This window comes from Hemicordylus capensis, chromosome 3 (assembly GCF_027244095.1).
Source record: "Hemicordylus capensis ecotype Gifberg chromosome 3, rHemCap1.1.pri, whole genome shotgun sequence".
NCBI lineage: Eukaryota > Metazoa > Chordata > Lepidosauria > Squamata > Cordylidae > Hemicordylus > Hemicordylus capensis.
In genome coordinates this window covers 1857925-1918872 of record NC_069659.1, presented here as the reverse complement: position 1 = coordinate 1918872, position 60948 = coordinate 1857925, and the positions used below count along the sequence as shown (strand labels likewise).

The 60948-nt window shown below is 47.6% G+C and overlaps 5 protein-coding genes across 6 annotated transcripts; 4 read left to right on the top strand and 1 right to left on the bottom strand.

The window, feature by feature from the left end:
* The first annotated feature begins 23322 nt into the window (after positions 1-23322).
* On the top strand, positions 23323-24306 carry LOC128349540 (olfactory receptor 52M1-like). Its single transcript, XM_053305980.1, has one exon. The coding sequence runs from the start codon at positions 23323-23325 to the stop codon at positions 24304-24306; it is 984 nt and encodes a 327-aa protein (XP_053161955.1).
* A 7430-nt stretch (positions 24307-31736) lies between these two features.
* Positions 31737-32699, top strand: LOC128350763 (olfactory receptor 52M1-like). The gene has a single exon (XM_053309428.1). It carries the CDS (start codon positions 31737-31739, stop codon positions 32697-32699), a length of 963 nt encoding a protein of 320 aa, XP_053165403.1.
* A 4818-nt stretch (positions 32700-37517) lies between these two features.
* On the bottom strand, positions 37518-38468 carry LOC128349537 (olfactory receptor 52I1-like). Its single transcript, XM_053305972.1, has one exon. The coding sequence runs from the start codon at positions 38466-38468 to the stop codon at positions 37518-37520; it is 951 nt and encodes a 316-aa protein (XP_053161947.1).
* Positions 38469-49369: 10901 nt separating this feature from the next.
* Positions 49370-50335, top strand: LOC128349536 (olfactory receptor 52N4-like). The gene has a single exon (XM_053305971.1). It carries the CDS (start codon positions 49370-49372, stop codon positions 50333-50335), a length of 966 nt encoding a protein of 321 aa, XP_053161946.1.
* A 5666-nt stretch (positions 50336-56001) lies between these two features.
* LOC128351924 (olfactory receptor 52P1-like) lies at positions 56002-60675 on the top strand. 2 transcript variants are annotated; one of them, XM_053311983.1, is made up of 3 exons: positions 56002-56129; positions 58075-58211; positions 59573-60675. In XM_053311983.1, the coding sequence occupies exons 2-3, from the start codon at positions 58166-58168 to the stop codon at positions 60520-60522; spliced, it is 996 nt and encodes a 331-aa protein (XP_053167958.1). In that variant the 5' UTR covers positions 56002-56129; positions 58075-58165; the 3' UTR covers positions 60523-60675. The 2 variants fall into 2 exon arrangements, with proteins under 2 accessions (XP_053167958.1, XP_053167957.1); XM_053311982.1 differs by lacking the exon at positions 56002-56129 and adding an exon at positions 57731-57824.
* Positions 60676-60948: the final 273 nt, after the last annotated feature.

Here is a 60948-nt window from a genome sequence, read left to right as displayed (position 1 = left end):
CAGAACTTGGATTACCCAATGAAACTGATAGGCAGATTTAGGAAAGACAAAATTAAAAAAGTACTTCTTTTCGCACACATCATTGATTTATGGAATTTGCAACAGTGGGAGGGGCTTAGACAAACTCACAGAGGACAGGTCTATCAACAGCTACTAGACTGATGGCTATAGGCCACCTCCAGCCTCAGAGACACCTCTTGCCTGTGGGCTTCCCAGAGGCATCTGGGGGGCCTCTGTGGGAAGCAGGCTGCAGGACTAGATGGGCTTGGGCCTGATCCAGCAGGGCTCCTTCTTATGATAGCCACTAACTTAGTTGGCTTCAAGAGGGAATTATTCAGTTGTATGGAGAAGAGGTCTGTTACTGACTCTTAGTCACGATGCAGAGCCTCTGTCTTAAGAGGCAGGAGAGGGCTGTGGCCATAATGTTCTGCTTGGGAGTCTCCTGGAGGCATCAGTTTTGCCATTGTGAGGAACAGAAGGCTGGACTTGGTCCGATTTTGGTGCTCCTCTTTGCTGGCTTAGTCTCACTCTGCTGCGATATTGTGGTGCCTAGTGGCCAACAAACTGAGCTGTGAATCAGGGCCTCCCTGCTTCAGGGCTTGCATCGGCCAAGAACTCACCCAATGGCCTTAGGCAAGATGCTTCTCCTAGAAGTAGTTCATCCTAACAGGCTGGGAGAGCATCCAAGGAGGTCCTGCTGCCTCTCCTTCCCAGAGTGCTGTTTGCTCCTCTCCCCCCCGCATCCGACCCTGTCTCGCCCCATTTTTAATGAGAGCCACACTGCCTGCAGGCTGGCCCTTCATCAAGTGGTTAACCCAGGACCGGGAGGTGCAGAATGGCCTCTTCAGATGAATGCCATTCCAACCAAGAGCAAGGCACTGACAGGGATGACTGACGGGGCCAGTGGTGGGACTTCCGGCTGAATTTTAGACTTTCTACTCATGTAGAGCACTAAAGAGGAGCTACTCAAAGCTTTTCAACAGGACTCTAGACAAAGAACTCTAGACACAGCCGCCACCTTAATGCTGCAGGTGTACAGCAGGGAGCTCTGCTGAGGGGAGTACGATTCCTCAGGTGTGGCCGCACCATAGTTTTGTATGAGGGCATTATAATATTAGCTGTTTTATTTTCAATCCCCTTCCTAATGATCCCTAGCAAGGAATTGGCCTTTTTTGCAGCTGCTGCACATTGAGTCGACACTTTCAACGAGCTGTTCCACCACGACCCCAAGATCCCTCTCCTGGTCCGTCACCGACAGCTCGGATCCCATCAGCATATACTTGAAGTTGGGGTTTTTCGTCCCGATGTGCATCACTTGACACTTGCTAACATTGAACCGCATTTGCCATTTTGTCGCCCACTCCCCCAGTTTGGAGAGATCCTTTTGGAGCTGCTCACAATCCATTTTGGATTTCACTACCTGGAAGAGTTTGGTGTCATCTGCAAATTTGGCCACCTCGCTGCTTACCCCTGCTTCTAGATCATTTGTGAATAAATTAAAAAGCACCAGTCCCAGTACAGATCCCTGGGGGACCCCACTTCTTACTTCCCACCATTGTGAAAACTCTCCATTTATCCCTACCCTCTGTTTCCTGTCTTTCAACCAGTTAGCAATCCACACATGTACTTCTCCCCTTATCCCAGGACTGCTAAGTTTCCTCAGGAGTCTTTGATGAGGAACTTTGTCAAAAGGTTTTTGGAAGTCCAGGTGGACTATGTCAACTGGATCACCTTTATCCACACACTCGTTGACACTCTCAAAGAAGTCCAAAAGGTTTGTGAGGCAAGATTGGCAGAAACCAAGCTTATTCTCCCCCAGCAGGGCCTGTTCTTCCATGTGCTTTACAATTTTATCCTTGAGGGTGCTTTCCATCAATTTGCCTGGAACAGACGTTAAGCTAACCTGTAATTTCCCTGATCGCCCCCAGATCCCTTTTTGAAAATCGGTGTTACATTGGCTACTTTCCAATCCTCCAGTACAGAGCCTGATTGCAGGGATAAGTTATATATTTTAGCAAGGCGGTCGGCAATTTCCCGTTTGAGTTCTTTGAGGACTCTTGGATGGATGCCACCCGGCCCTGGCGATTTGCTAGACTTCAATTTTTCTAGACAGTTTAGAACATCATCTCTTGTCACTTCTATCTGACTCAATTCTTTAGCTTCCATCCCTAAAAAGCCTGGTTCAGGAACAGGTATATGCTCAGTATCCTCAGCTGTGAAGACAGAGGCAAATAACTCATTTAGCTTCTCTGCAACCTCCATATCCTCCTTAAGAATCCCTTTTACTCCCTCATTGTCTAATGGTCCCACCGCCTCCCTGGCAGGTTTCCTGCTTCTGATTTATTTAAATAAGTTTTTGTTATCCCCCTTGATACTTTTGGCTAAATGTTCCTCAAACTCTCTGTTGCTTCCCTTATTGTGACCTTGCATTTCTTTTGCTAGACTTTGTGCTCCTTTCTATTCTCTTCATCTGGACAATCCTTCCAATTTTGGAAAGAAGTCTTCTTCCCTTTTATGGCTTCCTTGATGGTACCCATTAGCCATGCTGGCATCCTCCTGGACTTAGTGGTACCTTTCCTCCTTTGGGGTATACAATCTAACTGGGCTTTTAGTATTGTGGCTTTGAGTAAACTCCATGCACTCTGGAGTAAAGTGACGCTCCTGATTCTCCCTTTCAGCTTTCTTTTCACCATACTCCTCACTTTTGAGAAGTTTCCTCTTCTGAAATTCAAAATGTCCGTGTTAGACTTCCTTGGCGATTCTCTCCCCACACGTATGCTGAATTGGATCACACTATGGTCACTGTTCCCTAAAGGGTCGATGACACTGACATCACGCACCAGGTCCTGGGTGCCACTCAGAATTAAGTCCAAGGTCGCCTTCTCTCTGATTGGTTCCAAGACAAACTGTTCTAGGGCATAGTCATTTAGTCTATCTAGAAATCTGACCTCTTTGTCATTACCCGATTGTGAATTTACCCATTCTGTGTGTGGGTAATTGAAGTCACCCATGATTACAGCCCTGCCTCTCCTTGACACCTCCCTAATTTCTTTCTGCAACTCCTAGTCACTGTCAGTGTTTTGATCCGGAGGGTGATAGAACGTCCCCAGTAGCACGATTCTTTTCCGGCCTTGCATAGTCACCCACAGGGTTTCTGTGGAGGACTCCAGTCCACCTAGGTTTTCTAGCTTGTTAGATTCTAACATACAGTGCTACCCCTCCTCCAAGGCGCCCCTCCCTGTCCTTTCTGTAGAGTTTATATCCAGGGATAACAGTGTCCCACCGGTTCTCACAGTTCCACCATGTTTCTGTTATAGCAGAACTAGCCCCTGAAAATTGCCCCTCCTCCTGTTAGTTAGTTTGAAGGGGGAAAGGCTGGATGTTTAGAAAAGCTTGCTCCCTTCTCAGCTGTGTCTGCTCTTCCCAGAGGAGTCTTCCAATGCTGTCAGATTCAAGGCATGTTCTCCCATCATCTGCTTCATTATGGCACCTTCAATGGACATGGAAGTGTACAGGGTAAAATAAGACAAAGGTAGATCCCTGCCCTGAGGAGGTTACAACCTACATTTCAACAATGGGAAGTCAGCCAAGCGAGGTGAAGGGAATGAGAGGCAGAGCTGAAAGAGAACAGGCAGCAAAGAAGGAGAATGGAGGAGCAGAGCTCCTGGGCCCTGAATCAGTGAAGTCACGCGAACTTCAGACTCAGTCCAGATGGGGCTGAGGAGTGCTGGCTTAACCTGAAGGCATCATGGGAAAGGAGGGATTAGAAGTGACCGGGAGGGAAAACGTCCCTCTCCTTTTAGACAATCAAGCATTGCATCGGAACATCGGAAGAGGCCTTATACCGAGTCAGACCCTTGCCTTGGTTCGTCTAGCCATAGTTGACACTGACTGGGAGCAGTTCTCCAAGGTGTCAGGCAGCATCTTTCCCAGCCCTACGGAGAGGAGGGTCCAGGGATTGAACCAGGGACCTTCTGCATGCAAAGCATATGCTCCTCCCCTGAGAGGCAGGCCCTTCCCAGGCACTTCAGAATATAGGAAGCTGCCATATACTGAGTCAGACCCTTGGTCCATCTAGCTCAGTATTGTCTACACAGGCTGGCAGCAGCTTCTCCAAGGTAGCAGGCAGGAGTTGCTCTCAGCCCAATCTTGGAGATGCTGCCAGGGAGGGAACTTGGAACCTCAGATGCTCTTCCCAGAGCGGCTCCATCCCCTGAGGGGAATATCTTGCAGTGCTCACACTTGTAGTCTCCCTTTCATAAGCAACCAGGGCAGACCCTGGTTAGCTAAGGGGACAAGTCATGCTTGCTACCACCAGACCAGCTCTCCTCTGCACTGGTCAGTGGTGATGGCTACTAGCATGGATGGCTTTAAAAGGGGCTCAGACAAATTCATGGAGCACAGATCTATCAATGGCTACTAGTCTGGTGGCTATAGACCACCTCCAGCCTCAGAAGTAAGATGCTTCTGAATACCAGTTGCAGGGGAGCAACAGCAAGAGAGAGGGCATGTGGGGTTTTCAGTGGCTTCTGGTGGGCCACTGAGTGAAACAGGATGCTGGACTAGATAGGCATTCTTGGGCTTGATCCAGCAGGGCTGTTCTTATGTCCTTAAGTTTGCCTATTTCCACCTCAAACATTCACGTATCTGCCATCTTATTTAACTAACATATTTTTATACTGCCCAAAACCTACATCTCTGGGCGGTTTACAACAAAAAATGACCACAGAAAAGTTAAAACATTAGTTAAAACAAATAAATGACAACAGAGAAATTAAAACATTGGTTAAAATAAATGACAGCAAAAAGTTAAAACATTACAACAATTTAAAACCTTAAAGCAATACTTTAAAACAATGTTAAAACTATTAAAATGGTCAGTGGCGTAACTAGGGAAAACGGCGCCCAGGGCAAGCACTGAAATTGCGCCCCCCCACCGCCGCCCCCCACCCCCCAACATACATCTGACTGACACACATGTTTCAGAAAACTTTTATTTTAAAAATTAAAAAAATTACAAAAATTACCAATATCATACATGTGGTCAAGCTCCTATCTACCACTTCAGATTTATTTTTTAAAACTATCCAAATTGTGGGGCTATCATTCATTTGTTTGGATAGCTCAGGTTAAAATGCTGGAAAACGACAAATTTCAGTATGCTGGGGCTCATGAAATCCCCAAATATTATGCAGAGTTGTACCTGGAAAAACTAAAAGAAGTGCCTGTCTAATTCTCTGCTATGCATTGTAGCATCACGATTACATAAGTTTTAAAAATAAATGGAGAATTTGACTTTTCCCAGATACTCTAAAAATAATTAAATGATATGCAGAGTAAACTGTGTCACTGCTTGGAATATATTCTAGTATTTCAGAAAGACAGTAAAAATGAGAGAAAGAGCAAGAAACTCCCAGTGGGCCTTAATACTAAGGATTTCACATTGATTCAAAGACAAACTGACCATTAATAGCCACATTATTAAGACATCACATTTAACTCACTTATCACAAGAAGCAAAGTAAGAGCAAATGGATACAATCTTAGCTCATAAACTTCAGCTCAGTATTCACAAGCCCTGATTCTCTGTACATAGTGCCAATCTGAATATGTGTACAGTGACATATTATATTAATTTAAAAAAAAATTACCTGTAGCCCCTTCGGGGGACATCTTAAAGGCTATGGGGGGTCTGCAAAGTTTCCCCCTCCTCCCACTGGCCTCTAGGGCCTCACAGGCACCATTTGAACATGTGTGGTGGTCATTTTTTAAAATATTTTTTTTAAAAAAATGGCCACTGAAAACAAAATGGCCACTGTGCATGCTCAAATGGCCTCTGCGAGGCGTGGCATGCCCTAGGGCCTCACAGAGGCCATTTGAGCATGCCCAGTGGCCATTTTGTTTTTGGTGGCCACTTTTAAAAAATTATTTAATTTTAAGAAATTGCACCCCCCTTCAAGTGGCGCCCCGGGGCACGTGGCCCCCCTGCCCCCCTATAGATATGCCCCTGTAAATGGTATTTAATCTTGAATTGGGGTGGATGACATCATCACAAAATATGCTATTGAGGTGTCCTAATGTGGCACTACAACTATACCAAATTGGGTCCGAATCATTCCAAGCCTTGCAAAGTTGATAGGGGGACACAAACATTGATGGACGGATGGACAGCCAAGTGATCTCATAAGCTTACTTTCTATGAGGAAAAGAGGCTAAATGAGGCTGGTAGGCAATTTGCTGTGTTTCGTGCGCTTCTCATGAATCAACTCTTTCACCAGTTAAATTCTTTGAAATAGTTAACAGTAAAATTAAAAAGTGAAATTAGGTAACATTAATTAGGTTAATTTCTGTAGGTGGATCTTTGCTGCTGTTGGTTGTTACATACAAGATCCTGATATGCACAGCTTGAATAATTTCAGGTTGAATAATCACAGGTTGAATAATCAAATGACACATAATAAATACGAGCATAACATTCTTTAAGGAAGCCCGTAACCTTTGCTGGACTTGTTTGTGTAGCTGGAAAACGCTGTGTCTAAATGTTCCTCTGTCAAAATGACATCCGTATTTCTGGGTGCCACATACAGCGTGAGGCCAGCCCCAGCCCTCAGGAGCACATCCTAAAATGTGGTGGAAACCTCCCTCCCTCGGGGAGGCAGAGGCTGACGTTTCCTGGCCAAGGAAAGAGCAGAGAGCTTACTTGGGGTCTGCTGACGTCTTTCCTCTTGGCCTGACCTCAGCACTTGGCAAAGTTAGTCGCCTCCAAAGTTGCGGTTGTTTTCCTTTTCTGTGCTTTCCCACTTGGCTCCTTCCCGGGGGTGTCACTATGACCGCGGAGTGCAATTAGCATTAATGAGCTGGACAGTAACGGGGGCAGCAGGCTCTGCTTGCGGCCACGGTGGGACTGATTAGTCCTGGCTTGGGCAGCCCCACAACAAGCTGGCCGCTTCCCGCAGCCCGGACGCAGCTGGCCCCATTAGCAGGCTGTTGCAACAGTTGCCCGCGACCCCACGGGGCTGAGTGTCCTCGTGGCCAAGCCAGCAAGGAGCCTGCCTCCCCTTGGTGCCTGAAGTTGGTGCTCAGACTTCTAGAGGGGGGGGGGAACTTGTCTTTCCGGAGGGCAAGTTTGTGCTGTCCCAGACTCGTGAAGGAGGCTTCAGCAGGCAGCAGCCATAGCAGCACTTTTTTGCGCTTGGCATTTCCGGCGGCATGAGGAAGCATCGGCTGCCCTTCTTCTCCTGCTCTGTCTCAGCAGCGACATCATTTGGGCCCCGGAGGTTTGCTTGGAAAATGGTCTTCCATCCCGCTTCAGGCCCCCATGGCGAGTCACAGGCCAGGGGTCACATGGCCCTCCAGCTTCTGCTCGCCTTCTGGGCGTCATGTTCCCACTTCAGCACCCAAAGCGAACTCTGTTTTGAAGTACACAGCAGAGCGAGCAAGTACCAAATGTGGACTGGTGCAGGGGTTCTGAAACGACGGCTCGATATGTTGTGGGACTACAACTCCCATCATCCCCGGCAAAGGCCATTACAGCTGGTGATGATGGGAGTTGTAGTCAGCAACATCTGGGAATCCCTGTTACAGGGAACCCTGGTCAGAATGTCAGTCAATAAAGTTGTACACACAACCATGAGAGGGGCCGGAAGGGTGGGGGAGGGGAAGGCAGGGATGGATCTACCTCCCCCCTCCAGATGATCAGCAGTCTCCTCTTTGGCACACCGTTGCACACCCACAGGATCCATGCTGCTCCGAGCAGGGCAGATCCCTGGATCTCGGCCTCCTGGATGGAACCCCAAAATGCGCCATGCAAGTGGTGTTCGGGGGTGGTGGTGGTGGATTGCCCCGTGCTCCAGGTACCTGACTCTGTGCATGCGCGGGCTGCGTGCAGCTCAAGCACACCCCCCACCCCGTGCCTGGAGTAAAGGGCAGGCTCCTCCCACCCTTTAAGCCAGGTGAGAGCCCAGGTGGAAGACTCCAGCTTGTGGGCCAGGCAGCGTCAGGACGGGCTGCACGTGCGTGGGGAGAGCCTCAGCGGGCTCCGTTTTCTATTGTGATTAGTCCACTTTGTAAGCCACCTTGGAGAATCTGAATGGAAAGATAGCTCATAAAGATGTTAATATTTATATTTCAAACATCAATGAAGTTGTATTGCTTTTTAATTTGCCTGCTTAAATCATGGGCACATTGCCAGATATTTTGTTTTGACATCGCGTACAAATTTTTGTATTTTATTTGTATGACATGTTCCCAGAGGGCGGGAGCTTTTCCACACTCCCTTCCTCCGGTTTTTAAGACACAATTGAAAACCCTTATTTTTAGACAGGCTTTTAATTTTTTAAACTGTAATTTGTTAATCTGTAAAATTGATTTTAATTTGGTCTAGTATTTGACTTAATTTTATTAGTTTTGTATTGCTTTATCTTTTTTACTGACTTTGTGAGCCACCCTGAGCAGTGTCATCCTAGAAAGGCGGGTTGTAAATATTTTAAATAAATAATCATAAATTAAAAAATTAAAACCCAAAAGCCCTGATTGTACTCATATCTGGGACAGGTTTGTTCATTTTGTGTATCTGTTTTGGACTCCATCATGTCATATCCTCTATTTGTTTTTCTCTTTCTTCCTCCCTCACCCCTTTGGTCAATCAAAATGAAGCTTTCAAATTTATTCACTGTTGGGCTGTATTCCATTTATTACCAGGTTTCTGCACATTTTAAAAATAATTGTATTTCCCCCCAACTCCACTAGATGGCACTGTGGCTTTAATTTTCTCAGTTCCTTTCTGCTTCCAACACAAAAGGGTAGTTTTGTAAAAAGAACGAAAAGAAGCCGAGTATTAACTTCTGCAGGCAACCTTCTGCCACAGAGCTCTTTCCCCCCAGCATGTACTTCTTGCTGTCCATAGGAGGCTCAACCAAATTTAAAATGAAAATTTGCTATTGATTGCAGAATATCTTTTTAGAAAGGTGCTGGGTGCTATTTATTTGCCCAACTAGAGCTGAACCCACCGCACCCCCGCCTCTGTCTTTACCACGCGCTCTTTTAAAAGAGTTTGGTTTCAAAGCATTCTATTAGCTGCCGTGTACATGCACAGCTTGAAAGGCGGGGGGGAGTAGCATTATAATAAATCAAAAACAGAGGCCAAGTTCCCGACCTGTGGAACTTTGGCCTTGTGGAAGTCTGTGATCCTCTCAAGGGTCATTGTTATGCTCTTACGCTGCCTAAAGGCACCTTCTATCCCCCTCCCCCCCGCTTCCTCTATGGCCAGTTTCTTAAACGTGTGGGGCACCCCGATGCAACACCCCCCAGGTTCCTGAGCGAAGTCAGACCAGCCACAGCAGCCCACGGGTGGTCTGTTGGCCCCGCCTGCTGCAAGGGAGCAGGAAGTGCCACAACCAGAGAGATGAAGTGGTGCCCAAGAAGAATTCCTGGCAAGACTTTGGTGGGGAGATTTTGCTTGTGCTCACTGCCGATTGCCCTCTTTGCGCTTGTCATGTCCTTCCAGGTCAGAGCTCTCGTGAGCTTGCTGGCGTTTCTACCGAACCTCTCTCTGCATCCTTCGTATGGGTCATCTGGCCCTCTGTGGCCCGGAGGGTGTGTGCCAGTTTCTCTGCGGCGGTGGCCTTTTCAGCAATAGCAATAGCAATAGCAATAGCACTTACATTTATATACCGCTCTATAGCCGGAGCTCTCTAAGCGGTTTACAATGATTTAGCATATTGCCCCCAACATTCTGGGTACTCATTTTACCGACCTTGGAAGGATGGAAGGCTGAGTCAACCTTGAGCCCCTGGTCAGGATCGAACTTGTAACCTTCTGGTTACAGGGCGGCAGTTTTACCACTGCGCCACCACTGCGCCACCAGGGGCTCACCAGGGGCTCCAGCAAGAGGTTGGACCGCTCGCCCCTTTGATCTTTCCCAGCTCTTATGATTCAGACAGAGCCGTATAAGCAGCGGCAGCAGGCAGTGGCTGGAGTCTGGCATGCCACCGCTCGGCCCACCTGACGCTGGCTTCTAGTGATGGGTGGCGATGGCAAGCAGTTCCAGAGGACATTTTGCCTCAGCTTACTATAAGTGAGGTGCCCAGCGCCCAGCAGAATTGCCTCGTGGATTGCCGCAGTGTCTGTCCTTGATCTGTGCGGCTGGACATGTGGACATACAAAGCTGTCTGATGACACGGGTCCCTCAGGCACAGTCCTGCTTCCTTTGACTGGCAGGCAATGGCTCGCCCAGGTCTCAGGCAGAAGGTATTTTTTGAGGCCTGCTGGAGACCCTTTTAGGAAGAGATGCCAGGGACTGAACTGGAGGCTCCCTACATGCAAACGCAGCAGCTTCCTGCCCCCTTGGCACGAAGGATGTGCACGACATGGATGCTGCGATACGTTTCCACCTCAAAACGAATGACAAAACCCTCGAAGCGATGTGTCAAAACAGCGTCCAGAGCCAGCAGTTTTGACAACTCAACCTTGAAACACTCAAAATGTTTGAATGTTCTGAGTGCCATTTTGAGGCCTATTTCTCTGGGGAGAGTTGGTCTACTAATTGGATTCGGCAGGAAGGCTGGCTGGCCCTCCCAGGCGGGCCAGTGTGCCAAGTCTGGAGTGGAGGGCTGGTCTACCCACCAACCCCAATCAGTAGACTAGTTTGGCGGCGGCAAAAGAGGGCCTGCAGGTTGGCCATTCTCCCAAGAGAGCTGCGCGGTCTGTGTGTGTGACCACCAGCAAGCCAATGAGATCCTCCCATGTCTGTCCATCCAGTGAGAAACCCCGGGAAAGAGGACAGCGGCCACATTCTCTTCACCAGTTGGCATTCACAGATGGTCAGGTTGTGATGTAATCACACACACACACACGTAGGTTGTCTGCCTACATTAAGCTGTAGGCCTTCTCTGTGGCTGCCCCAGGGCTTTGGAATGGGCAATATAAGAGCTTCTCCATCTCTGGCTGCCTTCAAAAGATCACTTAAGACATACCTGTTTCTCTGGCCTTTTGCAAAAACTATTTTTTAAAAATGTATTTTGTTAGAATTATTTTTATAATTTTGTGATTCTAAAATTGTTTCAGTTGTGTTTTATTTATTGTTTTAAGTTGTGTATACCACCTTGAGATTTAGGTGTTAGGCAGTTTATATATATAATACATTAAATAAATAAAGTGACTGCTTGCTTCTTTTGCTCTGAACAGAAGCATTGGTAACATCCCTCTCTTTCCCTTTGATTTGAGCATCATGGACTGGGGAAGTGTTCTGTGTGACTTGAAAGCTTGCTGGCTTTGACCAAATAAAGGCCTAACTGCATCACTTCCTCCCTATTTCCTGCACCCACAGCAACATGTTGATTTGTTTGTCGGACAAAGGCTGGAGAGGCAGCAGAGGCCTGGAACAGCCCAGCCCAGCCCTCAGCACCCTGACTTAGAAAGAGGCTCCAGTGAGACGGATGGCTGAGAAGTCCTCCTTGCGCATTGGGCCCATGGTGGGTCAGTCTGGTTGTGACCCCTGCGGGATGTGCCGGCTGCAGCTCGCAGCCCTGCCCTGCCCCTCCCAGACCCCTTTTGGCTATCCACGGCCTCCGGACCTTCCTTTCCCCTCCCTCTGCTGTGGGGTCCCGTCTGAATCCTTGTGGATGAACCTGGCCAGTTTGTCAGTGGGATTGGAGCATCACACACCATTCATGTGAGGTGGTGTGGTAGCTGGAGGGTTAAGCAGAAGTTGCCTTTGGACTCTGAGCCCCAAGGGGACCTGACAAGTCCGCAGAAGTCCAGGAGGCTGCGACTGAGCAGGAGGGTCCGCCTGGGCCTCGTTACTGGCCAGCTCTGCTCCACTCCCCAGTGGCCGCGGCGGCCGGCAGGCACTCAGGAGGGCCGCTACACTATTAAGAGGCTATTAAGAGTTGCAGGTAAACAAAGACAGATCCTGCCCTCCTTGGGGTCCTGCTTCATCGCCAGTGGACGAACCTGCCGGCCGCTGGGCCCTGTGCCTCTGGCCGCCCCACGGCACACGAGCCGCGAGGCATGACCTAGACTTTCAGAATTAGCTTTTAAAAATAAGAACAGTACAAACAGCAAAAGAAACAAACAAGACAAGAGCATTCCCAGTGGAAGGAGCTGTACAGACATCCAAACACTCCCTCCCCAAGCCCTCCCCATTGAAGCACATTGGCAGTCCTTTGGAACTCATTACAGAAGAAGCAATTAGCGACCTTTCCTAAAATGCCTGCAACTCTCTGGAGTTAAAGCTAGTAGTTGCAATATGAACTTGCCCCCCCCCCCCCCCGATGGCCAGTGCGGGTGTAAGGGGAAGGGTCCGTGCTCTCCTCTTCAGGGAGGACGGCGGGGGGGGGGGGGAGCATCACAGTGTGTCTTTTCTGCCACATGATGGGGGCCTTTTCACAAACAAGGGAGAAGAGGCTTGCTTCTCTTCCAAGAACCTGGGAAAAAAAATGCACTGTCTCAAAAACATATATGCTGACAAAATCACTATATCCAGGGTGTTACAATCTTCATCCAAGCTCTGAGAGTTTTTGCTCTTCTTTTAGCCTACTTCCAAGTAGGCCTGGCGCTTTCCAGACTAGACCCTGCAACGGGGTTACGTCGGATCTTGGAAGTGTGCTTCCACACTTCCTGCATTAGAGCAGGAATTAGACCACAGTCTCTACACAGACAGCAGGGTGCCGTTCACATTGCTAATGCCTCCTCTTGAATTTAGTCGCTGCGATAGAGAGCTAGGAGGCCGTATATCCAGCGTGGAAAAGTTGCTGTTTTTTGGGGTTGTTAGTTGCTGCGAGATGAATCCCCCTGCTGTTTATGTTTTGAATGAGACTTTCCCGAAGAGAGGCATTTTGCTGCTGCTGAGCAGCTAGTCTGGAAAGCGCCCCTATGAGAGCACCTGGCTTTCTGTCTGTGTGTCCGTGTGTGTCCCCATCCGTGTCCCGCCCCCCCATCAACTTCGCGACACCTGGACCAATATGAACCAAATTGGGTGCAGTTGTAGAGACACATAGAAACACCACAATGGCGTAGTTTGTGATGATGTGACTGGATGGCTTGAAGAGGGGTTTGGATAACTTCATGGAGGAGAGTTCTATCATTGGCTACTGGTCGGTGGGCTATAGGCCACCTCCAGCCTCCAAGGCAGGATGCCTCTGAGTACCAGTTGCAGGGGAGTCACAGCAGGAGAGAGGGCACGCCCTCAACTCCTGCCTGTGGCTTCCAGCAGCATCTGGTGGGCCACTGGGTGAAACAAGATGCTGGACTAGATGGGCTTCCTTGGGCCTGATCCAGCAGAGCTGTTCCTATGTTCTTATGCCATCCCAATCCAAGATGGCGGACGTGTAAACTTTTGAGGCGCAAGTGGGATAATTTGTGAACCACTTAACCAATTTGAACCAAATTTGCCACAGCTGTAGGGAAACGTAAGGATGCCCAAATGGCATGGTGTGTGATGATGTCATCCATTCCAATTCAAGATGGCAGCTGCATGAACATCTGAGGTGCAAGCAGGCTAATTTGTGGACTGTCTAACCAATTTAAACCAAATTAGTTACAGCTGCAGTGAGTGACATATAGAGAAACCTCAATGGTGTAGTTTGTGATGATGTCATCCATGCTGATCCAAGATGGCAGACACGTAAAATTTTGAGGCACAAGTGGGCTAACTTGTGATCAGCTTAACTGATTTGAACCAAATTTGCTGCAGCTGTAGGGACACATAGGGATGCTTCAATGGCATGGTTTGTGATGATGTCACCCACCCCAATCCAAGATGGTGGATGCATGAACATCTGAGGTGCAAGCTGGCTAATTTGTTGACTGTCTAACCCATTTGCTCCAAACTGGGTACAGTTGCAGTGAGTGACACACAGGGACACCTTAATGGCATAGTTTGTGATGATGTCATCCACGCCAGTCCAAGATGGTGGACGTGTAGACTTTTGAGGCACAAGTGGATTAACTTATGAACTGCTTAACCGATTTGAACCAAATTTGCTACAGCTGTAAGGACGCATAGGGACACCTCAATGGTGCAGATTGTGATGATGTTATCTAACCCAGTTCAAGATGGTGGACACATAAACTTTTCATGTGCAAGTGCACTAGGTTGTGGACAGTCTAACTGATTTGAACTAAATTTGCTACAGTTGCATGGACACAGGGATGCCCCAATGGTGTAGTTTGCGATTATGTCATCCACCCCAATCCAAGTTGGTGGACGTGTGAACATCTGAGGCGCAAGTGCATTAACCTGAGGACTTTCTAACCAATTTGAACCAAATTTGGTACAGCTGTAGTGAGTGACACACAGGGACAGCTCAGTGGTGTAGTTTGTGATGATGTCATCCCCCCAATACCAAGATGGCAGATGCATGAACATTTGAGGTGCAAGAGATCTAACTTGTGGACCTCAGCTTGAACCAAATTTAGTCCAGTTGTAGAGACAGAGAAAGGAAAGCAGGCTGATTAGTTCTTACTAGAACAACTTGATGAAGAGCCCCTGGTGGCGCAGTGGTAAAACTGTCGCCCTGTAACCAGAAGGTTACAAGTTCGATCCTGACCAGGGGCTCAAGGTTGACTCAGCCTTCCAGCCTTCCGAGGTTGGTAAAATGAGTACCCAGAATGTTGGGGGGCAATATGCTAAATCATTGTAAACCGCTTAGAGAGCTCCGGCTATAAAGCGGTATATAAATGTAAGTGCTATTGCTATTACACAGTGGCATCAACAATTTGCAGGGGTTTTTGTCAAGCCCCCTGCACACTGATGCCACTGTGTAAAAATAAGAACAAAAACATATATACTTATTTTTACTTATAAACTCTAAGTACAAAAAGGACAAGTCCTTGCCACAAACAGTTTATTATGGGTGGGTTCTCATGATCCTTGCGATGCCACTGAAACAGGAAATTGGAGATGAATGTAGTCAGTGCATGCACTCCCAATTTCTGGCTGTAATAATGTGGAAATTCTCGTCAGTATTGGTTTGGCACTGTGGCAGACCAACATTTAATGGGTAGAGTTAAATTTTCGACTACCATAGATCAAATCCTAAATTAACGATCTCCATTGAGTGTGGGGCTGGCACACTGCCAAACCAACATTAAAAAACAACAACACCTGGGTTCTTACGATTGGAAATTGAGGGTGTGCATGCCAAGAGCCCCTGGTGGTGCAGTGGTAAAAAAAACTGCCGCCCTGTAACCAGAAGGTTACAAGTTCAATCCTGACCAAGGGCTCAAGGTTGACTCAGCCTTCCATCCTTCCGAGGTCGGTAAAATGAGTACCCAGAATGTTGGGGGCAATATGCTAAATCATTGTAAACCGCTTAGAGAGCTTCCAGCTATAGAGCGGTATATAAATGTAAGTGCTATTGCTATTGCTATTGCTAAGTTGATATTCAATTTCCTATTTCACTGGCCAAAATAAAAACCGGGGGGATTGTGAGAACCCACCCAATCTGAAATTTTGACAGTGGAGGAGACCACAGAGGGCAAGAAAGCAAAGGACAGCAAGCTATCAAGAGAAAGGAGGTGTGGGCCAGGTGAGGCAATAAGGAAGGAAGGAAGGCAGGTGAGTAAACGCTCCCCATCTGTGGGCGGGGAAGTGAGGTTGAGAGTGCAGAGTGGGACCACTTCACGCAAGGCTTTTCCTTGTGAGAGGCAGCATAAAGTTGACACATATAAATTTACACACCAGTGTTAGGGTGATTACAGACAACAATCACTACTACTACTACTGTGTGGCATTTAACACATTTATTTTACGTATTCCAGGGTTAAAACAAGGCAATAAAAAGAAGGTGTGGCATAACGTTCCCCACCCCACCCCAGCCCCTCGCTCTGACATTCACAGTTATCATGTGGTGATGGCCAACAGCTGGTGATGCTGGGAGTTTGAGGGCCAGAATGGGAATGTTTAGGAGAGAACTATTTATGCAGAAATCTATATCCCACCCTTTCCCAGTCAAATTCAAAGGCACTAATCAAACCATAACAAGCTACCCCAGTTTTCCTCCTGGCTTCTGCACAACCGAAAACTGGGAGCACACACCGCTCTGAAACCTGGGTAGGACACCGTCTTTGATCATGTGGATGACCTCATCAGCTGCAGCTGTTACGGAGATGGAGGGAAGTGTGCTGTCAATGTGTGGGGTGAAAGCAGCATTCCTGCTGTTTCCCCCCATTTGGCACAATTTGTTTTCTTCCCCACAAGTAATTAAAAGAGTAAGCAGGTCTGACAAACATTCAAAATAAGATATTATATATAACAATATACCACACACACACACCAGAAACTTAATAGGCTGGCGCATGTTCAGGTATGGAGAAAACAGAGCTGGCTCCTCCGGGGTATCCCACAATGCACTGTGTGAAGGGTAGAGAGGCAGCCCTCAATACTGCAGCAACTCTCTTCTGACAGGCCTCTCCAGCCACAGGACTCTATGACAAAGAGGGCCACCAGATGCCCGAGACACGTTTTTAGTTGTGATCTCTGCACATGATCACCAGACCGAGGTTCGGGGGCTGATCTTTCCATCCCTACCCTGGTTAAGTGCCACTCATACTGCCCGCAGTACTTTTTGGCTTTTTTCTTAACTATTTGCCCTTATCGCATAGTTAATGCATCCTTTAAACGTTTCACTTTTGAAAATGCTCTCATGGGAAACTCTTTCATTTCTTGGAGCTGTGTGAAGGAACCCAGGAACAAAGCAGATGAAACGGAGACGGAGGTGCCTGATGCATAGATACCCTACAGATTGCACTGAAAATATTACCAGAGTCCAGCATGTTTCACCAACGCACTACAAAATCAGGGATAATATCAGTATCCCAAACATTACGATGAAGCGGCTGTCACACCTATACACTGAAGACAAGTCCACTGAGTATGTAGCACACAAGGAGGTTGTGCACACGGGCAACTGAGGTGGGCAGGGAGAGCACAGGCGGGAGGCAAGACCCAGCCTGGCTTTCCCCCAGACGACCGTTGGTCTGTCTTCTTGTGGTACGTGGCTCTCGCACTCACATGAACCACGCTACTCCGCTCCCTGGAGGCTGCGAATCATTGTGACGAGTGCGGTCCATTGGGGGATTCCGCCCGGAGTTTTGCACTGTTTGTTTGATGTATATGCCGCCCCTCCGAAAATGGCTCAGGGCAGTTTACAACTCGAGGCACCCACTTCTGCACGTGAGCAGCCTGACCCAGGCTGGGCTGCCCATGAGAATAGCCTCCAGATGTTACCGTTTGCCGCACAGAACTGTAGCAAAGACTTTATGGTTGCATGATGGGACAATGTGGCTGCTGGGCACCACGCCTTTGACTCCATCGTAGGCAAGAGGAGGCTGATATGAATGAAGACACTGTTGGCTGGTCCGGGGGAGGCTGGGGCTGGGGGGCAAACAAGCCTACGTGGTGGCTCTTTCGCGGGCTTCTTGTCCTGCCCCAGTGGCCTCACTCTCGCCTGCCTCACCCTGGCACAGCATTGACCTGAGGGGCGCGGCCTGTGTTGGCTGGGATGGGGATGACCAGCAGCCTTAATACCCCAGCATGGCAAGGTGAGAGAGAGGCTGAGAGGCAGCCAGGTTGGGGCGTGCAGAGCAAGGAGGAGTCACCGCTGCGACTCGTTCTCCATGTGCCCAGCCCTGCCCGTAATGGCTGCCACTGTGCTGAGATCGCTTGGCATGGCTGTGAGGCAAAGGAGAGAGATGCTACTGGGCCTCTTCTGGTGACACAAGACTCCGGCGGGTTCGTCCATATGGGACCCCAGACTTGCTCTCAAGTCTTCTCTTTGTGAGAATAGAGTCTACTTGCTGACACTAGGGATGTGCGAAACGTTTCGGATACAAAATGTTTTGTACCCAAAACAGCCTGTTTTGGGTGTTTTGTAGACAAGACAAAACACCCATTTTCCAGATCCAAAAGTTTTGTATACAAAACAAAATGTTCCTGTTTCAGCTACAAAACGTTTTGTTGTTTCGGACCTCCATTTTGTAGTGATCTCTGAGTCAGTCTCCATTTTGTGTTTGACCTCTCTTTGAATTTCCCACCCTTCCAGCCTTCTGATCGGTGACCTAAATCATGGGCTGACCTGCTGACAATTCCCTGCTTGTTCCCCATTGGCTCTTTTGCTTCTTGCCACTCTTTACTGACCCCACATTGGCCAGGGGAAGGGTTGCTAACCTATAGGGTGCTGGGTTCTGCTGTTTCTGTGGTGTTCTGAGTGTAGATTCTCTGGTAGCATATGAGAGTGGATTCTTGTTTTTCACTAAAAATCTCATATGCTACCAGGGAATCTACAATGAACACCTCAGAAACACAAAACCCAGTACCCAAAGGGCTTGTGGGTATGGAGATGGTTGGCACCATATGTGCACTACACAACCCCTTGCGCTGGGAAACCCCAGTGCCCCCCTAGAGGAATTATGGGGCTGCTGAAACCTCCATTATTCCCTATGGGAGAAATCTTAAAAGACACGTAAACTTCAACAATTCACAAAAGATCAGCCCTTTGCCCAATGGAGAGGAGAACTGGTCTTGTGGCTGAGCATGACTTGTCTCCATAGCTAAGCAGGATCTGCCCTGGTTGCATATGAATGGGAGACTTGATGTGTGAGCACTATAAGATATTCCCCTCGGGATGAAGCCGCTCACTGGGAAGAGCAGAAGGGTTCAAGTTCCCTCCCTGGCTTCTCCAAGATAGGGCTGAGAGAGATTCCTGCCTGCAACCTTGGAGAAGCTGCTGCCAGTCTGTGAAGACAATACTGAGCTAGATAGACCAATGGTCTGACTCAGTATATGGCAGTTTCCTATGTTCCTAATTCTTTTGAGATAATTCTGGAAGTTTCCTTGCCCCCATTGGGCACTACCACTCACCACACTCCGCTCTGGGTCATCCCTTTCCCCTTGATTTGAAGTGATACACTTGCTGGAATCCCCATTATTCCCTATGGGAAAATTCTTAAAGATGTGTAAACTTAAAAAATTCACAAAAAATCAGCCCTTTGCCTAATTCCTTTGAAATTTGGGTGGTAGCTTCCACCCATTGGACACTACCACCCCCCCCCCCCACTCTTTTTGCCCTGGGACCCTTTTTAAAAATCCAAATCGATTTGGATTTGGATTTGGAAAATTTGGCTACAAAACAAAACAGGGCTGATTTGGATTCAGAAAATTTGGGTATAAAACAAAACGGGGGTGTTTCAATTCGGATACAAATCGAAACAAGAAAATTTCAAAATGCACACCCCTACAAGATACCCAAATGAATGCTTCTGTCTCCAGTTGGGCATGCATGGATGGAACTTGTGGGGGCAGTATCACACCTGGGATGGTGCCTGCACTCTGAATTAGCTTTGCAGACGGCCTCATGCTCTTGCTGTCCACCCTGTAAATGCCTGGCCTGCAACCATGTGCAGAAGAACAGCCCTGCTGGATTAGGTTCAAGGAAGCCCATCTAGTCCAGCATCCTGCTTCACACAGTGGCCCACCAGATGCCGCCTCTGGGAAGCCCACAGGCAAGTCACAATTAATATTGATTAGGATTGTGTGTGTGTGCATGCATTATTATTATGCATATGCGTGTGACGAGGCTCTTGAAATATTTTGGTAAGAGACAAGAAGGGGAAAACAGCTCTTTTTTCATGACCACAGACCATGATCAGCAGCAAGCATGTGAAAAGTGCATGGCTTCACATGTTAAATGTGGCAATTGCAATGAAACAGGTGAAGGGTTCACGGAATCATCATATGATAGGCAGCAGCAGATTCATATTTTAATGTGATTTGAGAAATAGCTAGGAAGTATTCTACTAAGCCAAACAAAACAGCACTGTAACTTTCAGTCGTTTATTTCAGCACATGGCCTGCAAGAGGACAGAAGCCAAGAGGCAGAAAGGACTGTAAATATCTGTAATTTCCACCTGAGAGTGTTCTAAATAAAGGAGATATTTTTTTTTAACAAAAGATTTTCTATTAGCAATATTTTTAGACCTTGTTGGTGCTTTGAGGTTTGGAAGTCAGAGAGATAATTAATTGTCCTGAGTTGTGACTGGATTGCAAGGTCCCCCAAGGAGTCCAAAATCGGCAGCACAAACACCTCAGCAAGGGACTGGGTGCCCTCATTTCCTTTGAAGGGACCATTGCTGGATCAAGAGCTGGGTAAGTTGGACATGCAACAACTCTATGGGGGCACTTGAGGAATTGGGGCCTTCCTTGTCTTGTAAAGACCTGGGATTGTCTCTGTGAGCAGAAGGTGCTGGTTCCACAGGGGAGTGTAGGGATATGTAGGGTTCTACAGGGATAACTGATAGATTCTAGAGGGATCACTGCATTACTTGTTGCATCAGAAAGCACCAAGAGCTTTCCCAGACGGCGACTTTACTTTGGGAGGGTGGGTGCACGTTCACATATCGGCCAGATTAAAGTCCGTGTGATATATCAGAGAGCACTCCATACACGATTCGGGTTTCCCTCTGTGTACTGGAGCTTAGCTTGATTTATGCCCAGGGTAAAAAAAATCCACTTATTGGGTCCGGGTTTTTTTGGAGGAGGGGCAAATTCAAACATGCAGTTCAGCCTTGCAGTAAAGCCTGCTGTCTGGGAAATCTCCAAGAGTCATTGAGCACCTTAAAGACATACAGATGTATTGATACAGGAGCTTTCGTGGACCAGATCCCGATTCTTCAGTCGTGTGAAGTGGCAGCGAAGTGGGGCTGAGTGCAGAAATACAGTGCTGTTGTGTATCTCTTGTTGCAATCAAGAGGTCTGATACAATCTGTTTGGTCTGAAATAGAGAGTGGTTTCCTACCTTTATTCATCTGTTGAATGATTTGCTACGCGGGGGAGAAGGCATTTCCACCCCTTCCTGCTGTTGTGAATCGTCCGTGTGCTTCTTTCACCTCACTTTCCGTCAGAAGGGCCACAGACTACACCTCCTGCACCCCAACCATCCTGTAGTTGTTTGGCCCCACAGTACACTGCTTCCCCCTTGAAACCTGCCCCCTCCCATATGCCACGATATACTGGCCAGCCTTAGTTAACATTTCATGCATCGGAGGAAGTCGGCTCCTCCCGTCCGCAAACGCTTATGCAGTAATAAGTGTGTCAGTTGCTATGGGACCCGTGGTTGGTTTTTGTCCGGCCTCTCCTGGCCTGTGGCTGTTGTTACAACGGTGCCAACAACCAGTACTACTAGCATGGTCCATCTTGCTCCCTCCCTGTAGGGGTGTGGGTGTGTGTGGGGGTTCTCTGGCTTTTCTGTGCCGTTCCAAACACCCGGCAGCTGTGGGGATGATGGGCAGGAAAGCTGCCAGGCGGGGTCATGACTCCCCAGGCAGATGACAGCCCTGCCAGAGAACTTGGTCGGACTCAGGAAAGGGGCCAGCTGGGGCATATGGACCCTCAGCCAGGCGGCAGGGGCGTAGCTATAATTGAGCGAAAGGGTTCAAAGAACACGGGCCCCCAGCTCCTGAGGGCCCTCCAGCTCCATCCCTCCCTATCTCCTTCATCATCTCCCTCACTCTGGAGGGCCGCCAGAGAGACAGATGAACACGTCCGCCTCTCCCCAGGTGGCATCCCATGAAGAGTGCAAGGGGTGGTGGCTGAGGGGCCAGGGGACTCCCTCATGGCAAGGAGACTTGGGGGCTGCCTCTCCTTTGGCCTTTTTCTCGTTTCCTCACTCAGCCTTCTCATGGCTCTCAGTTCCCAGGGCTCGGCCACTGCAGGAGAAGATGGTCTTTCACCCTTTCCATGCAACCAGGGCTCAGAAGATCATCTGCGCTGGCCCTCGGCGTACAGACCGCTCGAGGACTGGCAGAGAGGGATAGGTAACAATGCTCTGAAGGCTCATTAGTTCAACCTCTGTTTCTGTCATTCTCTTCTCTAAACTGTATTCTCTTTGTCCCAGTAGACAGGGGTCGCAGTAAGATTAGGGTATACTCGCAATTGTGCATTGGAGATGCAGCAAAAGGTTATTACGGGATTTCGCTTTTGGCTTCTGAAATTTTCATCTCAACCCTCCCCCACAATTTTGGAGTTTGAAACCCTGGTATTGTAATGTGGAATTGATACATTTGGGACCCTGTGTGTGTGGTGTGTGTACAAATTCTGAAGCTTGTGCAGAGTATTGTGCATGCACAGTTTGCTGTAGCTTTAAGTTCCTTTCATTCTTTCACGTCTTTCCCTGCTTTGCAACGGATATGCATGTTCACACAGTTAAAACACTGCACACACACACAAAAAGCAGTTGCGGTGTGATTGTATGTGTGAATGCATCAGGATTCTTTTTGCGTGATGTAATACTACTGATGCATGTTAAACATGAATGAATCAAACATGTTGAAGAAGAGAAGCATATCAATCTGGATATGATAGTGCATACTGTTGAATCAAGATTCTTCTTGTGTGGTCTTTGTTTTACCAGTGCATGAGAGTGCAAGCAAAGCATTTTGATGCAACCACAGATAGATATGTTCACTTCAAGGCTGCTTTTTCAAACATCTTAGCAATGCACATTGGTAACTGGGGGAATTAACAAGATGAAATGAACTGAAGACATGGAAACCTTCAGCAAACTGTCCAGTTCCAGAATTCATTGTAGAATTCTCCTAACTGAAATTCCAGTGGAGTTAAAAGCAGTCACCATGAATTAGTGGAATGATAATGGTGTCCACAGTGGGGGAAATCTGCTTCTTCCTCCTTTTTAGTCAGGGACCAACATGGATATGCAGGTTCTAAGAAGACAGGGATCCTTTGGTGATGCTATGGCTCCAACGAATCTAAGGAAAGTTAATATAGCTTTATCTTTGGCTGATCTCTTTGTAGAAAGGTTTTCTTCCATTCCTAAGAAAAGCCTTAGCTGGACTATTGAGTGAGCCAAGAAACCCCCCATTGATTGATTGATTGATTGATTGATTGAATTTATATATTGAATCCCTAGGCAGTGTACAGAATTAAACCATAAAATATAAAATATAAAACATTTAAAATTCATAAAAAGATAAAAATCACAATAGATAACAGAACATTAAAATTTTAAAATTAGATTTCAGTTAAAAGCCTGGGAAAACACGTAAGTCTTCAGGGTCCTCCTGAAAACAAACAGAGAAGGAAATGCTCTGTTAAAATCTCCCCCCACCTATAAGCACACTTAATGGCCTTAGACAAGACCTTGTTGTTTCAACTCCTCCTCTTAGCAATATGCAGATAATAATACTGGTCTCCTCCATATGGCTATTGTAAGGTATTAATATTGTATTAGTGGGCTAAAGGATTTCCTCCTCCTCTTCCTTTCCAGCCACATGGGGTGATGGTCTCTCTTGCAGTGTGTTGAGAAGATGCCAGTGCACTACAATGCCTGCTTCAGCCCGTCCACCTTCTCCCTCACAGGCATCCCTCAGCTGGAAGCGGCCCACGTGTGGATCTCCATCCCCTTCTGCTCCATGTACCTCATTGCTGTGCTGGGGAACTGCACCATCCTGTTCATTGTTAAGACTGAGCCAAGCCTCCATGAGCCCATGTACTTCTTCCTCTCGATGCTGGCTGTTGTTGACTTAGTCCTCTCCTCCACCATGCCTAAGCTGTTCAGCATCTTCTGGTTCGACAACAAAGAAATTGTCTTCCACGCCTGTCTCTTCCAGATGTTCATCATCCACTCTTTTACCACCATTGAATCTGGGTTTTTTGTTGCCATGGCATTTGACCGTTACGTGGCCATATGTGCCCCCCTGAGACACAAGACTATCTTAACCCATTCAGTAGTTGCCAGAATTGGGCTGGCCGCTACTCTGCGGGGCGTTCTCTACATCTCCCCACTGCCCCTGCTTGTCCATCGATACAGGTACTTCCTCACCAACGTCATTGCACATTCCTATTGTGAGCACATGGCTGTGGTGATGCTCTCCTGTGAGGACATCTCCATCAGTGACATCTATGGCATGGCGATTGGCTTCCTCGTCCTTATCCTTGACTCCCTGTGCATTGGCTTGTCCTACATCTTTATCTTCCGGGCGGTGATGAGCTTGGCCACCCTGGAGGCCTGGCTTAAGACCTTCAGCACTTGCACTTCACACATCTGTGCCATCCTGGCCTTCTACATCCCCATAGCAGTTTCCTCTCTGACTCACCGGTTTGGCCACAATGTGGCTCCCCCTGCTCATATCCTCTTGGCCAACTTCTACCTCCTCATTCCTCCTGTCTTGAATCCCATAGTCTATGCGGTTAGGACCAAGGAGATCCAAAAGAAGCTGGCAAAGATGCTGAGTTGGGCCAGAGGAGAAGCTAGAAGCCTCATGTATGCCTTGTGGCTACGCTTTCTGTAGATTTTTGCCTCCTTTAATGCTTCAATGTGAATACAAGAACCTCTGCAGAGTTCTGAAAAAAATGTTCACTCAAGAAAGACATTTACCACATGCAGATAGTAAGGGTTGAAGCCGTTGCAATGCATGCCATAAGTAAAGCACCTACCCATTCCAGTGTTCCCTGAGCTCCCTGCCACTTTTAAATATTTTTAAATTGTCCATTGGCCCATTTGCATGTAGTATCTGTGGGCTGCTAATAAGGATGTGGTGAGTTCTTGTACTGAGTAGGGGGTTGGACTAGAAGACCCCCAGGGTACCCTTCCAGCTCTAAAATTCTAAGATTCTATGGCTTGCATAGAGCACTCGCCTGCCTGCCTACTTGCCTTCCAAATACCCTGCTTTTGTTTCTCAGCCTCCTTCCTCTTGGTTCATTGTAGCTGACAACAGCGAGGAGTTGATTTTTTCTGGTTTCAACGTGTGGCAATTTTTCTAAACGTATCCAACATTTGTACATTGTGTCAGGACGAGACATGCTCTTTCATGGGGCAATCATTCTATTTTCCTTATTTGGCAGCAATAAAGGAATTTGGTATATGCAGATATGTAACTGAAAACAAAAATTAATGTGTCTGGTTATCTAGCAGGATAGGTATCGGTGCTTATACTGAGGAGAACTTAGGAAATTATTATTATTGGCCTACATGAAGGGGGAAATTATTCAAAGTAGTCCCATTGGAATTGAAAGGACAAGTTAGGCAAGGCCTCACTTCTTTCAATTTCAATGGGATGACATTAAGTAATTTTCTTCATCAAGTAGGCCATTATTATTAAAAATATTACATACTGCTTTTTACTGCCAAAATTCTAAAAGTGGTTTACATAGCTAAAGGAATGGGGAAATTCTGCCCTGTCTCAGTCTACAAAGAAACAGCACAAAGACTGCAGCAACAGCTGCTGGAGAAAGAGTTGAAAGAACTGAGTCAGACAGAGGTGATGAGAGGTGATGTTCTAAACTGTCTGGAAAATGAAAAAATAACAATTCGCCAGGGCCAGGTGGCTGAGCTCTCTGAGCTGTCAGTGACTGACCAGGAGAGAGAGCTCGGGGTTGTTGGGCTCATTGAGAGTGTCAACTCAATGTGCGGCAGCTGTGAAAAGGGCCAAGTCCATGCTAGGGATCATTAGGAAAGGAAAATAAACTGCTAGCATTATCATGCCCTTATACAAAACTATGGTGCAGCCACATTTGAAAAACTGTGTACAGTTCTGGTCACCATATCTTAAGGAGGACATTGTAGAACTGGAAAAAGTACAGAAGAGGGCAACCAAGATTATCAGGGGCCTAGAGCAGCTTCCTTATGAGGCTAGGCTACAACACCTGGGGCTATTTAGTTTAGAAGAAAGACGACTGTGGGGAGACATGACAGAGGTCTATAAAATCATGCATGGGGTGGAGAAAGTGGATAGAGAGAAATTCTTCTTCCTCTTGCATAACACTAGAACCCAGGGCCATCCCATGAAACCGATTGCCAAGAAATTTAGGACCAACAAAATAATTTACTTTTTCATAATTAACACATAGTTCACCTATGGAATTCTCTGCTGCAAGATGTTGTGACTGCCACCAGCCTGGATGGCTTTAAAAGGGGCTTAGAAAAATCCATGGAGCACAGGTCTATTAATGGCTACTAGTCATGTGGCTGTGGGCCACCTCCAGTCTCAGAGGCCTCTGAACCCCAGTGGAGGGGAGCAACAGCAGGAGAGAGGGCATGCACATACCTCTGGTGGGCCACTGTGTGAAACAGGAGGCTGAACCAGATGGGCCTCCTTGAGCCTGATCAAGCTGGATTTTTCTCATGTTCCTTATGAGAGATGCTTTGCTGGGCTGAAGAGGGTCAGCTGTTCTCCCTCTGCTAAATATAAGAGCCACTTTAAAGGGTGCTTCTTGGCCCCAGTTAGCAAATACTTTCCTTGCAATGCTTACATCTTAATAAATATTTGCTAAAAGAAACATCATATTAATTTCTCCATTTTAGAATCGTAGCAGTCCATACAGACAGGGCAGAAGCAATTTGGGGGAGTGGGCGAATGGCTAACCCATGGGCCTGGGGTTAATGTCTCAGCAGGGGAGGGGAGGGGAGGGAGGGAGGGAGGGAGAGAAAGGTAGCTGGGCCGGGGGTGTTTTCTAGCCTCCTGTCCACCCATATGGACCGCGACTGATTCAGAATTACAGCATCCTATTCAAATTTAAAGTCACTGGTTGACATCCAGTTGCATTTACTGAATAGTACTACCCAAGGAGTGGTCTAAAGGATGACTAAACTTCAATGGGAGAGGATGTCAGCCACTGTGATCTGATATATATTCAATCTCAATTGCAGGATTAGATCAAGAGGTCATTCACACGACTGGGTGGAGGTGGTGCGTTCACATACTGGCCAGATTTACCTCAAAATCCCTGTGAGTTATCGGGGAGCAGTTCACACACAATTTGAGGTTTTCACTGTGTGTTAGAGTGTAGCCCGGTTTATATCCGGGGTTTAAAAAAAATCCACTTTTTACATCGGTTTTTTGGGACAACTTCGAGTTTGCAGTAAAGTCCCCTAGTAAACTCATGGAAAAAGTCCCTGGAGGCTTTACAAACAGGGCTTCTACCTCGAATCTCCTTCAGAAGAGGGTGTGTCCATTCACACACCAGCCAAGCTTGCCCCAAAGTCCCTTCGAGATCCTTGGACCCACTCCACACACAAACCGGGCTTTGTGATGCGAATTCTAGCTTATCTCAATGTATTTCCAGATTTTTAAAATGCTGGGTTTAAGTGAGAGTTTCTGAAAACGCCGAGCAAATAGGGAGAGGCACTGATGTAGAATCATTAGCCCGATAAGAGGGATGTTCTCTTTAGAAATGCAGAAATCGCTCTTTAGGAAGCTCTCTCTCCCCACCCCACTTTGGCTAGAAGGAAAACACAGACGCATGCCATGTGAACTTGTTTCAAAACGAAACCCGAGAGCTGAGGGGAGGGGCTGCTTTCCTCAATGCCGCGAGTGTCGTTCAAAGTGGCTTCGTTCAACATTTACCCCGAAGCATGAAGCCATGTGTGAATAATTCCCTGCAGAGAGAGATTTCCTTCTTCTTCCTTCCTGCACTTCCTATATGTAGCAACCAGCTAGGCATGTCGGCTTATCTATCTCCCTGATGGATTTCCTAAACAAACTACTTTATTTAGAACTTTTGATGTATAGTAAATTAGAAATGCATAGAATTGCACAGCCTGAATTAGTTTGAAATAATGGTTCTCTGCAAGAGATGTTTCTTTGCTTGTCAGTGCAAAGCACTGTCACAACTATGTTTCTCTGGTAATGTTCCATCCCCCATAGGTGGGATGGAACATCCGACTATGGAATGTAGTGAAGCTGATATGTAGAAGGGGCTGATATGACTAGGAAGATGTTGGCAGTCTGCCTGCGTACGTGTTTAGAGTTTGTTTTCTGGCCTTGGTTAGGCACCTTGGCATCAATATGCTGTTTTCTTGTGAGGATGACTTTTGCATTTGTCTTATATAAAGGTATGGATGTTTGAATATTCCTTTGTCTTGCTTTGAGCAAAAGCCAAAGTAACACCTCTGTTCTTAAGGCAGAATAAAACGCTTTGATCTTAAAGTCCTCTCATTTGGCTGATTATTGACTCCATCTGCCCCGGAATGAACCTCCTTATTGGGGACAAGGTTACCCTGATACATCACTGTAACTCCATGTCTCCAGACAATAGTAATTAGCAGTGTACACTTCTGCTTTAGCTGGGGCAGATCAAGAAATCTCCCCTCCTTTTTTTTTTTGGACTCTCTTGCACTCTACTTTTCATTAGTTTTCTACATATCAATGTTTGTTTTCTAAGTATTTCTTATTTCTTTCCCAAACTATTATAAAACTTCTTCTAGTGTAATGATTAAGAAAGTCCCTAAAAAAAAGAAAGAAAGAAAGAAAGAAAGAAAGAAAGAAAGAAAGAAAGAAAGAAAGAAATGTCCCCTCCTGCGCTCTCTCACAACTCAGAGCATGTTTTCCATCCTCTGAGTTAAAGAACCAGGCCCTGAAAGATAGCAGAAGCCAAGAGGCCAGAAACAGCTATAAACAATCAGGACTATAAATATCTGCAATTTCCTTTTGAGAGTAATCTAAACAAAAAAAAAAATCTTTAAAAAGACTTCCTAGTAGCGATATTTTTAGACCTTGTTGGTGCTTTGAGGTTTGGAAGTCCGAGAGACAATTAATTGCCCCAAATCCTGCTTGGATTGCAAGATCCCTCCAGGTGTCACAAACCTGCAGCATAAATACTTCACCCAGTGGCGGGAGCCCACATTTCCTTTGAGGGGGCAATTGCTGGCTCCTGGGTTTGGCCAGATGAATGTCCAGCAATTCCGGCTGAGGCGGGATTATTGGCTGCTTGGCTGAGTCCTCCACGGAGTGAGGCACTGGACAGACGGGGGGGGGCCTTCCTTATCTTGTAAGGATCCGGGATGATCTCTCTGAGCAGGAGGTGCAGGTGCTGCTGCTGGGTTTCACACCACCCCTAGCATGCCGTGGGCGGCCACTGCACGAAGGTGGCCTGGTGACACTCCGCCATGTGTACTTTCCTGGCTGCAGAGTCCCCGGGCATTTTCTCACAGCTCAGAACGTGGTGGATATTGCTCCATCGTCAGGCAGTGCCGCAGGAAGCAGTGGCCACATTTCCCAGCTAGAGGTCAGATACTGATGGCAGCCTGGCTACTAGGAGGAACAGATTACTGAATGCACCCTGGAAAGGTCAGGGAGGGGGAAAGTGGGATGGAAGGGCCTGAGGGAGCCCAGGCCTCCCACCGCGGCCTTGGCCTTCGATTGCTGGCAGAGAAGAAAGCGCGCTTTGCGACACAGTCATCTGTGGCTCAAGACTTTGGTTCTGATTAGGAAGGCCTCCCCCATGTCTGAATGGGACCCTGGCCCATATAAAGAGAGAGCAAACTCTTGAGTCCAGCAGGTGAAACCTCTCTTCTGAAGGGAGAGAAAACCCACCACCTTTCTTGATGGCCTGCAAAGAAACTTACCAATCGCATCGGGTAGTGTGGGATTTGACCTCCTGTCGGCTTCTTGGCGGCCACTACTATTTTCACTTCTTGGAATTGTGCTCTGTGTTCAGCTTAAAGTCTAGCTATGGTGCCACGGAGTATGGTGGGGTTGGGCAAGCTGCCAGGAATGGCTGGGAGTCACCAGAGAGAAGAGCCAAGGAGGAGAGCTTGGTCAGGTGGCCTTCCTAGACCCCAGCAGCATCGGCCCTGGGCCCTGAGAGTTCACGAGCTCCCAGGGAACCCAGCCAGGCTAGCACCCTGGACAGCTGCCCTATGAGGAGGCGTGAATAACTTGCCTTTCATCACCTGACGTCCCCGTTCTTTTTGTTTCTCCACCCAGCCTTCTCATAGCTCTCTGCTTCCAGCACTCCAGCACTGCAGAGCAAGGGGGCTTCATCCTGTCCGTGCAATCAGCATCCAGAAGTCCATCTAGCTTGGTAACTGATGTACCGATCTTTCCAGGACTGACACAAGGCTACAGGTAACACAGCCCGGAGGAATCGTGATGGCCGGAGACTCCATTTCAGACACTCTGCTCCCTGCGCTGTTTTATGTTCTGTTCAGTTGATGTGGGGAGGGGGTGTCACAGTAGGTTTGGGAGACACAGACATGCAGCTGTGGGTTAGGATTGCATCCTGCAAGGGTAATAGCATTTCCCTGAACTGAACCGTGAAGGTTAGCTTGAAACATGACAGGAAATCATTTCTTCTGATAGTGAATTCAGGTGGTTCAGTCTGGAAAGAAAACTTAGAAATAAGGTAATGGTTTCCACTTACTTGGGGATGCTCTAGGTATGCATATCTTTAGAAATTAAAAGCAAATGAAATGTTTTAACTTCCTCCCCACTCGAGGCCTTCAGATTCCAAGCTTTCAAGCCCTTATGGCACAGAGAGAGCTGAAAATGCTGAAGGCATCCTTGGAAGGAAAAAATTGAGGGTGGGGGCCCTGCTGAAGCCTCTAACAGCTTATAGTATCCTGGAGTAGAAGGATTGGTGGGGTGTGTGTGTCTGTGTGTGTGTGTGTGACATAGGAACATAGGAAGGTGCCATATACTGAGTCAGACCATTGGTCCATCTAGCTCAGTATTGTCTACCCAGACTGGCAGCGGCTTCTTCAAGTTTGCAGGCAGGAGTCTCTCTCCGCCCTATCTTGGAGATGCTGCCAGGGAGGGAACTTGGAACCTAGATGCTCTTCCCAGAGCGGCTCCATCCCCTGAGGGGAAGATCTTCCAGTGCTCACACTTCTAGTCTCCCATTCATATGCAACCAGGGCAGACCCTGCTTAGCTAAGGGGACAAGTCCTGCTTGCGACCACCAGACCAGCTCTCCTCTCTCAGAGGGGGATTCATGCCATGTTGTTAACAAGCTCCCGTCCCTTCACTGCGTTGTTTCATGTTCCTGAAACATCCCTGAAACACAGGGATGTTTCAGGTAGAGGGGAAGAAAAAGGGGCAGTTTCCCTCACTCCTGAACCCCCCTTCCCATATAACCATAACATGGTCAGGTTTGCAGCTGGAAGTGCAGCAGGGAAAGGTCTCAAGGATGTGGGAAGGCAAAAAGTCCGGCTTCCTGCTCTCCTTCAGCAAGGCCTGAACCTCTGAGGCTCCTACTCCATGCTGGCCAGAGTCCTGGACAGAAACACTCCGCTTAGGGGTGGGGACACACAGCAACGTTTCCTCACAGGTCCTCCATGCTCATTGGGATGCTGGAAGAAGCATTTTCTCTTAATCCCTCATGTTGTAACCATGTTTAGTTATTTTCGCTGTCTTCCAAAGGCACGCCCCAGCTTCATTCTGAGGGAAAACAAGTGTTATTTTCAGTATAACATCAATTGTGGCCCGTTTGCCACAAATGACCAACTCTGACGGCCCTGTTACAAGACCCTTCAGTACCGCAGTGTCTTCTTCCCAAACTACCCCTACAGGGCAGCTGATGGCCATGCTCCAGTGATGGACTCTCCATTGACTAAACAGCATCTTCTTGTATCTTCTTTGCCTTTTCAGGAGCAAGAGGTAGTTGAATATATTGGCTAAGCACAAGAGCTGGGAGCTGTGGAGTCCCAATAACCACACTCACCTTGTGCATAAGCCCACTTAGTGAACTTAGATGAGCAGTATTTTATTTATTTAACCTATTTCTATACCACCCCAAACTTGCATCTCTGTTTAGATACTTACATATCTATTACGTCTGCCTTCCCACTCCCACAAAATACCCCACAAACTGGGCACCTACATTGTGTGCTTGTTATTAAGTACTATTATTTTAAATGTAAATGGACTAAAGGATTTCCTCCTCCCCTTCATTCCTTTCCAGCCACATGGGGTGATGGTCTCTCTTGCAGTGTGTTGAGAAGATGCCAGTGCACTACAATGCCTGCTTCAGCCCATCCACCTTCTCGCTCACAGGCATCCCTCAGCTGGAAGCGGCCCACGTGTGGATCTCCATCCCCTTCTGCTCCATGTACCTCATTGCTGTGGTGGGGAACTGCACCATCCTGTTCATCGTCAAGACTGAGCCAAGCCTCCATGAGCCCATGTACTTCTTCCTCTCGATGCTGGCTGTCGTTGACTTAGTCCTCTCCTCCTCCACCATGCCCAAGCTTCTTGACATTTTTTGGTTCGACAACAAAGAAATTGGCTTCCATGCCTGTCTCTTCCAGATGTTCATCATCCACTCTTTTGCCACCATTGAATCTGGGATTTTTGTTGCCATGGCATTTGACCGTTACGTGGCCATATGTGCTCCCCTGAGACACAAGACTATCTTAACCCATTCAGTTGTTGCCAGAATTGGGCTGGCCGCTACTCTGCGGGGCGTTCTCTACATCTCCCCACTGCCCCTGCTTGTCCATCGATACAGGTACTTCCTCACCAACGTCATTGCACATTCCTATTGTGAGCACATGGCTGTGGTGATGCTCTCCTGTGAGGACATCTCCATCAGTGACATCTATGGCGTGACCATTGGCTTCCTTGTCCTCATCCTTGACTCCCTGTGCATTGGCTTGTCCTACATCTTTATCTTCCGGGCGGTGATGAGCTTGGCCACCCTGGAGGCCCGGCTTAAGACCTTCAGCACTTGCACTTCACACATCTGTGCCATCCTGGCCTTCTACATCCCCATTGTTGTGTCCTCATTGATACACCGGTTTGGGCACAGTGTGGCTCCCCCAGCTCACATCTTCTTGGCCAACTTCTACCTCCTCATTCCTCCTGTCTTGAATCCCATAGTCTATGCAGTCAGAACGAAAGAGATCCAAAGGAAGCTGGCAAAGATGGTGACTTGGCACAAGGGGGAAGCCATAGGCCTTGGGTAAGCTACTCTCCCAGTTAGAGTCATTCTTCATGTAGTGGTTCAGATGTGAACACAAGAGCCTCCATCACAGGCCTGCTGGAATCACTTGCTCAAGAGAAAGAGAGATCCACATCTAAACAACTTATGGCTAATGTTCAAAGGCAGTCAATAGTTGAAACCAGAACCAGTTTTCTATATGTGTCTTCAACTGAGCTGAGGAATAAAGAATGCAATTTTCGGCATCAGTCCATTGTCTTGTTAGATCCTGGAAATACTGACTTTAAGCACAGGGCTGTCAAGAAAGAGAATGAAGAAATAGAAATGGCCCACACTCCTTTGGACTCCACTAGCACCCACTTAATGAAAATGTAAGACCATTCAGCACCTCACAGGAAAGGTTCAGTTAACAAAGAAACTTTGGACTGTAGCCATAATTTGCAGTGAACAACCACTTTTCTAATTAAGTACTTTATTTATACAGAACATTGTCAGGGAGACTCTGATTTATAAATAAATCATACTTTATTATTATTTAATATCATTATTATTTATTATTATTGAATAAATACACAATAAAAAGTATTTTATGGCTATTAGAAATTGTTTTAGGTTGCTTGCTTCGGCTAATGTTCTACGGGATCAACTTTCTGCATGAAAGGAGGACACGGACTCTGGGTTCCGAAGGACACCATCTCGTCGAGAAACTGCCCGGCCTCATGACATGGAAGGCCCAGGTTCATATCCTGCTTGCTTCAGCTATGAAGCTCACGGTAGAACTATGCCTGTCCCCTCCCTTCCCTGCCTACTCACCTCACAGGATCAGGCTGAGGATAAAATTAGATTGTAGTCTGCCTTGAACTCCTACGACAGGGTGAGAAGCAGATATGAGTAAACAGACACTGCTAAATCATTAACTTATTGTGTACTTTTGTGTCTGCTGACAGCATGAAGTATGTTAGCTGTTTCATTTTATATATTATTCCTGAGAATATTCCACGATCAGTTCATTTATCAGGAATGGAAAGAGTGACGATGAGGAACTGAAGCTGGAAGAGGAGAACGAGACGGAGGAGGAGGAGGAGGCCGCCTGAGCGAGGAACGTGTGTGTGGAGCGGAGGGAGCATTTGGCAGCGCTGGAGGCCTTCTGAGGAGAGCTGAGCAAAGAGACAGAGGACGGGGAAAGCGGCCAAGCCTCAGAGTGCTGCACAGCTTCCTCTGATCGGAAACGTGGCAGACAAACATGCATAGATTAGGCCTCGACTTATTTCATATACTAGCTTTACTGATGTAACTGCAGAAATTTATTTTAGGTTTGTTTTTCTTCAATTGTATTTTATTAAGAGTTCCTTTGCTTTTCCTGTTATGTTGTGCTTATAGTATAGCTTATGTGTTATGTTATGTTATGACCTGTGGTTACAACAATAACAACAATAAACTTACTTATATGCACAGATAGTATGGACGCTTACGTGGACATCTCAGGACCTAGGCCACACACTCAAAGCTCATATCCATGCTGCAAATGTCCAGTTTTCTCTTTGATTTTCGACTTCATGCACCAAAATGTCTTAGTCTGTCCTTGGCTTGAGCTTTGATTTAAAACACACACTCTCTCTCTCACACACACACCCCCCTTATATCCCCCAACAAACATACAATAAACATGCAGAAACAGGATACAATATAGGCTTCTATAGTGGTCTAAAGTGCTGTTCAGACATTATGGTGTAAGAGTGCAGAGATGTCTGTACACATGGCCATGTCTTTCTGTGAATGGCTGCACCATTATTTCTTTTAAATGTGAACTTGAGAACTGGCCCCATGAAATGTAGGACACAGATAAGGAGTGTACTACTGTACCTGTGTCCCAAGTAGCATGTGCAGAGTTGTACCTATGTACAGATCTATACCTGTGCACTGTGTTGTCATAGCTCCTACCAGAGCCAGAGGGGGATTTCACAGGGGTACATCCTGGACTGTAAGGGACTCACAGTAGGCTGCCACCATACACTTTATTTTAAAGTGGGACAAACCACTCTCTCCATATAAGATCCTGGATGAGTGAAATAAAATGGCTAATACTATAATGCTCTTATACAAAACTATGGTGCAACCACACCTGGAGTACTGCATACAATTCTGGTCACCACATCTTAAAAAGGACATTGTTGAACTGGAAAAGGTGCAGAAGGGGGCAACTAAGATGATCAGGGGCCTGGAGCACCTTTCTTACGAGGCAAGACTACAACACCTGCGCCTTTTTAGTTTAGAAAAATGACGACTGCGGGGAGACATGATAGAGATCTACAAAATTATGCATGGTATGGATAAAGAGAAACTTTTATCCCTCTCGCATAACATTAGAACTAGGCGTCATCCCATGAAACTGACTGGCTAGAAATTTAGGGCCTACAAAAGGGGGCACTTTTTCACGCAGTGCAAAATCAATCTATGAAATTATCTGACACAAGATGTGGTGACAGCCAACAACCTGGATGGCTTTAAGAAGGGCAAGTCTATCAATGGCTACTGGTCTGAGGGCTAGAGGCCACCTCCAGCCTCAGAGGCAAGATGCTTCTCAATACCAGTTGCAGGTGAGCAACAGCAAGAGAGAGGGCATGCTCTCATCTCTTGCCTATGAACTTCCCAGAGGCATCTGGTGGGCCACTGAGTGAAGCAGGGTGCTGGACTAGGTGGGCCTCTTTGGGCCTGATCCAGCAGGGTGGTTCTTATGTTCTTACATTCTTAACTGAAAAATCTCTCTCTCTAGTCCCTGCCAACTGGATCTCTGTTAGTGGAGGGCCATGAGCAAGGCCCAAGATGCTGATGGAGGGCCATGGCAGGTTAATATGGGCAATTGCGGTCTGACAGTTACTCCAGCCCCAAGCCATGTAGGGCTTTAAAGGTCAAGACCAGCACCTTGAATCTAGCCTGGAAATGGACTTGTAACCAGTGAAGCTGCTGCAGGATGGTTGCAACATTCATGAAGCAACTTGTGTCCACAAATATCTTTGCAGCAGCATTCTGAACCAGCTGAAGTTGTCTTCAAGGGCAGCCCCACACAGAATGTGTTGCAGTGGTCCAATCTGGATGTCACCAAAACATGAATGACTGAGGTCAGGTCCAACTTCTCCGAGTATGGACACAGCTGGCATACCAGCCATAGCTGGAAAAAAGCCCCTCTGCATAACACCGCCACCTGTGCCTCCAAGGATAGTGTTGATGCAGAAGCAACCCCAAGCTGCAGACTTTGTCTTTCAGGGGTGTATGACCCCCTCCAGATTTAGCTCACTACTTCAATAATCAGTTTTGCCAACTCAGAGCAGTTCTGCCTTATCTGGATTAAGTTTCAGCTTGTTTGCCCCCAACCAGCCCAGAACAGACTTCAAACCCCGATTCAGAAATCCACTACCTCCCTGATGTCTGCAGACTTAAATGATAGGTAGAGCTGGGTGTCATCTGCATATTGAGGACAACGCACAGATGTTAAACAGCATAGGGAACAGAATGTATCCCTGTGGTACCCCATAGGCCAAAGATCAAGGGATGGAACAGGTGACCCACAGCACCACCTTCTGAGCATGACCTCCAGGTAGGAGCGGAGCCACTGTACAACCGTTTCCCCAAGACCGAACCTGGGTAGGAGTCCCAGAAGGATACCATGGCCGATAGTACTGAAAGCTGCTGGGAGGTTCAGGAGAATCAACAGAGTCACACGCTCTCTGTCTCTCTCCCAGGGTAGGTCATACACCAGGGTGACCAAGGCAGTTTCCATCCCAGCTCCAGGCCAGAAGCCAGACTGAAAAGGATTTAAGTAATCAGATTCAACAAGGGGCTGCCATGCTCTCCAAAAACCTTGCCCAAGAAGGGGAGGTTAGAAACTGGTGAAACGTTGTTTAAATCATCTGGGTCCTATGAGGGCTTTTCAAGGAGGGGCCTAATGACTGCCTCCTCCAGCTCATGACCGCCTCCTAATGACAGCCTCCTTCAGGGGGGCACCACCCCCTGATCCAGGGAGTCGTTCACCACCCCCACCACCTATCGCCCCCGTCCTTCTCTAGCAGCCTTCACCCACGATGAAGGGCAAGGGTCGAGCACACACACGGGTTTCTTTCAGGTGCTACATGGTCTCAGTGCAACACACACTGCCATTGAAAAATGGGCACTAGAAGGCAGAGGGCTACTTTGTAATCACACTTCCATGCATGGGAAACAGCAGTCTCTAAACTACGATGATGTTGGAAAAGGGCAGATTTCAGTCAAAAGAACATGAGGAGGGTGGTTTTTTTGTGTGTGTATGTCAGGGGCGTAGCAAGGTTGTAGTGGGCCCAGAGACAAGATTTTAAAATGGGCCCCCCCTCACTGAAGCTCAGCTCATGAAGTAAAGAAATCTTAAACAAGGCTGAATAGTGGTAACTCTCTCTCTCTCTCTCTCTCTCTCTCTCTCTCTCCACACACACACGTATGTGTGTGTATGTATAGTGTGTGTGTGTATAACACATATAACCGATGTGCTACAATAGAACATCATCCTAAATTATTTTTTTAAAGGTTTTGTAAATTGTGGATGATGCAAGTCATTGAATGGTACTAGAGAAAGAGATGCCGTTCTGGTTGCTTCAGGTCTTAACACTCACATCAGTTTGGGAGAATGAATACAACTGAAGGAAGCCCATGTGGCTGGGGGAGACAGTCATGTGACTTGCCTCTGGGCCCCCCCAGGGCAGTGGGCCCCCAGACAACTGTCTCCCCTTGCCCTATTATAGTTACGCCCCTGGTGTATGTCATTTTCCCTCCAGGGAAAAGAGGTCCTTCCTTCCAGCCCAGGCTGGCTCTGGGGTCAGCCAACCCTTCTCCTGATGAAAGGAAACACTTTGCAAAGAGCTTCACGCACCTGCTCCACCTGGATGCTGTAAATAACTGGGTTCAACATGGGTGGGAGGCTGAGATAGAGATTTGCCAGCAGGACCTGAATGTGTGGGGAGACGCCTTGGGGAAAGCACTGAGTGTAGATGGAGACTATTCCTGGGAGGTAATACAGCAACAGCACACAGACGTGAGAGCTGCAGGTGCTGAAGGCCCTGAGCTGCTCTGTCTTCTTGGTCAGTTTTGTCACAGCTCTGAGAATCAGCCCATAAGACACAGCGATCAAGGTTGTGTCAGCCCCCACGATCAGGGTAGACCCCACCACGCTGTAGAGGCGGCTTGCAGCAGGATCCAGGCAGGCCAATTTCATGACTGCCATGTGCTCACAGTAGGAATGAAGGATCAGTTTGGAAGCACAATAGGGCAAGCTTCTCACCATCCCGGTCAAAGGCACCATGAAAAGGACCCCTCTTGTCAGAATAGCCAGTCTGATCTGGGCCACCCTTTGGGGTGTCAGGATAGCCTGGTATCTCAGTGGGTGGCAGATGGCAATGTAGCGGTCAAAGGCCATGGCTAGCAAGACTCCTGATTCCATGGCCGTAACAGAATGGACAAGAAACATCTGGGTGAAGCAGGAGTCAAAGCCAATCTCTGGAGAGCCCATCCAGAGGACACACAGCATCTTGGGTACCACAGATGTGGCCATGACCAAGTCAATAACTCCCAGCATGCCCAGGAAGTAGAACATGGGATGGTGCAGGGCGTGGACCATTAGGATGCTGAGCAGGAGGGCACCGTTTCCTAAAAGTGCCATGATGTACATTGAGCAGAAGGGGATGCCCAGCCAGATATGGGCACCTTCCAGACCAGGGACGCCTCTTAAGTAGAACCCGGAGGGGCTGGAGTTGGAGCTCTTCCAAACCATTTAGGGGAGAGTGAGTTCTAGTTTAAAACAAAATGAAACTCAAGAAAGGGAATTTGTGCTTATGCTTAGTTGCACAAGAAGTATTCCATAGGAACATAGGTAGCTGCCATATACTGAGTCAGACCATTGGTCTATTTAGCTCAGTATTGTCTTCACAGACTGGCAGCGGCTTCTCCAAGGTTGCAGGCAGGAATCTCTCTCAGCCCTGTCTTGGAGATGCTGCCAGGGAGGGAACTTGAAACCTTCTGCTCTTCCCAGAGTGGGCCCATCCCCTAAAGGAAATACCTTACAGTGCTCAAACATGAAGTCTCCCCTTCATATTCAACCAGGGTGGACCCTGCTTAACAAAGGGGACAAGTCATGTTTGCTACCACCAGACCAGCTCTCCTCTCCATCCAAGATGTGCCAAGCAAATTTCATTTTGCCCCGCCCCCTCAGTCCTGGGGTTCTCAAACTTGGGGCCCCAAATGTGGTTGGACTTCAACTCCCATAATACCCAGCCACAATGACCGAAGGCGATTGGTGTGTGACCAACTCCATCATGGGAGCTGAAGTCCAACCATATTTGGCGACCCAGGTTTGAGAACCCCGGTATAACAACAACAACAACAACAACAACAACAACAACAACAACAAGAAGAGATAATAATTCAATTTCTATACCGCCCTTCCAAAAATGGCTCAGGGCAGTATGACTTCTTTCGACGCTCCCCCCTCCTCTTCCCAGGGCTTTGGATCAGTTGGAAGGGGTCCTTGCCTCATTTTATTCTCCCAACAGCTCTGGGAGACTCTCTGAGACAGCTGAAGCAGAGAGAGGGCCGTGTCCAGGCTGCCCAGCCCTGTCACCTTGGCATCTTAGGGGAGAGTTGATCTCTGGGTTCCTCGCAGCGAAGCCCCCAACCCCTTCTCTTTAAATTCAGTGGCACCACTGTGGCTCTGTTTGACACCTTCAGAGCATTTCACAGGTTTTCTTTTCTTTTCTTTTTTAATATGAATGTCAACAATTAGAAGCGAGTTTAGAGAAGAAAAACAGGAATGTTTGGAAGGCAAGGGCCGAACTGGATGCAACGACAAATTTCCTGATCTCCCCCCCCCCCCGGTTAAAGCTGAAATGCAGCTGGAAGGCCTGGGGCAGGGGCTGATGCCTTCCCTCTCCTGCCCCCCGCCTTAACCCATGCTCTAGTATCCCCCCCCCACATCTGCTTTCATAAACAAGTATCTGGAGGAGTCTTCGATGAGGAAAAATGGCCCTGAAGGGTTGGCGCAGGGCTCCTTCCCCGGCTGCTGCCCTGACCACATTTGCAGCCCACTACGGAAGCATTTCAGCTAAAAAGGGAGACTTCTCAGAGCTCTCTGTGCCACAGCTAGTTTTGCCTAAAAGCACGCACACTTTTCATGGCGACATCTGTACCTTTTTCCTTTTGATGAAGTTGTGTGTGACCAAAACGATATTTAACCGTTAGCAGAGAAATTTGATTTTCTCCCCCTGCCGCTGCCTGCAATATTTTTAAAATTTAAAATGCAAATAGAAGAACTGTATCACATCAGCCAACGCGAACGGGCCAAAAGGATGCCTTTCCCCGGCGTGGGGGTATCTCTTCTAGGAGGCAGCGGAGGGAGAGCAGCCGTCCCTCCTCCGCCCAGCCAGCATCCCTGCCAGGGGCTCTTTGCAGCTCTCTCCCTTTCCTTTCTTTGGACCTTTGCGTCTAGTCGCCGCTTTGGGACAGGGAGCCAGCTTTGCATGCCTTCTGCTCTATAACATACTCACTTTGGAATTTTGTTGTGGTTGAAAAATGAGATGTAATTTTTGAAAAAATAAAATAAAAATAAATTTAAAATTGATAAAAGTCCAGGTTATGTTTGGGCAGGAGTAAGAGTGGGGGTCATAAAAACAGTAATATGCAAAGATAAGAATGAAGGCCTGGTCTGGGATAGAACTGCTGAAGATGGGATAAGAGAAAGAGAAGTTTTAGTGGCCGTGTTTTCAGCCTTTTCAGAAATTTTGCATCTCGAGTATTGCTTTGTCATGGAAGCAGGGAGGAACCAGCCAGACCGCAGAAGGGCTGTCCTCATGTTTGGCATGATGGCAGGAGGAGACTGGCACCCTAGTTTGGGTCCGTGTCTGCTCCCAACTGGCCATCGTAAGAATTCTACACGCAAGGGAGGAGCCCGGGAGAAATGACCATCCGTGAGCTGGGTACGGAAGCAGGAGGTGTGGGGAGTGTGCTTTCCCTCCACCGGCACTGTGGAGCTGGGTACATGTCCTGGGCTCCCTGCTGCTATCCATGTCCATAGCGAGATCTCGCAGACAGGCATTTCCCCCACCACCCCTCCCTCCCTTGCTTGTAGAATTTGCACACAGCTCCCCCACTAGGGTCAGAGGCTCCTCCGGCCCTAATGCGGATCCAGAGGACAACCCTACTTGATTCCGCACACAGGGGGGTCCACGTCTTTCAAGTCCAGTTTTGAACCACACAGCAGGTTTGGGAGGAGTGCTGAAGGCTGCTCTGTGATCCTCCTCCTCCTCCACCACCACCACCAGTTGCTTTGGATGACTTAGAAGCACTTTCTGCTCAGAGACTGACCACCCTGGGAGGAAACCATCCAAGTACTTTTAGCTCTGGGGCCTGAGCAGACATCTCCCTGCCCATCCCTTAGGAAACCAAGGCTTTCTTGGAATAACTGCAGCACCCGACTTCCCTGAATCAGTCACATGGTGATCAGGATCGGGTCAAGATGCAACTCTAAGGAAAGCTTTTGGTATGCAGTTATTGTAACTATCAAGGCACCATGGTGCAAAACTGTGTTGTGGTTCAGCTGCTGGAAATTCAGAGCTGATTTCTTACTGCAAGGCTAGAACAATCTAACTGTGCTCTGGTTTAGCAATCCTGTCTAGTCTAGAGCACAGAAAATAAATGGGTTCTTTGCTGCAGTCACTGTGTGGTGGCTCCCTCCTCCCTGTCTCGTGATCTGCCTAAGATCCTGACCCCCCCCCCATATCCACTTCCCTTGACTTGCAGGGTGTGCCAAGCCAAGTGAGTGCGAGTAGGTTGTAAGGGCCCCAGCTAGGGCTGGTACAGAAACAAAGGATTGCACCAAACATCCTCCCCCCAACAAGCATGGCACACACACACACACACACGTCCAGCGATCACCTGGGTCTTGACGCTGCCCCAAGGATGTACAATCTGTGTCCAAAGCTGTTGTGTTTCTCTGCGCTGGCAATGGCATCTATTTATCTCATTGGTCCAAGTCCCCATACTCTAGGGAATGGAGCACATTGTGAAAAGGTCCAATATACATGGGATGAGAGCCACCTCTGGGCCACGTGTCCTTCTGCCTTGGGGCTAGAGACATCACAACACCCATTGCAGAAACTGTGGGACGTGCAAAGTCCCAGCCATGGCGACAGCCCTCCTGTCTCTGATCTGGACTTTGGATAATGACTAGTGTGGTGCAAAAGAAGGTAAGCTGTGTGACAGGCACAGAGGCTGTTCCCACAATGCTTTATTTGTTCGTTTATTAGAGACATTTAATATACCGCCCACTCCAAAGACTCTGGGCGGTGCACAACAAGATGCAAACAGGCAACATTAAAAATTACATTCTCATAATCAACTTGTGGAATTCTCTGCCACACAAGATGTGGTGGCAGCCAACCACCTGGATGGCTTTAAGAGAGGTTTGGATCACTTCTTGGAGGAGAGTCTATCAACGGCTACTAGTTGGAGGGCTAAAGGCCACCTCCAGCCTCTGAGTATCAGTTGCAGGGGAGTAACAGCAGGAAAGGGGGCCTGCCCTCAACTGCTGCCTGTGGGCTTCCCAGTGGCAACTGGTGGGCTACTGTGTGAAACAGGATGCTGGACTAGCTGGGCTTCCTTGGGCCTGATGCAGCAGGGCTGTTCTTCTGTTATTATGTTAACCCAAAACGGAGCAGGACAAGTGTCCTACTCAGGATTGGAAGCTGTGCACACTCTGGATTTTGGGTTGTGGGGGAGCAAACCACGAGGTGGGAAGAAGGAGGAGTGACTGTGTGGGAGACGAGGACTGGGGAGGACAGCTTTTCCTCCTCCCTTGGCCAAATGCTGGGTATGAAAGCTGGGAAAGACAATGCTGTCCTGTTCTCGGTGGCCATTATTATTATTTTTAATTAAACAAAATAGCTGCCGCACATGCTCAGATGGTCCCTGCAAGGCCCTAGGCCTTGCCAGGCCTCATAGAGGCCATTTGAGCATGCGCGGTGGCCTCCAAAATGGCTGCCGCGCCGATCTTTGCCCCGAAAATCAGCCCAGGACAGGCTGCAGTGGTGAATTAAGAGGCTGGTGTGGGGAGGGAGAACCTTTGCAGACCACCCCCCGTGGCCTTTAGGAAGCCCCCAGAAGGGGCTACAGGTAAAAAAATTTTTTACATTGTTTTTAAAAAAATAGAAATTCGCGAACGCCTCCCAGACCAGAACGAACCTGAGGGGGGGGGGGTGTTTGGGGGGGCGTGCTGGCCTGGCCCAGTAAGGTTGGGGTGCAGTTCACACCCAAACCAAACTTGGCCAGCCAGTTCCGTGCACACCCCTACCTCCAGGCAGGCATTTAGGGAGGTCATGCCTTCTCCCGTTGAGGTTGACATGGAGAAATAGATTTGGGTGTCATCAGCATATTGATAACACCCTGCACCAAATCCCCCAATGATCTCTCTCAGTGGTTTCATGTAGATGTTAAACAACATCGGAGACGATATGGAGCCCTGAGGGACACCACAGGAAAGTTCAGGTTTTGAAGAACAACAGTCTCCAAGGGACACCATACATACATTATCATATGTATTTTTACTTTAATATGCAATCACCCCTCATACTTTATGCTGGTCTATGACCATAATAAAAATTGATTGATTGATTGATTGATTGACCCAAGAAGAGCAAAGAGCACATGGGATCCATAATTCTTTGATCCAAGAAACCCCTTAATTCCCATCTCCAACTATAGCTTCCTAAAAACGTATAACTGAAATATCTACAGTCCATACAAGTAGATGAGGCCTGTGGTTGACTCTATCAAGCCATTCTGCATTTTAAAAAGTTATTTACAGCATCTCCACAGCATATGATATTATAAATGTCTGTTTATTACACCATTTTGGCTTGAAATTCATAAGGTAGTTAATATAACATTGCTGCTATCATTGCCCATTAAGGACGTTCAAGTCTGGTTGGGATATTTCCCCAGCATATGGAATCTAGTACTACATCAAGAATTGTGTATTCCTCACAATTGGGGTGTTGCCAAAAGGATGTTAATACAACACTGGAAGGACAAATTCACTCCTGTCCTGAATTATTATTTATTTTATTATTTATTTGTTAGATTTTTAGACTGCCCTTACAGAATAGCTCAGGGTGGTTCAGCTTTGGATTTCTGATATGTGTTCCCCGTCAGCATTTGAACTGGTCCTCCCCTCCCCCCCTTGGCAAGGTAAAGAAGAGGAATTTTCAGCTATTTGGATGAACTTTAATGAAATGTTAGAGGTATATAATTGAAGAAGGTATTTTTTCTCTCTCCCTCTCCCCTCCTTCTTATCCCCGCCCCCCCGTGTTGGTTGAATCTCAGTTAAAGGGTTTTCCCCTCCCCCCTTTATATTCACATAGTCAAGTCAAGTCAAGTCAAGTCAAGTTTTATTTACGGTCCTGGAGAACTCTTGCCAGCTGTTCTTTCGGCTGATCAGCCTCTTGATTCTGATGGCCACAATGATGATGCAATTTGTACCATCCCCCTGCCCCCCCACCCCCGATTCCATGGCTCTGTCATTGCTCTGGCCCACGCCTGATTTGTCACCTCTGCCATCCCTCATGCCTACCCAAGGGCAGCCCTAAGACATGGACCAAGTTCTGCCCATGCTAGGTGAGGTTGCTGAGACGCACACCAGAGCACTGCCTGGATAGCTGAAGAGACCTTGGGTAGGTGGGGGGAGTGGAACACAAGCTCCCCCTTCTCTTCTGCCCGGGGCCCCTTCAGGCTCCTGATGCCCCCCAGAAAGGCAGGTGACAAAGCGATGGGTGCAGAGCCTGGTCAGACATTTGCTACAGCCACGTCCTCAAACTGCTCCACATCCGCAATGGCCAAGGCCATGGCCATGAACAGCCTGAGCCACTGCAGCTCCACTTGAACTCCTTCAATTTGCCATTCAGACACCTCAGCAAAACCACTGAGTCTCCACTGGAGTCTGATCTGTGATGCCTAACTGTACTGTACTGACAGGAACATAATATTTTCAGATGCAGCTTTTAGTCCCTGTATTTATTATATTTTTAGCCCATCCTTCCTCCAAGGAGCTCAGAGCAACATATATAGTTCTTTCCTTCCTGTCCTTCCTTTTTATCCTCATAACAATCCTGCAAAGTCAGTTGAACTGAAAGGTTGTGATTGGCCCAAGGTCAACAAGAGGAAATTGGTGTTTGAACCAGGTGGTCTTTGAACCTCACATCACACTGGTTTCAAACACGCTCGGACCTTTACCATGGACAGAGCTGAGTGGCTCTGTCTTTTCCTTGCAGAATGTCCCAGGTTCAACCCCTGACAGCATCTCCAGCAAGGGTTGGGAGAGACCCTTCTCTGCCTGGAACCCTGGAGAGCCAAGATGGCGCTAGGTGGACCAACAGTCTGACCGAAGGCAGCGTCAAATGCTCATCTCTCAATACAACTAGAGTAGGCAACGGAAAGCACCAATGAGGCACGTTTTCTTTCAACTGATATGGCATTTGGACATTGGAAGGTTTTGACTAGCCAAAATCCCCACCGTCATGCCAACGTCAATCATGTCCACCTGGAATGCATGAGTCCATTAAGCAGAAGAGAGGTCATTGCCCTTCATTAGAAAACAACACATAACTCTTTCCAGGGAATAAGGGGTTCATTTTGGTCCAACTCCCAGTCTCTGAGCATGATGCATAGATCACAGGAGGCTGAGCCCAGGGGGACCTCAGAGGGATTCCACACTGCAGCTTTAGAAAGCCCGCCTTTTATAGGGAGAGGCATAAGCAAGCGGGTCACCTCTTGCACAGCCGATCTTGAGCAGAGACCTCAGGATCTCGAGGGCATCAGTAAGTGAGCATTTCCCCTCTCTTGGGTCAGTCAACAACCTTTGCTCCATTAAGAGAGGGCACCTGCCATCCAAGTGACAGGTTTTGCAGGGTCAAATGTTGTGAGCAGTGAATTCAATAAATGATGCAACCAAATTTGTTGGATGAGCAGCGTGCTTTGAGCTCATGAGAGTTCTGGGGGGAAACCTTGATTTAGAAAAGTGAACGTTCCTTTGTAGCCATATGAGTTCCAGCAAAGATTCTGTCACTGTGCCTTATTGCCCAACTGCTGAATGCTGAGTTGGGCCTGGGAAGATGAAGAAAATGTGGTAATGGCAGAGTTCAGAGCAGGGTCAAGTGGACTGCACAACTGAATCTGCAGAGAGGGGACCAGAGATCGAGGCCACCATCCACCCAGGAGTTCTTTTGTATCTCCTTGCCTTTTGGGTCATGTCTTGTGATAACTGTGGCTACTATTAGAGAGCATGATTTGTCCACCAGAACAGAACGTAATCCGGCTGGGTTTTCACTCCCCTAAAATCATGCTTTCTCTTATCATAACCTTAGTCTTCTCGAGACACAGTGCAAGAAGGAAAGGAGAAGGAGCAGAGCACTTGGCTTGCAATCACTCAAGAGGCTCCCTTTTTCGTCTTTGCACTCATCACAGATTCCGCTCAGCCTAGAAGAATTCACTGTAGTTTTGCTGCAGTGTCTGGATGCAAAACCAGTGAGGTACATCTGGAACTCAGGTAGGGGAAATGCTCCTACTAGATGTGGGCTCCTTCTTTGAGCCGGCTTCAGAGCATGGCATCTGATGACACTGAACACCCATGTTTGATCTTTGCTATTAACTGCCTGTTCAACTGCCTGTTTCATAACTGACATGCAAAAGTATTAAGGCTTTGACTACATTTGACAGCTAGGACTGAAAAGGACTTGCTCCCCCAAACTAGCCTGTGTTCATGTCTATGGAGGGGATGCTGTGGCATGTTGAAGGTGGAGTTGCCATGAGTGGAGATGGGGTCTGTCAGTCACTACCAGTCACTGAGACCCTCGCCTGGAATCCCCTATGGTGCTTTGTTACAGGTGAAGACCAGGAGTGGAGGGCAAGCTCTCTTTCCCCTGCTTGTCTTGCAGAAGAGCTCCTGAAACGCTACCAAGAAGGAACCCCGGGTTCCCTGAAGGAGAGCAGGAACACCATGTCCGACCACATTTCATGCTTGGCATGCAACAGCAGTTAATGCTAGACAGTGGGGCTGTTCACATGAGCTCCCTTCCCCAGACTTGCACAGCCATCAGTCCCGATCCCAGTGCTGCCCAACAAAGTAGCCCAAGCTCCCCCACCCCTGCCGTGGGCTCCTACTGAAGCAGGGCATGAGCACCTGCCTTTCCACCCCAGTACCTGGCCACGTGGCTGCTTAGGCTGCCTGCACCCAGGTTGAGCACCTGGCAGCAGGGAAATCCCCCAATGCCCCACACTCCTCACACGATGCATGGTGGGATTTCTGGAGGCTGCTGGGCTGCATCCCCCCCGGCCTTCCAATGGCTGTGCTGTTCCCACCAGCGTGACTCATGTGGGCATATGAGTGGCACAGCCCAAGGAAGGGAAGGGATCATCTGGGGAGCAGGTCAGAGGTATCCTGCCTCTCCCACCCCCACCAACAGTCCTCCCTGCCCCACCGTACAGGATCATATTTTTTAGGTAACACATTTCTAGACCACCCCAAACTTACGTCTATGGGCATATTAGCAGCTCTGCCCGAGGAAGGAAAAGGCTCGCCTGGGGAGAAGGTGAGAGGGCTCCTGCCTCTCCCACTGTACAGGATCATGTGAACAACCTTAATGCTTGAGAGATGACATCTATGTTTTATTTAATATATCTGGTAGGTTAACATGCAATGGAGTTTAGTATCTGAAGGAATTTGATAAAGAACATGAAATGACAGATAGCATTAAACAATGGCCAGTTTATATCTGCTTATGTTGTCTTCAATGCATGTCATGACACGCATTGGTCATGACATATTCATGACCAATGTGGAAACATCCAACAAGGATGTTGGATGACATCCAACAAGCAATGTTGGATGACATCCAACAAGGAAAATATAGAAACAAAATGTTGTACATAGTAAAAACAACTTTCATAAGAAGCCAGTCTTTTTCGTGTAGTTACTTATAAATTCATATATGGGTCTTTCATTTTAAAAACAAATACTCAAGGGGGTTTGCAAGAAGTAGTGCTAAACAGCAGCACTAGAAATCCATCAGAACAATTGATTTTTAAAAAAATCCACAATAAACCTAAACCACAGAGTGCAGCATCCAAAAACTCTACAATCCACTGAACAAAGTGGTTTTTAATCTGTTTCCAAAAGGCAGTGAAATCTGCTTTCAAACGCAATAAAATGCTTCGGCTTGGCAGGACTGTATTCACAACGGCCCCCAGAATAAAAAAATCTGACAATGGGAAAATACAGCAACCTTTTTGCAACGCAATTAAGATGTCATAGCACTAAATTGCAGCGATACGATCCGAAACAAGGCACCCTGCTGTCCGTGTAGGGACTGCAGGGTCACAACACAGGAAGTGTGGAAGCACCCTTTGCAGATACTCCGCGGCCCCCTTGTAGAGTCTACTCTGGAAAGCACCCAGGAAATAGAGAGCATTCAATTGCCCTTCCAACAGTAAGCCATGTGGTTCTCTCCCTAAAGGAGTCTTAGTCTTCTTTCTGCTGATAGAGCAAACGAAGCCACACTCTCCGCTGCAGAACTTTCTGATATTGCAAAGTCAGCCCTTCATGCTGCAATGACCAAGAGTCAAAGGTTGAAACCGATAATCTTCCAATACGCTTCTAAATTCAGCGGCTTCCCTCCTTCCAGCAAAGATCCAATGAATGTATCAAACAGGGCAGCATTTCCCCCCAGTCCTCTCCACCAAAAGTATCAAAATGTTGCTCCTTCAGACACAGTCAAGGTAGCCTTTCTTCGAGGGATGTGCATGGGATGGATTTTGCATTTTGTTTCAAACTAAAAGAAAATGCAGACGGCCGCAACGTTTTGTGGAAACACCATGCTAGGCAGTGAGCCAGGGGAAGGAGCGGCCGTGCAGAGCGGAGCAGTTGCAGTACAGAGAACAGCACAAATTTTCCCCTTCCCGACAGCACTCTGTTGCTCACTGCCACACTGCCCATGTGGGCACATGAGCAGCAGAGCCCAGAGGAGGCTCGAGTCGTCTGGAAGGCAGCAGGTAGGAGCCTGCCTTCCCTTCTTGCCCCCACCCCCCGCCATCCCTAACAACCTCACGAAATGATAAAAAGAGATAAAATGACGCTATAACTATTTGTCGCATTTGTATATAAATGTTGGTTGTATTCACATTTGGAGATATTTAAATCCCTACCACCAACTTTGCTTTGCTGGTGGTAGGGATGCAGGTGCAATTAGCTAAGGCTGACTGCAACTTTTACTAATGTGTGTCGTTAACCAGGAAAACTATCCAAGGGTAATAGAAATAGATGAGTGCACAGTTCCATTGGTTTTCATTCATAGATCCTCAAGACTGAAAGCAAAAAGAAATAAAAGAAAGAAAGAACAAAAAGAACAAAAAAATAAATAAATCAAAAATAACATGATTAAGTAGAGATCTTCCAAGAATGTCAAAATATTTCACGCATTTTTGAACATGACAGATTTATTTTTAAATCTCTCAAAGATTTTATTTGCCGAAAAAGTTATTATGGCTGTCATAGTTTTAATTGGTTCCTTCCTGTGATTTGTCATCTTTGACTGTGCAGGTCTCAGTCTGGAATATGCTTCTTGTCTACCCAACATGAAAACTCCCAACGATACGGGCAACACCCTCCGGCAGTTCATCCTGAACGGGATCCCAGGACTGGAACATGCTCACATCTGGATCTCCTTCCCATTTTTCTCCATGTATCTCATTGGCATGGTGGGGAACTGTGGGCTCCTCTACATCATCTGGACCGAGGAGGCTCTTCATAGACCCATGTACTATTTCCTCTCCATGCTCTCCATGACCGACATAGTCATGGGCACATCAACGATGCCCAAAGCCTTCTGCATCTTCTGGCTAGATGTCAAGGAAATTGACTTCAACTCTTGCCTGGTCCAGATGTATTTTGTGCACACATTCACTGGGATGGAGTCTGGGGTGCTCATGCTGATGGCCCTGGACCGATTCCTTGCCATCTGTTACCCACTGAGGTATGCCACCATCTTGACTAGCCCAATCATTGTCAAAGCAGGCATGATCACCTTCCTAAGGGGAGCTGTCCTCATTCTTCCTTTCCCTTTCTTGGTCAGGAATATGCAGTACTGTGGCACAAACATAATCGCTCACACCTACTGTGACCACATGGCAGTTGTGAAGTTGTCTTGCAGCAGCATCCGTTTGGATGCTATTTATGGCTTGACCGCAGCCCTGCTGATAGGAGGCTTTGACATCTTCTGCATCACAGTGTCTTACTTCATGATCTTGAAGGCAGTAGTGGGCCTGTCTTCCAAGGAAGCGAGGAGCAAGGCCTTTGGCACATGTACTGCTCACATTTGTGCAATCACCATCTCTTACACACCTGCCTTTTTCACCTTCTTTGCACACCGCTTTGGAGGACACAATGTTGCTCCTCATGTTCACATCATCATGGCCAACCTGTATCTACTTCTGCCCCCCATGATGAACCCCATTGTCTATGGAGTGAAGACCAAAGAGATCCGTGAAAGTGTCCTGAGGCTGTTCCATGGGGGAAAGATCATGGTGTCCCATAGTCACTGAAGACAACTCATGCAACCAAGTTTGTGGACATTGGCGTAGGGCAGGGAGTTAGCTTCATCCCAGAGGGAAACCCGGCATACCTAACTGTGGAGAACGGAGGAGGGCTGCAGAGCTTCTTCATTAACCTCCCTGCCTTCAGCCTATCTCTGTGGGGGCCAGCACTTACAAAATCCTTGGCATCCTGCCACAATGTAGCTTATTACCAGCTCGTGGACCTTCTCTTAAGCAAAGAGCAACCTGATTTGGGTATCACAATCATGTATTATGATCCGGTGTGAGCTGGGTAAGCTGTGGGGATACCCATTGGGCACAAAGTTGTACTTAAAAGTCTAATTGCACTTATTTAAGGATATCAGAGTGTTATGGATGTTCATTTTGGGGCTATCTGGACAGGTCCCTGCACCCCTTTATGAGGTGCCCCGCACGGAGGGCCTATATTTCAAAGTCTGGGAGAGACGTGTGTATATACTGGCAAGAAAAAGATTGGGAAAGTGCAGCAAGGAACCTGGCCACAGGCCTAGCACCTTTCAAGGGTCATGCTACGAGATACCCACCCCCATCCCCCGGCACCCTAAAATTGACTTTCTGGATAAATCTTTTTGAGCCCTTCTGAGACTAAGACTTCAGAGTCCCCATTGCCTGCCTCTTGTCTGTTTTAGTCACATGTTTGATTGTATTCCTTCCTCCATTCCTCTAGGCCCAGGTCTGGTTAACTGAAGTCATCCCTGGTCATAGTGAACCATCGTTGCCAATGTTCCAACCCGAATCCAAACTCTCGTGCCCACCTACAATCACATGTCTCCATGCCTTAGGCCTTACGATAGAGTTCAACGTTGCCAGTTCTCCCCAACCTTCCTTAGATCTGATGGCTGAAGCTTCTTGGGTAGCACAAGTCCTGCCACACGCTCGGTCCCTCTGTTCAGGTCTAAGTTGCCATTAGCGAACCTATACACTGTTGGTTAACACTGTTGGTAGTTCACACAGCTGTTTCTGGTGGGGGGGGGTGGTGGAAGGCAGGACACAAACTACCTTCCCCCACATGATCCTCACCACGCTGAGATCGTTCCTGCTGAGCACCTACAGAACCGGCACATGAGCGATCCATGAGTGGCAAGGAGGCAGGGGGAAAAGAGGCTGAGGCCTCCCACACCCCCCAATGGACAGCAAGGGGAGGGTGGTGCATTGGGGGATTCCCCCACTCTTGCCACCTGACTCTGTGGGTGCTCAGGCTCAGGCAGCTCGCATGTTCACACGGCCGGGGAGTGGGGCAGAAGGCTGCGCTCATGCCTTTCTTCCTCACTATAAGCCCAGGTACAAAACCTAGGCTTTGTAGTTGCTCCTATCCAGGTAGGGCACTCCACAAGACCAGCCCAACCTGGATAGGTCTGTGGAAGCCCAGGTAGGGCTGGTTGTGTAAACCACCTGTGAATGTCGTATTTTGAATTATCCAAGTCCGTGCTTCAATTGTGTGGTTTATTCCACGGTGTTTTGGTTTCTGAGCTGCCCAGAGAACCATCATTAGGGACAGCCAATAAATATAGTAGTGGTGGGAGAAGCAGCTTTTGATGTTCTAAGTAAAAGGCAGAAATTTTAATGGTCGAAGCCTAGTTATAGAAAACACAAGTCCACTTCAATAAGGCGCTTTAAAACTTACCAGGCTTTAAAAATCTTTTTGATCCAGCAGGGCTGTTCTTATGTTCCCCAAGAACAAAGAGGCCAGGGAGAAATGGGAAATGTATCCCATGGTTGTATGTCCCCAGTAAACAGCTTGCTTACTTTGCCCTGTTAGGAGAGTCTATTGGAATTCCCTGCCGGACTGAAAATAATTTCAATCAGTAGTTGTTGAAAAAGGCTTGTTTAACTTAAGAAAAACAGGACTGAAACTTTGCCAGTTTTCAAATGTTGGAAGTGTGGACATTTTGAAGGCACATTTTTTCATATGTGGTAGATCTGTGGAAAGGCTAAAGCCTATTGGGATATGATATATAATGAATTAAAGAAAATATTTAAAATGACATTTCCTAAGAAGCCAGAATCCTTCCTGCTGGGAATAACACAAGGTGCAATCTCTACAACCAATTTAACATTTTTTATGTATGCCTCCACGGCGGCTAGAATTATATATGCACAGAAATGGAAGTCTAGTGAACTGCCTTCAAAAGAAGACTGGCTGATAAAAATTTTGGAATATGCGGAGATGGCAAAACTTACAGCACTATTGAGAGATCAAAACTTGGAATGTTTTAAAGAAGATTGGAAACCATTTTTGTTGTATCTAAAGAATTACTTTCCTACTATGGACTTGACAGCAGGGTTTGAAATTTAGTATAAATCGCAGGTTGGTTAGATTAATTATGTTTGTAAGGGTTTGAACTTATGTTTTGATTTATTATCATAGCAAGGGTAAATTTTATAGTTGTTGATTAACAAATAAATGTGAGCGGGAAGTCCTCCCTTTTTGTGTGTATTTTTAATGAATGATAATATTGTTATTCTTAAAATCAATAAAAATTGAATTTGCAAAAAAAAAGAAAGAAAAAGAAAAGAAAGTAACTTTGCCAGTTTTCAAAGACAGCTGACTTCCTCCAGACTAAGAATATGGGTGGACTGCCTATGAGACAAGAGGCCTGCGCAGGGAACTGAATGTGGTTACTATCAAACAGAATGCTGAAACAGGGCAGTTTGGGCTTCAGGCAAGATGGCAAAACTTTAAGAAATCAGCTTCAATCGCAGATGCCTTTAAGGACGGGTGGGCCCAAGGTGCTTTCAGAACACTGTGTAAGACGCTGCTGTCATAGGCCTGATGCCCAAACTAAATGTGTGCCTGTCTTGTAGAGGAAGAAATAGTGTGTGTGTGTGTGTGTGGGGGGGGGTCTTCTTTGCTATCCTGTCGGAGGCTTTCCATTTTTCCAGCTCAACAGCATAATTCCTGAACAGCATTTTTACAATATCAATTGTGGGTTCCAAACATGATCATAACGTATCTATGAGATCTTATTTCTAATAGTTCCTCTGGCACAAAAAACAAAACAGAGAAACATTAGTAAAACAGACCAAGAGGTTTTCTAGCATGCAGTAAAATGGTCTGTTGATAGCATGTTTTACTCCTGTCTAGAAAATCTCTTAAGCCACAACAGCAATCTCATTGTCCTTTGCAGAGTAGTTCTGCAGGAGAACACTTAATTTGCGGGTGGTTTGCTCTGGGCCCCCCCTTCATTTGATCAAAGTGGGGTGTGGGGGAACCATCAGGACACACACGTATAAAACATTTGCAGAACTAGGTGGGGCTTATAACAAAGTACAGTGGCATCTTCTCCACCCTCTGTACCTGGGATCCTTCCAGACAGCCATACATCTTGCACTGTATGGCATCCTGCACTGTTTCAAGGGCAAGTTAACCACCCTCCACACTGTCCTGTATGCTTGCATTGTCCTCCAGAGCACAAATTTAGGACATGCAGATACAGAGCAGAGTCCTTACACAGTTTTTGCAGCTCCACCTACTGGACAGCTCTTGTATTCTGCAAATAACTGATTACTACTTTTCTGGCAAATGGTAGTTTTTCACAGAATGCAAGAGCTGCCAGCAGGTGGCACTGCAAAGATTGTGCAAGGACCCTCTTCTCTGAACATGGTGTGAAGTTGTGCTGTGAAGGGTGATGTAAGCCTGCAGGAGTGTGTGGAGGGTGAATAAACTTGTGCCTGGAATTTATTGTCATGTGGAAGGACCCCTGATCTCTTTTGTGAAGTTCGGGATTCATACACTCTTTTTGTTTTGTTTTGTTTTGTTTTGTTTTGTTGTTCTTTAGAGACTTTGATTTTCAGTGTGGGTAAGTCACCTGCAGATGCATCCACAATACATTTCGAAGCAAAATTAACTTATTTCTTTTCCCAAGGTGGGGAGAGGAGTCACTTAACAGTTCCCCAATAGTTTGAAAAATTATCTGAGGCTACAGAGAACTCTTGATTCTTTCAAGGTGACCCAAACCTTCCCATTTTCCCAAGCTTGGGCTAAGTGCAATCCCCTCATCTACTAGTCCATGACTGAGTCCAAATCCAGTTTCCAGAGCTCTGTAGCTTTTCACTGGCTAGATTAGCCAAAAGGACAGAGCCAACCAAGTTCCCAGGGCAACTCTTCTTCATCTTCTCAGTACCAAAGTCCACAACCAACACAGTTCGGATATTATTCACTGTAGAGGAGTCTGGAAAAATCTCTCAGGTATCCTAGAAAAGGGCCTTCTTCGCCAGAATTTTGCTCCTCCTTCCTTGTAGGGAGAAGTTCTGGGCACATTAGGTGGAAGTTTCTATTCTCCCCTCTCCCAGGGCTCTGGTCTCTTTTAAGACCATTTTTTAATTTGGGGGTAAGTGAGGGGGGGATGCTTCCCTTCCGCTTCCTGAATGTTTGCAGTGGCCTTTGGCTAGAAGCAAATAAATCATTTTCAACTTCCCCAAGGTTTACATGGAATGTTCAAGGAGTGGGGTGTTTTTGTTGTTGTTGTTTCTTAACTCAATGTTTGTTATTAATAACATTATTTAGTTATTCATCAGTTTGAAGTGAAATCTAAAGTAAATTTGGAGGTTCCTTCTCAAGCAAAACACCTAATAGTTTGGGAGCATAGTGTAAGAAAAATGTTACAGTCTTTATAGTTTGTTTAAAAAACCCCACAGACTCTTCTCAAAAAATGTGAAACCGTTTCTGCAAGAACTTGATAATCCAAATTTTTCCCATTTTCCCCCCTGTAAAAAGGAGGGGAAATTGTGAAATTAACTTTCCAACCCCTTGCACAACAAAATTGGCCCAATGATTACTGAAACAATTAGGTTTTGTTATTTATTGTGTACCCTGCCTAGAGCTACACGTATTAGGTGGTATATAGATATGATAAAGTAAGTAAATAAAATTGATACAGTGGTAGCCATCTTGATGACATCATCACAGCCATGCACCACCTGTGAGATTGTGGCACCATGGAAATTCTTCAAAAATGTGGAGAGATTTTTGAATTAAACCAAACCAGCTATATAAACCATGACCCTTGTGGTTGAGGATGATGGGAGTTGTAGTCCAACAATATCTGGGGACCCCAGGTTGAGAACTCCCCTGGTGTTATACTCTCTGCACTCACTTGGCTGTGGAATTATATCCTCCTAGACTGTGAGAAATTGGCAATGGAAAGGAAAGGAATTTTGATGAGATGGGCCACATTCTGCAGTGTAGGGGGGGCTGAGAGCAACAAATCAGGACATTCCTGGTGTCTGAATCTCAGCCCTGGCATGAATTCATGAGGTGGTTTTTGGCGGCCTCAGCTGCAATGTCGGGGTAATGACAGTTACTGACCTTTCAGGGTTGTTTAAAGGGTTGCAACATGGTTGTCAATGGGAAGTGCTCTGAACACTCCCAAGCAGCGCCCCAGGGCTGATTCTGATCCTTAACAAGCTACAGCCCATGGCTGAGTCTGGAGGATTTGCTAGCAGTGGTTTTAGGGAGAACCCCCTCATCAGCACAATGCTCTGCCCCCTGCCCCCATGTTTGTGATAAAGCAGTGTGCTGCTCAGGCGCCAAGGAGGTCTTCAGGGGCCCTCCTGCCTGCTTCCAGTCTCCCTCTGGGGAGGATGAGCAGGAGCTGCTGCTGCTGCTGTGCATCCCCTGAGCCTATAAAGCCAGAGCAGACGGGCCTCCCACTTCCAGGCGTGCCCAGCCAGCAGCTCCTTGTCGAGGCCTTGCAAGACCCACAAAGGGCTTACGGCGCACCTGCGGCTGGCATGAACCTCCAGGAAGTGGGCGAGCCAACAGGTGTGTCCATGTGCCTCTCCTCACTGGTTATTGACCAGACGTTGCCTTGTGCGTGTCTCCAGGAGTCTGTAGACGTGCACATGCTTGCTTTGTGTGTGGATGAGGGCACTCGTGTTCATTTTCAAAAGCGAACTTGGATACAGGCCCACTCAAATGCAGAGTACAGGCAGGAAGCGTACTGCTGCGTGGCATGAGACGGGATGGGCAAATGGCTGTCTGTGTCTCGTGTGAACAGGGCGAGCGTCTGCCTCTCTTCTTCGTTGTGGATGGCCTTGCATGACACACCCGGCTCCCTGCATGCCAGACAAGCTAATGGGAAAATCTGAACCTGGTTTCTTTTTTCTGTCCCTGGTGCGGGGAAGTGTTTGGGCTGACGGGTTGGGGGAGGGTGGGTGGAAGGCTGAGAAACTGGGCAGCAGAAGCCGCAGGACCAGGAGGAGAAGCAAGCGGCAAGCCTCCGGCATTTCTGTGGGGCTTTGCAAATCCGAGAGAGAGAGAGAGAGACCCCCAGGCTTCTCCTCCCTAGAGCCCCTGGCCCTGACTCAAGAGGAAGATACACCTCAAGGCAGGCTTGCACTCACGCCAACCAGATTCCTGATTACACGCCCTACAAATGGTTTCATCGTCCCAGCAGCGGCTTCTCCTAATGGACCGGAGTGGGGGGTGGGGGGTGGGGGGCAAATGAGGCCCAGCGGCCTCTGGTTCCTGACAGCAGCTCAGGCAGATCCTCCTCACCCCCCTCCTGCCTTGCCCCAGTTGGGGAAGTGTCCCCAACGCTCCGCCCACCCCTGTAAACCTTCAAGGAGGAACATAAGACTAGGGGAAGCTGCCTCCTACCGAGTCAGACCCTGGGTCCCCCGAGCTCAGTATTGCCTGCACCGACTGGCAGTGGCTCTCCCATGTTTCAGGCTCAGGGGTCTCTCTCAGCCCGACCTGGAGATGCTGCTGCTGCCACCAGGGAGGGAACCGGGGGCTTCCGCAAGCCAAGCAGGGGCTCTTCCACTGAACTACAGACCCGGGAGGGAGAGTCCACTGCCTTCTGCCCCAAGTGTTTGTTTATTCCATTTATTAAGTGTTTATTTGTTTGTTTAAGTGTTTATTCCATTTAAGTGTTTCATTTGTTCATTTTAAGTGTTCCATTTGTTTAAGTGTTTATTCCATTAAGTGTTTATTTGTTTATTCCATTGTGTTTGTTTATTCCATTTATATGCCACCCTTCCTAGAGTGGCTGAGGGTGGCTTACACTAAAACCAAAAGCCTTTTAAAAGCAGATTGAAATTAACATTAAAACTAAGAGGCTGTTCTTGAGATCAGCCAAAACCGAGGCAAGGAAGCCAAGCCCGGTCTTGGCTGATTGGAAGAAGAACTGCCAGGATTGTGCCTGATCCTGGCAGCGCTTTGTCGGCAAACCCGCCAAAGAGGTCAGCCTCTTAAATGGGGACAAGGGAGTCAGGGCTCATTTAGCCCTATTTTTTTCAATTGTCTGCCAGCACCGGCTGCTGCAGGGCTCCCCGGGACCCAGGAAGGATACCCAGAATGCACCGCTCACTCACACAGTGCATCATGGGATTTCCAGGGGCCGGGACAATGTGTCCCGGCCCCTGGACCTCTGAACTGCCTGGGCAGTGGAGGATCATCTGGGTGTGCGATCCGCACACTCAGCTCCTTCCACGGTTCGTCTGTAGGGAAGGTCAGGTTAGTGAACCTTCCTCCCCGCCTGCCTGCCTGCCCTCCCGCCAAGCCTTTCTCACGGATCATGAGAAAGGGATCTATATGTCATTAAAAGCCTGGCTAAAAGGATGGGCCTTTAAGGTTCTTCTGAAGACAAGTTGTGCAAATGTTGAACTCCTCTCCTTCCTGAAGCCAGTTTGAGCTAATGTTCCATCTGCAACTGTAGCTGCATTCCACCCTCTCAGTGTCTTTGTGTTTCCCTCCCACCATACAGGTGAGCGTTATGGCATTGCTTCTTGTCCTGAACTTCACTTCTACTGCTTGGAAGAAGAAGAAAACAAAACAAGTGAAATAAAATAAACGAAATGTCTCTTCTGGGCACAAGGACAAAGGATCACTCCGAAATTTGGGGTAGGTATTAAAATAGGCCAAAGAAAGAGTCAAAGAGCTTCATTCTTCTCTGAGAGAGGTGTTGGCTCAGGGATTCCAGTTCCACTTAATCAGGGGTTCCCAACCACTGTACCCTCTAAGGCATGCACATGTGTGCACGCTCACAAGTTTTTTGATGTCCACTCAGTTAGTTTTAGATCCCACTCAGGTTGAATCAGGAAGGCCCCACTCCGAACGCACATGGTGCACACACACTGCCTTGATACTGCTGCCCAGAACAAAACTCATTTTGCACAGAGATGAGAAAAATTAGAGGCACCACTGTTCCCAACCTTGGGTCCTCAGATTTAGTCCCTCAGACTAAAACTCCCATCCTCCCCAACTACAGTGGCTGAAACCTCTGCCCTAAATCAAGGGAAAGGGGAGACAACATTGTTAGAAATGAGGATTCAGAATTGCTGAAGATAAATGGGGCCACGCTATGGAAGAAAGTCTAGCGTTAGGAGAGCAGCTGAGCCCCTCTGTGGTTAGTCTGGTGAGCATCACACAAGGCTTTCGCAGCCACCAGGCACAATTGCATGATAGTGCTGACCACCAGGGGCGCATTGATTTGGAACTTGAGGTCTGCAAAAAATAAGAAGGGAGAGTGTTAAAACTTTTGCCATTACCACTGAGATTTCACATAAAGCAAAACCTGAAGTGAAGGTGGAGCCAGGTTCCTTCTCAAGCTAGACCCCCAAGGACGTTTCGAAGGTTGAAAAACAGTAGAGATGAGGATAGCCCTTTTTTTCCAGAGGAGTTTTGCTCATCCCTAAGTTGTGAAGAGCATATCTAGTTGTTCCCTCTCTGGCAAGACATCTAAGGAGTTTGAGGGAAGCCAAAATTCATTTCAATAACTCTAAAGAATGATCTTGGGTTTATGACAGTGATGGTTCCCATACCGATGAAATTAGAGATGTCTCCTGACAATCAGGGAACTTCTGAGATACAAGCTAGAGGACAAGGAACACCACATTCCTAAAGTGGCTCAGTTTGGAAGCAGTTGTTGAGAAGACAAGGTTCAGACCTCCCGCCTCTGAGGCAAGATGCTTCTCAATACCAGTCGCAGGGGAGCAATGGCAGGAGAGAGGGCATGCTCAGACTTCTTGACTGTGGGCTCCCCAGCGGCATCTGGTGTGAAACAGGAGGCTGGACTAGATGGGCTTTTAGGTCCTGATCCAGCAGGGCTGTTCTTATGTTCTTAAGAATTCCCCAATTATAGTCAGCAAAGACACATTTGGATGGTTTGTTTTGGTGGCCAATACTGATATGGGGAAGAGGGATTAACAGATGCCTTTTCTGCTCTAGCTGATCTCTGCCTTCCCTCTCTATGCTTCATGCAGATGCTTCCAACATCAGCAACCACATTGCTTCCTCCTCCTTCTTTCTCCTGGGGCTGCCCGGACTGGAGAAGATACAGGTCTGGCTCTCCATCCCCTTCTGCTTCATCTATGCCACAGCACTCTTGGGCAACGCCACCCTCCTGTGGGTCATCTGGACAGAGCCCAGCCTGCACAAGCCCATGTACCTCTTCCTCTCCATGCTGGCCTTAACTGACATGGCCTTGCCCACTTGCATCCTTCCCAAGATGCTGGCCATCTTCTGGGTGGGTTCCCAAGGGATCACTTTTGCTGCCTGCCTGGTGCAGATGTTCATGATCCATGCCCTCTGTGCAGTAGAGTCTGGGACGCTGACGGCCATGGCCTACGACCGATACGTGGCCGTCTGCTTCCCACTCAGCTACAGCTCACTGCTGACTGCAAACACCGTGATCAAGCTGGGAGCTATTATTGCTGCCCGGGCCCTTGTCATAGTCCTCCCTTTCCCTTTCCTGGTGAAGAGGCTGCCATTTTGCCACTCTCACCTCATCTCCCACTCCTACTGTGAGCACATGGCAGTGGTCAAACTGGCCTGTGGGGACACCACACCCAACAACCTCTATGGGCTGATTCTATCCCTTGTCATAGTTGGTGCTGACCTGAGCTTCATCTTCATCTCCTACGGGCTGATCCTCCATGCTGTATTTCGGCTACCCTCTCTGGAGGCACGGCACAAGGCCCTGGGCACCTGCGGGGCCCATGTGGGGGTCATTGTCATTCTTTACACACCTGGCCTGTTCTCCTTCCTCACCCACCGCTTTGGACACAGTGTGCCCCACCACGTCCACATCTTCCTGGCCAACATCTATTTGATGGTCCCAGCTATGCTCAACCCCATTGTCTATGGGGCCAAGACCAAGCAGATCCGTGGCAGGGTGCTGAGGGCCCTGCGTCTTGGAAAGAGCTTCTCCTAGGCCCCTACGTGGGAAATGCAGGCACGTGGCCCTCATGAACGTCCCCCTCTACTTTCATCTTTGCCTGACGTTCTTCTGAGTGTTATGAGGGGCATTGCTGGTGGCCACAAGGCCAATCTTTGTGGCGCCGTCTCAACCCCCCCCCCCAAAGAGAGGCTCAACAAGCTGGGGTGCCTTTATTCTTTCTTTCATTTTAATAAATAAATGTTACGACAATTATGAATACACAAATTCTGATCTTAACTGTAAAATTTTCTCATGGTTTATTGGTAAGTTGCTTTGCATGTTAATGAAGAGTGGGGTATAAATATATTCCATAACAGCAACAACAAGAGGAACCAACAGTAAATTATGGGATGACAAACTCCTGAGGAGTCTACTCCTCTCTCTCCGGGCTGGGAGTGACTTTGCTCTCCTTCCCTCACA

What these genes read in the sequence shown, in the direction of transcription:
- LOC128349540 (XM_053305980.1), top strand. Translation starts at nt 23,323, where the DNA reads ATGCCAGTGCACTACAATGCCTGCTTCAGCCCGTCCACCTTCTCCCTC.
- LOC128350763 (XM_053309428.1), top strand. Translation starts at nt 31,737, where the DNA reads ATGCCAGTGCACTACAATGCCTGCTTCAGCCCATCCACCTTCTCGCTC.
- LOC128349537 (XM_053305972.1), bottom strand. Translation starts at nt 38,468, where the DNA reads ATGGTTTGGAAGAGCTCCAACTCCAGCCCCTCCGGGTTCTACTTAAGA.
- LOC128349536 (XM_053305971.1), top strand. Translation starts at nt 49,370, where the DNA reads ATGAAAACTCCCAACGATACGGGCAACACCCTCCGGCAGTTCATCCTG.
- LOC128351924 (XM_053311983.1), top strand. Translation starts at nt 58,166, where the DNA reads ATGTCTCTTCTGGGCACAAGGACAAAGGATCACTCCGAAATTTGGG. An exon ending in GGATCACTCCGAAATTTGGG is followed by an intron (nt 58,212 to 59,572) that starts GTAGGTATTAAA and finishes TGCTTCATGCAG; the next exon opens with ATGCTTCCAACATCAGCAAC.